The sequence below is a fragment of the Sander lucioperca genome, chromosome 12 (assembly GCF_008315115.2).
Source record: "Sander lucioperca isolate FBNREF2018 chromosome 12, SLUC_FBN_1.2, whole genome shotgun sequence".
Taxonomy (NCBI): Eukaryota; Metazoa; Chordata; class Actinopteri; order Perciformes; family Percidae; genus Sander; species Sander lucioperca.
The window spans coordinates 30,296,913-30,367,421 of NC_050184.1; the positions used below are offsets into that span (position 1 = coordinate 30,296,913).

General features: G+C 39.7%; 6 protein-coding genes across 9 annotated transcripts in view; 4 read left to right on the forward strand and 2 right to left on the reverse strand.

The window, feature by feature from the left end:
* LOC116062091 (microphthalmia-associated transcription factor) overlaps positions 1-3,283 on the reverse strand; it is a 36,560-nt gene extending 33,277 nt beyond the window's left edge. The window contains exon 1 of the mRNA XM_031316616.2: positions 2,994-3,283. Within this exon, the coding sequence (XP_031172476.1) occupies positions 2,994-3,097 (104 nt within the window). The 5' untranslated portion in view covers positions 3,098-3,283. The remainder of the gene's footprint in view (positions 1-2,993) is intronic.
* Positions 3,284-9,241: 5,958 nt separating this feature from the next.
* frmd4bb (FERM domain containing 4Bb) lies at positions 9,242-34,355 on the forward strand. 3 transcript variants are annotated; one of them, XM_031316375.2, is made up of 24 exons: positions 9,242-9,456; positions 18,806-18,871; positions 19,837-19,931; positions 20,077-20,169; positions 20,538-20,622; positions 20,939-20,995; positions 21,084-21,106; positions 22,204-22,287; positions 22,887-22,952; positions 23,277-23,334; positions 23,422-23,508; positions 25,114-25,190; positions 25,409-25,547; positions 25,638-25,779; positions 26,019-26,152; positions 26,355-26,471; positions 27,492-27,720; positions 27,801-27,854; positions 27,953-28,103; positions 28,319-28,483; positions 28,701-29,485; positions 31,625-31,763; positions 32,191-32,310; positions 33,450-34,355. In XM_031316375.2, the coding sequence occupies exons 2-23, from the start codon at positions 18,806-18,808 to the stop codon at positions 32,306-32,308; spliced, it is 2,964 nt and encodes a 987-aa protein (XP_031172235.1). In that variant the 5' UTR covers positions 9,242-9,456; the 3' UTR covers positions 32,309-32,310; positions 33,450-34,355. The 3 variants fall into 3 exon arrangements, with proteins under 3 accessions (XP_031172235.1, XP_031172237.1, XP_031172236.1); XM_031316377.2 differs by lacking the exon at positions 28,319-28,483; XM_031316376.2 differs by lacking the exon at positions 32,191-32,310 and having other exon boundaries at positions 9,243-9,456.
* A 573-nt stretch (positions 34,356-34,928) lies between these two features.
* lmod3 (leiomodin 3 (fetal)) lies at positions 34,929-38,836 on the forward strand. The gene is made up of 4 exons (XM_031316378.2): positions 34,929-35,501; positions 35,622-37,235; positions 37,489-37,667; positions 37,944-38,836. Exons 1-3 carry the CDS (start codon positions 35,211-35,213, stop codon positions 37,534-37,536), a joined length of 1,953 nt encoding a protein of 650 aa, XP_031172238.2. The 5' UTR covers positions 34,929-35,210; the 3' UTR covers positions 37,537-37,667; positions 37,944-38,836.
* On the reverse strand, positions 38,588-42,612 carry LOC116061993 (PRA1 family protein 3). Its single transcript, XM_031316382.2, has 3 exons — positions 42,329-42,612; positions 41,532-41,749; positions 38,588-40,004 (listed from the first exon to the last, which is right to left on the reverse strand). The coding sequence occupies exons 1-3, from the start codon at positions 42,508-42,510 to the stop codon at positions 39,829-39,831; spliced, it is 576 nt and encodes a 191-aa protein (XP_031172242.1). The 5' UTR covers positions 42,511-42,612; the 3' UTR covers positions 38,588-39,828.
* Positions 42,613-42,780: 168 nt separating this feature from the next.
* Positions 42,781-50,879, forward strand: LOC116061992 (NEDD8-activating enzyme E1 catalytic subunit-like). Of its 2 annotated transcripts, none has more exons than XM_031316381.2 (18): positions 42,781-42,966; positions 43,068-43,130; positions 43,757-43,880; positions 44,050-44,130; positions 44,256-44,338; positions 45,075-45,155; positions 46,401-46,444; positions 46,537-46,601; positions 46,707-46,862; positions 47,453-47,555; positions 47,672-47,782; positions 47,901-47,954; positions 48,450-48,486; positions 48,579-48,660; positions 48,791-48,891; positions 48,983-49,046; positions 50,317-50,371; positions 50,499-50,879. In XM_031316381.2, exons 3-18 carry the CDS (start codon positions 43,758-43,760, stop codon positions 50,585-50,587), a joined length of 1,329 nt encoding a protein of 442 aa, XP_031172241.1. In that variant the 5' UTR covers positions 42,781-42,966; positions 43,068-43,130; position 43,757; the 3' UTR covers positions 50,588-50,879. The 2 variants fall into 2 exon arrangements, with proteins under 2 accessions (XP_031172241.1, XP_031172240.1); XM_031316380.2 differs by having other exon boundaries at positions 42,782-42,966; positions 43,068-43,106.
* A 614-nt stretch (positions 50,880-51,493) lies between these two features.
* Positions 51,494-57,810, forward strand: LOC116062203 (chemokine-like protein TAFA-4). Its single transcript, XM_031316827.2, has 5 exons — positions 51,494-51,975; positions 53,014-53,133; positions 54,803-54,958; positions 55,187-55,311; positions 57,000-57,810. Exons 1-5 carry the CDS (start codon positions 51,951-51,953, stop codon positions 57,009-57,011), a joined length of 438 nt encoding a protein of 145 aa, XP_031172687.1. The 5' UTR covers positions 51,494-51,950; the 3' UTR covers positions 57,012-57,810.
* Positions 57,811-70,509: the final 12,699 nt, after the last annotated feature.

A 70,509-nucleotide genomic window follows, 5' to 3' on the forward strand; every position in this document is an offset into this window, starting at 1 on the left:
GAGCTCATGCACGAATACAGCATTAAACAATATTAAACTTCAAAAGTCTGGCTTGTATGAAATGAAAAAAAGTTATTGTAGAAAGTTTACATTCAGTATTCAGTCTATTCTTAATGCTGATGCAAAAAACTCTGTCATCCGTTCAATACCTGAGATCATATCTGGATTGATATGAAACTTTTGAAGAATATCCAGCTTCTGTCACAATTTGTCCCATGCATTAGAAAGCATGAGACTTTCAGCCACAATCTGACTTTGCATGCCAAGTAAGCCTTCAAATAACAATCCCCCAAATCTGAGTTTTAAATATAACACATACACAGCTAAATTTATTCAGCTTATTTACACTGCATAGAAGACTAGTTTCACCAGCTGTCTCACGTCTATGTTTGGCACAAAAAGTCTGGCACATCGTCTGCAGCAGTCTGAGCGCTCTGTCAAGCTGACAAGGAGATAGCAAGGAAACAAATATATATTCGAAAACGACAATTTCTCACACTTCATATTTTAAATTTAGAAACAGTGGGGTTAGCCATGACAATACATCATACACATCAATAATCAATCAAACTAATTATGTCCATTTTGCGCAACAAGTCTCATAACGCAGTCATCGTGACTATTATTATGCTGGATCATCCTCATGTGATGGGAAGAGGAAGTAGGATACCTTCAATCGAAACAACTTTTCAGACAACTTCACATATTCCAAAGGAAATGGCATGACATGAAATAAACTGTGGTTATTCACTTATACTGAGACTGCCACTGCTGCTCTACCAGCAACAGCACAACACAGCTCAGATTCAGTCCTTATATGTGTAACAGTATAATGACATTTCACTAATGAAGAAATTAGTTTAAAAAATGCAGAACTGGGTTAAAGGTTAGGGCTGTGCATGATGACAGTTATTTTTCTCCCCAAACTGGTGTTTTGGCTGAATTAAGAGAAAAGGAGATAAACTCCAATGTCCAGAGGGGGAAAGAAATAACAGGAGTCTACCAAACATCTGTAATAAGAGCTCTGTCTAAACACAGTGGTGTACTGTCCTCTGTATGTCTCACCCTGACAATGAAGCCATGTATTACTACTGCTGAACAACATAACGGAGACGTGTAGACACAAAATACAGATAATGAGACATCCATTCTGTTAATAGATGTATTGTCGTCGTCGTTGTCATCATCATAGGGGCAAAGTGGTGAGTTTCACAACTTCCCAGTTGGATCACAGCTAAAAAAGTGTTTCATAATGTATTCAAAATCACACAAAATAGGGAGTCATGTTTTTCGTCATAACTAAAAATAAACCTGGTTTTGTTTGTTTTGTTAGCCAATAACTCAAAATATCCTGTTATATATCTATATTAAGCACACCTTTTTTTAAACTGAGGTCAAAATGCTTCCATTAAATGATGACATTATTGCAGGTCTCTGTCAGAAGAGCACTGAATGAGTTCATACTCTCTTTTCCTTAAAGGAATAGTTTGACATTTTTGGAAATACTACTTGCCGAGAGTTAGATAAAAAGATTGATACCACTCATGTCTGTCCATTAAATACGAAACTACAGCTGTTTAGCTTAGCTTAGTATAAATACTGGAAACAGAGGGAAACAGCTAGCCTCCTTCTGACACCTCCTAAAGCTAATTAATTAACATATTAGATCTTGTTGGTTTAATTCGTACAAAAACTGAAGTGTAAAAAATTACAAGTGCTAGTTTTTATTAGAGACTTGTCATCACTGTGAGGTGCTGGAAGGCTGATTTTGTTACCTTTTGTACATAGCCAGAATAGCTGTTTCCCCGTTTCCAGTCTTTATGCTAAGCTAAGCTAATTGTCGCCTAGATCCAGCTTCAGATTCAACTGACAGACACAGGAGTGGTATCAATCTTCTTGTCTAACTCTCTGGAATAAGCGTATTATCTAAAATGTTAAACTGTTCCTTCAATCAATTCCTAAGATCCATGGACCGATTGGTAAGTTATTTGACTGCACAAATAGCCTCTGAATATGACATCAAACAGACACATCAGACTTACTTTGTAGTACTTCCAGAAAAAGGATGAAAGGTCAAATCAGACCACATAGACCTGACTCAGCTCAATGCTGTTTGGAGAGGCCTGAAAACAGCTTTCTGATACGTTTGTGTTTCAGTGTTCATGTCCTGAGACACTATAGGAGCTATTAATGTTTGCAAAATTTTTTCTATGAACGTGGTTTGTTTTGTCAGGATTTAGATCACTTTCTCCAAAGATAACATGCAGAATTAATTTGTCAGCTCTTGATTTAAATACACAGGCCAACACTTGATTCAAAAGCAGATTTTGTGTCTGTACACTACTAATTAGAACCAGCTTATACAAGGGTCTAGGCCTGAGAACATCTATAAGCCTATATCATCTGTAAACATTTTGCAGTGTATGACAAGCATCACCACAAGAAGCTTCTGTATCATTTTCACTGTAGATGGATTTTAGGCATTGGACCACAACGTACTTAACTAAAACAGGAACACAATATAATATTGACTAATCAAACCAGCCATCGTTATCCTGCAGACTGCATTTTCCATGCATATTGTCACGCAGAGATATTCAGCCTATAAAATATGTTTAAGGAGAATCCAAACACCAACCCACCCACCAGCTTTAGCAGCACATCAACCATCAAAAATGGCTGAGCAGCATCTCATCTAAGTGACCTGTCTGCTCCTCTATAAGCTAATATTTGAAGTTGATGTTGACAAGACAACACCCAAGTGTTGCATAACTTGACGCCAGCAGGATAACCATAAGGAGACTGTATGGGAGGCAAGTTGGATCCTGTCCGGAGCTCAGCTCCGGGACAAGCTCAAATATCCTCAGTGGAGAACCCTCCTGAAACATGCATGGACCCCGGACAACAACTCCGAAAGTCTGCAGCCTAATTATCACCTAAACACCAAAACCGCTCCAGCATGGGAAATAACTGTCTACAGCTAAAGAACTGACCTGTTTTTCAAGGGTTGGCTCTTCAATTCGTAATACGTTTTAGGTTCCTCTTTGAACTCCTCTCCAACCTCGAAGTCGGGAACTATTCCCGATTCAGACTGCATACTTGCAGATGTCAACTTTTGGAAACGTTAAACCCCTAAAAGAAACCCAGACGGACGATATTCTGTGCCGCCGTACTTCGCTCAGTACCAGCCGCTGTCAACGAAAGCCACCTCTGTCCACGACCCGGAGCTCTGTAGTCCCCCACAGCAGCTAGCATAGCGATACTAACACGCTGCACGCGACGAACGAAATACGAGTACCAGGATGCACCTCGGCTGTCAATGTCAGCATGGTTTTCATTGGCTACAATGTTTACCGTCTATGTCTACAACATCTGAGGAGGATTTTACACAGCCCTTGTTTGCTCGCGCAGTGAAACTTGAGTGTTACGTTTTTAATATCCTTCAATAATTGTTAATCAACGTGAACAGCTGGTTATCGTTGCAGTTTATTTTGAGTAAATGCAAACACTGATTTTGAGTTAACTTGTAACTCAAAATCAGTGTTTGCATTTACTAGCTGCGACCTGCAGCAGTGAGTATGCTTTATTACCTTTTAGAGATAACCTTACATAGCACCTGACTGTACTACATCAATAAATATTACCTATATCTTTTTAAAATATTATTAGACTGAAAACTTCTGAAAACAATTTGAATCAAGGTGAATTATTCACGATTATGTGCAAATTTCACACAAATGCAGGGAAAGCAGTTATTGTTGCACGAGAGGACAAAATCAATAAATGTTCAATTATTATTATTATTATTATCATCATGATGTTCAAGGGATCAAACTCCCTGTATATGTAAAAACCGCTATACGCGCTGAGAGTATTCTCAGCCACTGGTTGTGTAAAGTTCAATCATAAAAATTGATTTTCTTTAGAATATATAGCTGTTTTACTTAATCATCTGGCAGGTCGCTTCACCGCTTCATCTACTTTGTGATTCAAAAAGACAAAAGTCCACTTTTGCACCAAAACGACACAAAATCATGCAATCATTGCATTGTTGATCATGTATAGCCTAGGCTACATCTTGCATTTCTTCTCTCATCCTCTTAGCAGTTCAATCATACAGGTATTGCACCCAAATCAAAACAAACCTGGAGACTCTGTCGACTCTCATGTGTCACTCCGTTTCCTGTGCAGACAGACTGACCTGACTTTGCTGCTCTTCTCTTCATCGGCCACTCACTCTTCTCTCTGCTCACCAAGTTTGGTCCTCTCGGTGCACTCCTATCTACCACATGGTGGCAGTATATAGCTTGAGAAGCGCAGTGTTGTAGGCTCACTGGGAGGGAACTTTCTATTACAAAATGGAAATCCAAGTTCAATATTTGCATTCGCCTTACTCTGCTGAACTGGTTTGAGTCTGCATTTCACTAATGCAAATATATCATGCAAATGTGCTTCTGCTGGAAAGCACAGACTTAAAAAATAAAGCCTTTACATGGCATGATGATAATTGAAGGCAGACATAACTTGAATAGGAGACAGAATTTGCCAGCATTTACAAGACATTTTCTCAGAGACATATGAAAAGCAGACTAAGTTACAGTCAGAACATAGGAGAGACATGATGCAGGACCTGCAGGGCTTCACACTCAGTCAAAGAGGAGAGAAAGAGCCAGACACACAATAGACTAGACAACCCAATTTATTCTGGGTGTTGCTGTGGGGTGAATAGTGGCGCTTATTACCCAGGGCCTCCAGCTGAGGGAGGCCCCCACAGTTTGAAGACTACAATACCCTTTGTAATTCCTCAAGTGGATATAGTGTATAAATATATGATACTTCAGTTCAACATTTTCTGTCTTTGATGCGTGATTTGGTTGAAACCTTTAAGAATATCCTGGCTCTCCTGTACAACCCCGATAGAATGGACTCTTTTGGCTCAGTGTTTGTGTTATTGTCTAACTGTTGGGTTATACCCAAAATAAAATATGGTTGCAAACTGTTATGATCTACTCTAGCTCTGTTTAAACTTACATAGCACTATTTGTTACAGATTGTTAGTAGTATATCCTTTGCAGTTTTGAATATCATATGCACAATGTTTTATACAACTAAACAATACATCAGTTTTAAGGTCAAACTTCAGCTTGTTGTGTTGAACACCGGCAACAATGATATAAAAAAATACAGAATAACACTAACACAGGGTTAAAAGCAACCCATTCTTTTGGGTTTGATTGGTAACCCAGTGATTTTTTTTTTACCCATGTGTACTGAAGTCAAGTTAACCCAGTATTGTATTGGTGCTATAAATTAAATTACAGCATGAACAAACTGTCCTATAGACATTTTCTGGACAGAGGGCTACTCATTAAGATGTAAAATCAGGGCAAACAACAGAAATTCAACAGGTTACATAATGTGATAATTCATCAGTTATCTTACAGTATGTGCAAAAATGTCCAGCCTCCCCCTCTGCTTCCACATCCAGCATTCTGCCATTATACAGTAAGTGCATGAAGGCTGCACACAAATGCAGTGGTGGAGATGGACTGCGAATGTCCAGCGACATACTGGCCCTATGCCAAGAGATAACTGAACACATGGACGTAATTACAAAGACTAATGCATTATCGTTTACACAGTGTTGTGCAGATTTAATAAGCAGTGGCAGCCAGTGCAAACACTGTTGGCTAATAATTAGACAGAGCATAGTCTTGCATTGCCAGACCTATCTCCACAGCGTTAGACAGAGTATTACCTGAAATGTGGGCCGACAATAGTAGAGAAAGGTGTCAACAGACACTCTTTACCATTTTGCTTTCATGGGAGACAGCCGTCAACCAATCATCAGCGACTTGCAGCCGTTTGCCAAAGAGCACTTCCTGTATATTGCAATCAGATCAAGACCCTGAAATATGAGCCAAAGTGTCCAGGAGTTCCAGGACATTAGTAAAGTTTCAAGTTGACTGTCATCTACTGATCAGTTTGTCCTGGAAGGAACACTGACAAATGGTGAAGGAGCAGACTCAATGGCTAGTAAATAGGTGATAAATTCATTACCATTACATAAAATGAATTGGTCCATACATACATCATATGAATACTGCAGTGTTGCACGCACTTCTTAGGTTTGGTTTTCCTGGGAAAGTTGACTATCTATACTATAATACATATTGAAAAATACTTGTACAAGCTAAAACGATAATGATGTTTGTGTGTTATAGAGGAAAGTTAAACCTGAAATTCCTATATACTTCTTACAAATCTCAGTTGTAATAGCAACATTTCCAGACACATACAATTCTGGTGGACATCATTGCCCAATGAAGGCTCCTTGTTGCTTTTTCAATATGTTGATCCCATGTGTCACACCAAATGCATGCTCTTGGGGGAATTGTTGGTTCTTTGTAAATTATAGTGTGGTCTAGACCTACTCTATCTGTAAAGTGTCCTGAGATAACTTCTCGTGATTTGACACTATAAATAACACTGAATTGAAACACATTGTGTTTGCTTTCCCATGTTTCCAGAACTTTATTTTTCCATTAATTGCAAGTGTTTTTAGAATCTACATTGGCAGCACTCTTACTCAAAGTATTTATGTGACCACGGATCATTATTTGTAGTTGTTGTTGTTCAGCTCCTTTAGTTTCTATTGTTGTTGCTGGTGTGGATGCGTTTGCAAGAAGTATCTGCCAAGCAACATTTGACTTTGTTTAAATAGGGGCTAAAAATTAATTGCACACACATAAATATTGCATAAAAATACATACACATCTCCAATTGCATAGTAATCTTAGTTAAAGTTATGAAGATTTTACAATTTTGTTATTGTGTAAAATGATGAAGAATGATGATTAGTTACATACAAACTTGCAACATGTCATGAACATGTTTGCAACAATATCCTGCAGATTGAAAAGAATGTGCTATACAAATGAAAAGCAACCTACAGTGTGAAATATTGACATTCTGACATTAAACGTGTATTGTAAAATGTACAGTAAATGTTTACATTGCTGGACCTGGTAAGAGTTTTACATGCCAGTTATAGGATGTGTTTCCTGAATGTATTAAAAGTACAGCTAGCCAATGATGATAGAATTAAATTCCTAATGAGAGTAACGAGGATAATGAGAAGATTTTCCTGTAGGGAGGAGACTCACTGGACAGATGGTTTTGGGGGATCTTAATGAGATACTTAGTCATGTCAGAACTATATGAGCAAAGGGGGGGTGGGGAAGCCTCGCTCTGCTGTAGACTGTAAGGACATATAGTAGCAATACAGTTTCTAAATGTATCAGTTATTTTAATTGCAAAATGATATTTGTCAGTATATTGATGATATTCTATCTCAACATTTATTTGTGTAACAGAATAACAGGTTGTGTTTGGGGACTTTCATTTGAAAATTACCAGCGGAGTAAATATTAAAGACCGTAATGAATATTTCAGTGGCACCATCACTCCTGAGCTATAGTGAATACCACATGTGGAACACACACCCATTGTCTGGTTCAACTGTATTGTGTTTTTTGAATTGCACGTGTCAATGATGTTAACTGAAGTGCATAGTGACATAAACTTAATAATTGACTTGGTAGCATAATAACAACCAACACCCAGAATTGACTCTTGTACACTTTCTTCTGTAAATAGTGCTAAATGTGGACTTTGACCCACATTTCAATGTAGGTCAACTTAGGTTAAAGATGTAAAGTCCTTTTTTAAATATGACGGTGGTTTTTGGCCATTAAATATGCTGAAAACAAAGTCGGGGCTATTCATCAAAGCATTTCATTTGTCCCTCAGTGTCAGTGTTCAGCAGTATCAATAGTCATTTCTTGCAGCTGGTGTTGATGGCCATACACATTGTTATAAAATGATGTTTGAACTGTCAATGGTCATACCATTTCCTGTATTTTGTCCGTTGTGTCACGTGTAAAATCCTCCTCAGCATGTTTTTTTTATCAAGTAGATTCTGTTTTACTGCCCTGGGTCATTGTAACTAAGGGAAAATAAACCTTTGTGCAAATACAGTGCATCCAAGCAGACCAAAACATACATAAAAAAACCTGTTAGCTGGATTGTCAAGAATCCTCTTTTGTTATATTACCCAAAACAAACGAACGTCAAAATAAATATTTAAAAGAAAAGTGTTAAAATACTACAGGGATACAGTAAACGTACTAAGGTATATTATTTTCTGGAGCTACTTAATGTGACTGAGTGGTCACATATTGGTACATCAACCAAAGACTAATGCAATGAAAAACATGTAACAAAAGTAACAAATTTGCATTTAAGGGGACATAAAACTATATTACACTGTAAGTACTTTTTAAATTACCCAGTACATATTAAATAATTACAGGGTACAAATAGCTGTGTCATGAAGAGGAGACAAACAAAGGTGTGGCACTTAAACTCAGCTAATAAACTTTAAAATATAAAATATATTTTAACAATGATGTAATTTACATTCCAGTATTTATTAATTCAATTAAACATAAACTTAATATCTAAAAGTAGAATTTATCATGCAATTTCCCAAAGCCATTTTGTAAACACATTTCATTTGTTTATTTGACAGGACAGTGCTCACTAGACAACAGCAGAGTTAGCTCAACAGGCTAATTTACATATGTTGTCCCTGGCCAGTTTTAAAATGGCAACCTAAAATTTTGTAAAGAGAGATGTAATTCACTTCAATATCAACACTGTTGCTCCATTGTATCATTTTATTAGATTGGTTGTAATATAACATCTTAATACTTTGTTTATTAGCCTATACAGTATAGCCTAATAACATGTTTAATATGGAACCTAGGAAGTATTGTCATGGAAACAACTAATAAGCATCCCAATAAACCGATGTTATATGACACAATAAGGACTCCAGAAATGAAATATTGAGTACAATGGACAATGGACATACTGTGCCCCATATGGACAATGTAAGACTTTTGGAGATAACATTAAATCCAGTGTGATAAGGGCAGAATAAACAAGGAACACATATTTTGCGTTGAGGCCTGTCATATCACAGACAAAACACTTTATAATAAATAATATTTATGTAGGCTATACTGTATAGTCGGCACACACAGCCTTCAGGCCATCACACTTAATTATTATGAGGATTCAGTGGGAATCAGGCCGGCCGGCAGCTGCTGGATGAGAGGCAGACGGAAGGAGGGAGGGAGTGAGGGAAGGAGGGAGGAGATGCGGGGCTTGTTCACATAATAGCCGGCGGGTGAAGGCGTGGTAAGTGTGGCTCAATACGAGGCGAGTGTGCGCGTTACAGTAGTACCGGAGGATGAACATGGATCGCGGCTCTACAGCGGCTCCCCTCCCTGGCAAAAGCAGCTGGGGAGAAAGCTGAACTAGAGGTGATCAATATGCCGGGGAAGCTACACCTTATCGATACGTAAACCGGATAAAGGGAGTGCAAAGGTAAGGCGATATATATGATGTGATGGAGCAGATTCAACCCGCCCCAGAGAGCGGTGGGGAGACAAAGTAGACCGAGGCATGGGCGCATGTGATCCGGGGATAGAGAGCATCAATGGAAATTACAACAGCATGGGTTTGGCTCTCTGCAGCGACCGGCGTGTTTCCTTACTAAAACTAGGAGGAGTGAGGTTTTATTTGACACACATGTCTTAGTCATGGGGCTCAGGTGGAAACCACCCAATACACAGTACTACAGTAGCCCACAGTAGCACATTCATTGTTCTCCCTGCACAGTGGAAACTGGCCCTGAGGTGGGGTAGTCTCATTATAGGATGCTGTGGACAATACTGCTGTTTGTAGTGGATATGAGATGGTATTAGAGGTGTTGAAGTAAAAGAAAAGTGGTCTATGAGCTATTCTGGACTGACTGAATGTAATATGGAGAAGCAGGCTGTATATTAGCCTACATTGATTTACTGTAGGTAGTGTGACTTGGTGAATATTAAACAAAATGCTAGATGAATCACCAATTACCCTTTTGCAGCACTGTGAATTATGCTTTGCCAAAGCATTACCTAGTTTTTTTGGTAAATCATTTTGTGCATAATTATAATTTTATTTTGCTTTGAAGTGTATGTGATTTGTGACTATGGTGAGAATTGATGACCCAGGCCAAGCCTGTAAGTCATTGTTAAAAGGACATTAGTTGTTATAGTTTGAATGCAGGTAGGCCAAGATATCGTCCTTGTTACCTCATGATTTTTCGTTTCAATTTATTGTTCTGGAGCACTATTTTTACTTCACTGGTGAAAAACAAGGATAAGCCCCGCAAAGGTTAACACTGACATGCTGATGTTATCTCTGAGTTGAAGGAAGAGACGCATGTCAGTGTGTATTTAAAGCATCAGGCATTGTAAACAGGAACTGTTGTGATGGTCCTGTCTACATGACACACGTGTCCAGTGTGAAACTTTGTCGCTTCTCCTATTTGTTGGAGAGGATGTCCTGTGTCATTTATCACAGTCTGTCAACTTTTTGGGGGGAATTTCTGACCAACTCTTTGACAGGGTCACTTAAGTCATATTTCCGGTTAACTCCTTCAATACATGAAACAGAATCGGTCAAAACTCAGCACACCATTAAATATATGTATATTTTTTTCTTGAAACATCCTCACTTGTTTGTCAATTTGAGAGCCTTAAGAGGCAGTTGTTTGATGCTGCTGAGAAATGTCTCAGCGCTTGGTTGGCAAACGTCCGTTTAGGAATCAAAGCTTCCTGAGAAATGTGCTAAAGACAGAGAGGGAGAGCGATCTATTTTTAGACAGGCAAGTAATCTTGGATTCATACACTTTACACAGAGGGAGTGAATCTGATATATATAATAATGTGAAAGCCGAGCACCATCACTGAAGCGAAACAGGTTGGCAGGGGAGGAGAACATAGGCCCTGTTTACACGACAACGCAAGGGTGAAAACGACAAAATATTTTATCTGATGTGGCTTTCGTTTAGACGGCGACTTTTTTTGGGGGGCTTAAAAACGCAAAAAAGTGAAACCACCCTCCAGAGTGGAAATCTTAAAAACGCTCCACCGTCGTGTTCCCGTCTAAAGGGTAAAAACGCAAAAGTCTGCTCCGATCTGCTCACCGTGGCACTCTATATTTTGTTACATAAATCAAAATATAGAGTGATTACTCGCCCATGGCCACTCTGCCATTGGGTATCCACAGCCTGCCTATACTTGGTCCAGATGGCTTTCAGCTTTGATGATATCTGACTTAGATAGCGTCTTTCTCGTGTGGATATGACGTCCCTCCAGGTACAGGATACTGCTGAAGAAATTCGGTCCATATGTCTATATATTTTGACTGGCAGGACTCCCAGTCCACGCCCTGTTGTGCCTTTGTGGCTTTGTAATCTAAGGTTGTTTGGAGCAATAACTCCACCTCCTCGTCTGTCCAGACAAAGTTGTCAGCTTTTGTTGTTCGCTTCGCCATGTTTTGGTTTCGCGCTACTAGGGAGAGGAGAGGGAGAGAAGTAGAAGGAAGGTTCTACGCAGGCGCGCAGACTTGGTGGTGTTGTGTGGCAGTGCTTCACACTACCACCTAGCCGCCTGGTGTGTATACTACATCGAATTTCACACACTTTTGCGTCACCATATGCACGCAGATTTCCCCCCCAAAACGCTTGTCTAAACATGGAATTAAAAGTGAGAACGCAATGCCACTTTTGCGTTTTCCCTTCAGATCATTTCTGTCTAAACATAGCCATAGTTAGAACATAGTCTTACTGCTGAATCCAGTCTCAACATATCATCGGATCCTTGACATTTGCTTTCAGTGAAGGTAAAGACAATAAATATAACTTGATTTACATCGCTGTGAATATTGCTCTGATAATGATGATTTTCACTGGGCTGCAGACACTCTTGTACTTCATCCAGGTCTTGAAATTTGGTCCATGTTCCATTTTTTTCCACCCATTCACATTCGTGCCTCAGTGCCTCATCCCTGAGCTCTGCAGAAAGTCACTGCAGTTCCGTGTAATGAAACTGCAGTTTTGTGATGTCATGAGTGTCAGTGGGGACAGCTGTGATACCCAGAGAATGAGGGCAACTGGTGCTAAAGCTCTTACAATTGCTTTTAAGTCTGTGTCAGTCCTATGCTCTGTTGTGTGCTTTGAAGGTATTTCTTTTCTGTGCTGAGATGCTGCAGTCACAGTGTGAGGCTTTTAATATATATATATATATATATATATATATATATATATATATATATATATATATATATATATATATATATATGTAACCTGAGCATCTTCATCTGTAAGAACTCTGATCAATAAAGGTTGAGGTTTTTTTTGTACGTGATACAGAAACACATTTGTCTTAGATCCAGGAATAAATTTATATAAACAAGAAATTCTACATCTTAGATCATTTTGTTTAAACTCAAGATATCCCAACAAATACAGTTCTGTTCCCAAGATGATGAACCCATTGAACAAAAAACTTCATGAACTTTTCAGCACCACCTTCATGTTGGTATGCTAACATGCTAAACTAAGGTGGTGAACATGGGAAACGTTATAGCTGCTAAGCGAGTATGTTAGCATTGTCACTGTGAGCATGCTGACGTAAGCATTTGGCTCAAAGCACCGCTGCGGCTATGTACAGCCTGTTTGATCTGGGACAAATGCACATTTTGAATTTCTCTCTAAATACTATTACAGGTTTGAAGAAAAAAAAAATAGGTGCTGCTTCACCATGGGTCAAGAAACTTGGTGATGTTGAAGTATAAAGGACTGTCCAGCTTACTGTTAATGGTAGTCCATGGTATTGGTTGGCAGTCTTAAAAACCATCAGAGGCCCTCTGATAGTATAATAATAACAATAATATTATAATCCTTTTATTAATAAATGGATAACCAATGTGTTTCGACTCAAAGGGTCTTCATCATACCAGACCCTTTGAATTGAAACACGTTTGTCATCCATATATCAAGACTGCCAACCAATACCATAGACTTCCAATAAAAGTAAGCTTATTCTCTCTACTACAGGTTTGTTGGGATTTCACTGAACTAGGGCTGCCACCTCTTAGTCGATTAGTCGACTAATCGGTCGTTTTGGTCTTAGTCGACTAAGATTTCTTTAGTTGATGAGTCATTTTTTATGCTTATTCATGCTTAATTACTCATTTCCAAGAAACTTATGAGCACATTTCTGGTAAGCACAAGATTTAAAGTGGTGCTTTTGCAGGATTAATTGTGGAGAAACTCAGTTTTACAGATGGTTCATTAACTACATTTATATTGTGCTTTTCTAGTCTTAACCACCTCTCAAAGAGCACAGCTCTGTCGATTACATCAACTAATCGATTAATCGACAAAATCATACAAATGTTAGTCGACTAAGAATTTCTTTAGTCGATGACAGCCCTACACTGAACAGTGTCATATTTTTAGCCTTAACACCATGAATAAAAATGCAAACACCTTTTCCCTTTCTTTACCCATTATGTAGCTTTTCTTAGTTTGAACACACAGTTAAAATCCCTTAAGGTTAGTTCTCACGACAGCAGCTGAAATTCTGTGACTTCAATCACTATGTTGCTATCGAAAAAAAACACATGGGGATGGAAACTTTAATTTGAATTCAAATGAAAATATCACAAATGCTAACTTGATTATTTGTGCTAATTTCACTAGCATTGCGACCCTACGGTGACTAATAGAAGCAGATTTGACCGCTACTGTCACAGCTAATACAATATTGTGGTCCATGCTGCTACTGGGCAGTTGTAGGGCAGCCATGAGAAAATATATCACAATGTCCTTCTGCTTTTGTAGACGTCCTTTTTCGGGGTGAGAATAAGAACTTGACGTCATTCAACTGAATCACTCTTCCGTGATGCAGCCTGTCCTGTCTATTACAAATATGCTGTGCTATAAAAACAAATTAATATTTCTTCCAGGTTCTAATTTCTCCATAATATCCTGAGCCTCATTGTGTTCATGAATTTTCCGGATATCACAAAGAGCCAGACTGGTTCTCTTTGGGAGATGATGCTAGACAGATACCTTTTTGACCGCTGACAACATGAGTCATGATGAGATATCAGATGCGGTTTCAGATAATCCTGTGCTGAATCCTTCAGCCCACAGCCTCAGTAAGCAGGGTTTCTCACTGTGTACTCAGAGTGTTCTGAGCAGTTTTGGCTTTGGTGTTTTTATTTCTTTATTTTGCACTGCCAATACACCTACTAATTTAGCATCCTGTCTGTGGGGTTTCTTTAGGAGAGCTAAGACTTTCTTGTCATAATGTAAGACCAAAAACAAAATGAAGATATCACTTATTACTTACTGTATAACCTTTTGGAATCCATGTAATGAAGTCATCGTCAATCATGTAGGTATTTGTGTTGTTACCAGTCAGGGTCAGAGGTCAGCTACATTATCATAACATTATGGAGGAACTGTAAAATCTCATGTACCACACAGAACTTAGTGTGTTTCCCTTTACCGCCAGTGTATTGTGTCACTTGATGTTAGGGAGTCTAGCCACTTAAATTCACAGGTTTTGTTTTCATTATTTCTTTTGGCATTTTGTCTTTGTCTTAATGGGTGAATCCAGTTACTACTTTTACCAGTGTATTGTTGTACTTGGCCTTTCAAGAAATCTAAACAAAAATAGTTTGGGACTGTATAAACTATAATTGATTGCAGTGGGTGTATTCAAATGTGTAAGCATGTAGCATAAATGTAAGCATAAAGAGCAGACACTGACTTGTGTGTGTGATACCAGCCTTCATCAATAATGCATGAAAACGGGAAACTGAGATAAGACGGGCTGCAGTCTGGACATGACATTTAACCAGTGTGACGTATTACACGCTGACAGCTAGTTCACTCAGACATCAGAGACATTCTCGTGTTACCTAATTGTGCAACTTTCAAGCTTGATATTTGTTGGTGAAGATGAGAATTAACAGTGTTATTTTGTCCATGCTTTTGTCTGCTCATCATCAGAAAGATTTACATCTCTACATCTTACCAGCTTATGTCTTATTGCACTGAACATGGTTATTCTTGTTTCTTTGTGAAGGAGGTCACATGTGCACCTTCTCTATGTCTCCGCTGGGATGTTTCACTGTAGCACGCTATAACAAGCTGTCTATATGCCAACCTCAGGCTCCAGAGTAGAGCCAAATCCACACCCTGCAGCGTCTCTGGAGAGACAAACACAATGACTGACAAGATCATTCCTCTCTTTCCTCTGTCTTTTTTTTACATGAAGGTTCAATGCTTGTCTTAACCCCACAGGGTCCAAGGCCAGCCTTTTATTGTGGTTGAATAGGTTGGTGGTGACTAAGCAGTGTTGTCTGCTGTGCTGTGACAAACACACAGACATCATGAGATGACAAATGAATATATTTAGGTTTTAGCAGTTGTTAATGAGCTGCAATGATAAGCTGATCAATCGATCAACAGAAAGTAACTATTTTGACACTTAAAATACTAAATATTTGCTGGTTCCAGCTTCTCCGATGTGAGGTTTCACTACTTTTCGTTGTCTTATGTGAACTTCATATCTTTAAGTTTTGGACTGCATGGGCAAGCGATTTTGAAGTGGGGTTTCCAGCATATTGTGATGAGCATTTTTCACTATCTTTGGACATTTAATCAGGGATGCAAATAATCATACGTTACAGCCCTAGTTGCTAGTGTGTGCATCGCTGATTATAGTTTATTCTTGATTATTATCCACCAGTTTTAAATCACAGCCTGTACTGGAGACTTGTGTGTGTTGTGACAGAGAAACTGCTGGGTTAGTCAGGGTTGTTGGGCTGCGCTGTCAGATATAAATAGCAGTTCTTGTAGTGATTATAGCTCTCAAATGATTAATAGCGTACAGTAGATTCCTAAAAATCACAGTGCCTCCTCCCACTCACTTCATCTATATTGCAAGTACAAGTCATCCCAGCTGAATATGACTCTTGTCTGCTGAGCTTATAACTGTTTATGAAAATTCCTCAGTGGCGCTTGCTTGTTTAAGAGGCCATTTTCTCCAACTTCTTCTCCACATAGAAAATAATAATCCCTGCACCATCTAGTGGCCAGTGCCTTTATTGTACATGCCAGGCTGGAGTCATGTCATGCTTATAACGGAGACAAATTGTGTGACCCAATCCTGATGCAGTCATAACTAAATCAGTCTCAAATCAATGTAATAATACTCCTGGTGATTGTCACATGAAGCCACGCACTCCAAGTTAATTGAATTTATTGAATATGCACTTTTAATTTAAATCATGACAGGGAATTTATGACTGTGGCAAAAAGACACATTATTCAGAGGCTGTAATTGACAAAGTGCTCGTTAAAACATTACAGATGGTGTGCTTTAAAGAAGTGACCGGGTGTGTCCCATCCCATTCAGGAAACAGGGCAATTTGTTTAATCATTTGTTAGAGCAATCACTTGAGAAATGAATAAATGAAAAGTAGAGTGGGTGTAAAGTGAAGCCTATTTGAGTTGTTTTCATCACTTTAGTGCCTCTTTTATCAAATCACAGAGACACCTGATATCCAGATTCAGAGCAATTCAGCCACAGAATAGCACACAACAAGTGAAATAAAATGTCTCAGTAAATTCAGCAGAGAATATAGACATGCTTAACCACCTTATATTGGCCACTTATGGTTCCTGTCTGACCCCTATTGTTTGTATTAAGAATCACTAAACCCTAAAGTGTGGTCAGGAGTCTGACCCAGCCTGCCCTCATTCAATCAGCTGTTAAGGCTACACCGTATAAGCTGCCACTGCACACAGCCAAGGCCTGGCTGCTTAGTCAAGAACCTGGATGGAACAAGTTGCCGGTTCATTCTGAACTTACAATTTCATGGTCTGGATCCAAGACGAGACTCTTATTAAAGGATGATGTCTGGTCAGGGATGCATCCACACCTGCCCTCTCCTCGGAGAGGTCTACCAGGTACAGCAGCTGCTCGGTTCACTCCGAGAAGTTGTCATCAGCCTCATTCTGTCAGATGAGTAGGGTGTTGAATCTTTCTGAAGTATATCTTTTTCAGTTTATGAGCAGGTTTTGTTGTGTAACTGGTTAACCTCAATCTGTCATTTTTACCGGCTATTTGATTTATCGAGCGTACAGCGCTTTCAGTGTCTCTTAGTAGATCAAGCAGATTCTGTGATGAGAAGCTTTGTTTGAAGGGCATCGTGGTCAAAATGATTTTGCACAAACAAACATTTACTTCTTATTTTGTGGGCACAAGTATCAAAGAACTGGATTTAATGGATGCAGGGTTTAGTCAGAATCTAGTCTATATCTTTGATGTTCCAGGTCCGCGATTGCTCCGTTGCCGACGGAAATTCCGCCGGATTTCACTCATTTAGGCCGGATATCCGTTGCCTTGGGCTTTCTTTGTGTTGGCATTCTAAATTCTGGTCGATTTATGAGGACTATGGTTAACCTTTTCTCAGATCTCTGCAGGGTAAATTCAGACAGCTAGCTAGACTATCTGTCCAATCTGAGTTTACTGTTGCACGACTAAAACAACTTTTGAACGTACACATGTTCTTCCCGAGGCTATTTTGCAGAGGCGCTGTTGCTCTGTATGGCGCTTGTGATTGGTTTAAAGAAATGCCAATAAACCAGAGCACGTTTTTTTCCCATCCCGGAATGCTGTGTGGACTAGCTAGACCCTCCTCCGCAGCGTTGTGGAGGAGGGTCTGGCAGAGCAAGACTAGTCAGAATCTGATATGAGGTTGTAGTTTACTGCTATAAGCGGTTGCATGTCACTGACAAAATGTAGTATCAAAGTAAATGTACTCATTGAATTGTTATAGTATTGCATATTATGTTATTTAACTTTAATGGTTGCATTCATGTCTGATTAGATTTGAATTACTTTATATATTGTTAGGTAGTTTCATCTGTAGAAATGCACATTTTATATACCGATCATATGTTTTATGTGTGAAATGTTAATATGCAAAGTAATTACAGCTATCAAATAAATATAGTGTAGCAAACAGTAAAAATTACAATGTTTCCCACTGAAATATAGTGGAGTAGAAGTTGTAGTAATAATTAGGGCTGCACAATATGAGGAAAATATCTAATTGCGATTATTTTGACTGATATTGCGATTGTGATATGATGCACGATATTGGAGGGAATGATCATTTTGGTGATTTTTGCGAGGATCTGTACCAAAAGAAGATTTTTTCTTTAGTCTGTAGGATACAGTTTGTAGGCCGGGACGTCTCTGCAGCACCACAATACTTAATTCAGAATGGATTGACAGATATTTTGCCTTTAGCAAATATTGCACCCCTGTGCGATTTGGATATTGCACTAGTCCATATTGCGATTTCGATGAAATTGCAATTAATTTGCAGCCCTAGTAATAATAGAACATTACGTGAGTAAATGTACTTATTACATTCCACTGGATAATTCTTAACTCAAATGTTGGAAAAGCAGATAGACTGAAAGAGTAAAAGTTCAATGTGAAAGGTTCAAAATGGAACAATCCTTTTTTTGGTTACTATGGCAACAAATCCTTGAGACAATAGTTTTATTGTCATTAACGATGTCAGTGTGTTTTTTCCCCCTGTATTTACCACCAAGGCTTTTGCTTAGTTTAGACATAGTAACATTATTTAAAACTCTTTAGATACAAAACACAGGCCTTATGTGCCTACAGCTATAGTTGTAATAACATTACCAACACATGATGTAATTGTGTCTTGTGATGATAAATAGCTTGCAATCTGTGTCACAAGTGGTCACAAGCTTTGAACTTCCTCTTTCTTTTCCCTGCAGATGACCGAGGGCAGACTGTGCCAAGTGCAGCTGCTGGATGACAGGAAGCTAGAGCTGCTGGTTCAGGTATGAATGCTGCTGACTTAAAGCGGCTGTAATTCATATTTTTATCATTACAATGGATCAACTGGTTATGTGCAATGTGAAAGGGGTTGCTGGTAATTTTCAACCCATGAAGATTATCACCTCTGCAGTTCCCCTCAGCTCGTATGTGCGTCTTTCAGCTCATTGTTTCTTTTTTCTGGCTCTAACTGTACTGTTATCGTTCACTCTCATTGCGTTGTTTTTTGTTGTTGTTTTCAGCCAAAAAGCTCTAAAAAACTACTTTACACTACCTGCTCAGCATCAAATGGCAGGCAGACGGTCAGCAACTAACTGTTGAACATAGTGAAACATTTGGCAGCTAAAGAGCCAGATATTTCCTTCAAGAGTTGGTGGCAACCAAACCAGAACTGAAAGGAGAGTGAATATTGGACTTTATTCATCAAAATAAATGCTAATGTTGCTCTCTATCTGCTGGACGTGTAAATAAGCAACTTTTTACCTAAGAAGTTCACATCTTGTTTCCTCTGCCTCCAAGTGACCCAAAAAAATCTGTTATTGCAGGTTTAAAAACAATGTAAATATTATGCAGTATGTCTGTGGCATGTTTTTAGTAGGAACGTATTACAAAATGTGTAAAAAGGATTGGAAGGGAGGTATGTTTCCACCTTCACATTCTCCCAAATATATGTGGGCAGTATGTTAACTTAGTGAGAAGACAACTCTTCAGCGGCATGACTTGGGTTAAGTCCCTTAGTATGTGAGCTGTTGAAGTGTCCTTGAGCACAACACTAAATCTTCACTCCAGTGCTACAGTCTGCTCTCTAGTTGATCTTTGAGTCTTACTTCTCTTTTGAGGGATGGAAGCAACAGAGAAAATAATTTCCTCAAGTATCTGTGACACATTTACCAATTATTTTACTCTGGATGTTTACCTAATATTTTGAATTACAGTAGGTTTCCAACTAAATCTAAATCTTCTTCCACAGCCTAAGCTGCTGTCGTACGAACTCCTCGACTTGGTTTCCTCCCACTTCAACCTCAAAGAGAAGGAATTCTTTGGACTCGCATTTTATGATGACAAGTATGTAAATAGTTAGGTTATTTTTTTGTTCAATGGTCTGCATATTTGTGTGTGTGTGTGTGTGTGTGTGTGTGTGTGTGTGTGTGTGTGTGTGTGTGTGTGTAAAATACAGCTTTCTGATGCTTCAGTCTATGTGCTTTTGCAGTGGTCAACGTAAGTGGCTGCAGATGGACCGCAGAGTTCTTGAACACGACTTTTCGAAGAAGTCCGGGCCCATTGCCCTCAACTTCCTGGTCAGGTAATAATTCATTTTTCTCATGCAAATCACAAGATCTCCAGCAGGGAGCACTACTTTGTTGACATGGAGTATATCTTTTAGCTGTTAACAAAATGTCCAGGGTCCTATAACGATTGTCTTGAATGTGTAACTGTTGGCTGAAAAAGCTTTGGCTGTGAAGTGTCTTACTGGTGGTTTTCAGGCTTTTGCACATTATCATAAACTGTCACTCTCACCCACACCTCACACTGCTTACAGAAGTATTCACTAGGAAGAGAAAAGTGCAACTTGAGGATTTCCTATAATAAGCAGCGATAACACATTGACAAAGTATCTGTTTAACCTTTACATTGTTGTGTGTGCATCTGCTTTTATCCTTCATCCTTCAGGTTTTATGTAGAAAACATAACACAGCTTAAGGACATCATAACGGTGGAGTTATTCTTCCTGAATGCAAAATCTGCTGTCTACAATGTAAGAGTTTTTCTCTTGTTTTTGAAGTAATAAAACATAATGCGGCTAGTTGTTTTTGTTTTCAGCAGCTCCCTGATGATACACTGTCTCTGGACCCTTGTAGCTCAGCAGACAATGCCTGCAGGGCTCAGTCACTCTGCTGGCTGGAATGTAAAGTAGACAGTCTAAGAAAATTGTAAAAGAGTTAATTTGCAGAGGTTATTGTAGGGCAACACAGAGAAGATTCTATGTTTAGATCTAGAAAGTGTTCTTCACATGGAACACATGGTCTGCATCCTGCTCATTTTTTTCCTAATTGATCTATTGTGTCTCTCAGGGGATTATAGAAGTGGAAAGTGAGAACGTCTTCAAATTAGCTGCCAATGCTTTGCAGGTTAGTGCTTTCAATAGCTTCATATACATTAATTGCTGCATCTAAAATTCCTTTAAAGCATGTCATCTGATGTTGTTTTTTTCCCTAGGAGGCGAAGGGAGACTACACAAGGTAAGTGCATATATTATCAGCTGGGTAAGAAGTATTTAACAGCAGCAGGACAAGTTAATAGGAAGCTTTTAGGTCACAACGAAAATCAATGGCAGTGCTATGTGAGGTTTACCACAGACTGCTGAGAAGCTTGCACCAGGCAGCTAATGAATCTCATAGTGCTGATAGAAGCCAAGTATTGCAGAGCAGAGGCACCTTTACATTGCAGAGAGCAACTATTATCTGTGTTTAACAGAACTGCCTTTCTGGCCCATATGTGTAGTGTTCAGAGGGAATACTGCAGGTCTTTGTGCAGTTCAACACCTGGTTTTGACCAGCTGATGAAGTAAGATGGTTCAGGAATACAGACATCTTTGTTCATATGTGTAAATTCTTTATTACGGTAGCTGTCGGGGCTGTAACTACCACTCAGGACAATAAGATCATGTCTGTGTATTTCTTCTGGGATTTTGTGGAGATTTCAGCAACTCTGGGAGTTTACAGTCAACAATTTAAAACCCACTCATTTATAGGCTAATTTCAGAAGTTTTTTTAGACTCAGTATATTTACATTTGAGTGCTGGTAGGCCAAAGAAAATAAAGGATTCAGTTTTTCACCAGAATTGTGTTCCTGGCAATGTAGATAATAGAATGTAAACAAAATGCAATTGATTGTCGTGGAAGAAGTTTTCAGAACTTAAATAATAGTTGCAATATACCACAGTGTAAAAATAACTCTGTATTATCTACAAAATGCACATGCGAGGACTTCTTATGCAGAATGGGCCCTTTAGTGTTGGCGCAGCTGTTTGAGATTTCATTTACTGTTGGGCAGTTATTTTTAGCACCCTTGATATTATTAAAGGAAGTCCAGCTGTCAGATAAATGCACTGAAGGCAAAAGTTCACAATTTGCTTCTGAAATGTAGTGGAGTAGAAGTATAAAGTTGCAGAATATTAAAATGCTCAAGTACCTCAAAATTGTACTTTCAGACAGTAATTTCTTGAGTAAATGTACTTAACTGACAAAAACTGTATAAAATCAAAGAAGTGCAGTTAAGATATTGTCCTGTCAACTTCCAACACTGTTATCACAACTATTTGTCTTGTCTGTTTCAGTGATGAAAACACTAGAGGAGAGTTGAAGAAACTACCAACTCTTCCTACCAAAGTACTCAAGGAACACCCATCACTTGCATACTGGTACGCTTACAAGAAAGGCTTGTTTGAAATCTTGCCTACACTAATGAATTGTAAGTCATGCAGGCCTGTAGACTTGACTTTATCACGAAAGCAAGATGCAGTACAGAATATGGATGATTAATATTACATGCAGTGGCTGGTGTAGTTTTATGCAGGAAGTTAGCTTCAGTTAGGTAGCTGAAAAGGCTGGTGCGCTCCATGTTTAGCTACCAGTGTTTTCAGTTAGGCTAGCTAGCCTCTACACAGTGTGTGCCAAGACCAAAAAATAAGAAAAAGAAAATATATAAATACTGTAGAAGAGTAAAATAAATTAGGTTTGAATTTAATTAATCAATGGATGGGCAGTCAAGGAAAAACTTCAAATAAAAGGCTTTTTGTTTTAGTAACAAACTGATTGGTGCTTAGTAAAAGTATAAAGCTATTGTTTTTAATTATTTAACTAAAAAGTATAATTTGTTGATGTATTCAGTTACATTTATGATAACCTTTTACTACATCTAGTCAGTTACGGAGCTACATACACATACAGAACACACAACAGAATGGCTTGTACATCTGTTTAAAGCGTAAAACGGTGTCTTCTTTATGTGACATTGCAGTGAGGATCGAGTAATTGAACATTATAAACAGCTGAAAGGAGTCTCCCGAGGACAGGCCATTGTGCAGTAAGTACTGAAGACAAATGTGGATTTGCTGCAAATGGTTCAACACTAGTAATTAGAAGATGAATGCTATTAAGCTTAAGTCCATTAATCTTCCTCTCACCTCTATTGGCCCTCCCTTCTCTCTGTCTCTCTCTCCGGCACTCCTTTTCTCATCATCTGAGAGAAATCAATAGCTCCTCTTCAGCTGCAGTCCAGTGAATCACACTGATTCACTGGACAGAGATCAAATTCCCATTTATATCTTTTTACATTTCCAAGGTAAACCACATGCAGATGTTAAAAAAAAGCAGCTGCTGGTTTTAATAAAAATTGTTTTTGTTCTAGGTATTTGACGTTAGTGGAATCCTTGCCCACGTATGGCGTGCATTATTATGAAGTAAAGGTAGGTCTTCTGCTGTGATTAATGGGGAATGACAGCTGTAGCACCTGAAACTCGAGTCAACCATCAAGCTGTGTTCTTGCCACACAGGATAAACAAGGGATCCCGTGGTGGCTTGGAATCAGCTATAAGGGCATCGGCCAGTATGACCTGCAGGATAAATTAAAACCTCGAAAGGTAAACATTTCCTGCTGCTCTTTCTCTAAAATGGCTGCTGCTATTTCTCTGCTCCACTAATCCGACTATGGACAAGAATGCACAGGGGTAAGGATTGCTGCTGTTGCACATAGGGTGGTGATTCACCAACCTCATTCACACATCATCTATTTCACTCCAACAAAGGCTGGGCTGCAGCTGCTGCAGCAGACGAGGCCAGACTTGAAAAATTGGAGCAAAATCTCAGTCTAGAGAGCTCTGGCAGTTTGCCTTAATGCGGTTAGTTTTGTATAAAATCTGCGAGAATCATACATACACTATGAACCTGCTTTTCCTGTTTCATTAGTGTTGTATTTAGGGTGTGAGTTGATAGGAGAACCACCCATGTGAGTGATCCATCAGCTATGTTGTCCAGTCTGTGACTCCGGTATCTGCAGGGTGCAGACATGCGGCGCAATGCTGATATAGAAGAGGAGGAAAGTTCAAAACAATTCACATTAATTTACTGGCACTGTTGGCCTGTTCAAACCTGGTAATCACTCCACATGATGCAATCCATCTTTGCCTGCTCCGTTCCAAAATGTTGTGCAAGCAGCCGACCGTGTGCAGGCAGCAGCGTTTGTTTTGGAGAGGAGAAGAAGGAGTGAGCTGGTGATGTCAAAGGGAAAGGGGCTGGATTTGGGGCGTTATAATGCAGGTTCTGAGAATACCTGAGGAGACAAATCTGGAGCTGACAGGAGGAGGAACAAAGTATGGGTTTGTGTTGACAGCAAAGTCAGGGAGGATTTAATAACTTAAGAAACGGGACCTGTGGACATCTATTATACTGGTAAGATTGGATACTTCACTTCTTTGTTTGTTTGGAAGTTACTGTATACTGCAAAACTGAGCTTTTATTCATAAATAACATGTACCAATTTGTATGTTTATTTAAAAAAGAAACATTCTCAATAAATTCTTAAAATGATATACATATATTTGTAATAGTAAAGCTGGATTTTTGCCGCTCCTTGTTACTGAGTACCATGTGGCAGCATTGTGATACAAAATACTCCCCCAAGCAACCACATGTAGTATCCCTTTCTCTGCGCTGTCTGTGTCTAATTCGGATCGTGTCCAGACACAGAGTGAGTCACTGACCCAAATAGATTGTTCATATCTGGCTGTTGTCAGTGAGCACCTGGGTGATACAGGGATGGACGTGATGAGCCATGGAAAGTGTTGCGTACTGCGATAAGTCTTTGTGTAATGTCCCCTTGTGGCATTCTTAGCTTTCTAACACCTGCATTATTGCAGACTTGACATGCCAGGGGGCCAAGACTGTAATGACAGTTCATGTTACAGCCTGGCTTTTTGTTTTCTAACGACTGTGACTGAAACATGCAAGCCAAAACACCTGCGCTACTAATCTTTTTTTCTAATCGTTTATGTGATGTCAGTTATGATGGTCATGGCAGAATTTTGGAATAAAATCATGAATAGTTACCAGGATTGAAGACACAAATGGACATGTTAAAGCCATTATTCTGGCCATATACTGCTGCTCATCTCTCTGCATTCCAGTTTGTGAATTACAGAGCATAATATCAATTTCCCTAATCGACTATTTCTAATTTCTATCCCCAGCTTTATCAGTGGAAGCAGCTGGAAAACTTGTACTTCCGAGAGAAGAAATTTGCTGTAGAAGTTAATGATCCACACAGGTGAGCAGCAGGAGAGATTCTTCTTTGTTAACCGATTATTTAGTTATTTTAATTTTTTTATCGCGCTTACAGTTGCTTAGCCTATAATTTAGTCTCTCTCATTTCAGCATTTATCTTAAGATTCACATCACTGTTGCTTTTGTTTTTTGAATTACCAGTATGTTAAAAATCTCTATCTCAACCCCCGGTTTTGATTTCTTGTGTGTTTCTTGCAACAGGAGAGCAGTAACCAAGCGGACCTTTGGGCAGACGGGCCTACTCATCCACACATGGTATGCCAGCCATTCTCTGATCAAAACCATTTGGGTCATGGCTATTAGCCAGCACCAGTTCTACTTGGACAGAAAGCAAACCAAAGTAAGTGTCAGTCTACTACATTACTTTTAATACTTACTTTTAATACCATCCACTAATCTGTGTTGTACATTTTTTTTGGAATTCTTTTAGACTAAATTAGGAATAGCAAGAAGTGTGGAGGAAATTGCCATGGATCTCACAGAGCACGGAGGAGCAAAAATACACAGACTGGGAGACACAGGCCTGAAGAATAACTTCATAACTGCCAGCAATGGCAGCCTGGTGTCTACAGGTTGGTTATAACTATTCCAGTTCATGAAGCAAGTGTCTATTAAGTTCATGTTTTTATAATAATCATTATTTCAGATCATATTAATGCGCCCAAGTATCTCTGAAGCTATGAAGGATAAACACTGAGCTGTTTGTTTGAATTAAAAAAGTAAAGGTGGCATGATAAAAAATCAGCTCACAGTATCACATAGATGTCATTTTTAGGTGTATGCAAGAATAGTAAGAATATTGTTTTCACAGGTTCAGCAGACTCTGAAATGAGTGAAGAGCAGAAGAAAGAGAAACTCTCTGAACTGAGAAAAAAAGAGCAGGAGATCCAAGATATTTTGGCCAAGAAAACAAAAGAACTGAAGAAGATTTGCCTGAGAGAGGCGGTGAGAAATCATTTTGTATACACTTTTTTTCTCCATGGTGCTACATTTTGCAAAGCACATATATGTCTCTTTTTTTCTGGCACATTCAGTCAGCTGATTTCCCATTATTAAGATGAATGTTTTTTTGCTGTTGCGTTCACTTTAAAGTGCTTTAGGGGAGCTAAAAGTATTTATATGGGACTTATTGTTTTGTGTTTTTCAGGAGCTAACTGGCAAGCTGCCAAAAGAGTATCCCCTCTCTTCAGGTGAAAGACCGCCGCATGTCAGACGGAGAGTTGGCACTGCTTTCAAGTTAGATGACCTTTTCCCCTACAATGAGGTCTGTATTATTCTGTTTGTCTGTATCATGTATGTTAAAGTTGATATATTTCACTTTTGGGGTTTAAAGGATGCATTTGGTGATATTTTATTTTGATATTGTTGTCAACAAATGCCACAAAAAGATCACAACCAATAATGAATTGATCAACAATCAAATATCTTATTCCTCTGTGTCATAGAGCTCAATTGTTGTCCATAAACTGGAGCACTGTAGTTTATGTTGAGTTGATCCCACATACACCGTTCTGGTGCTGCAACAAGGCCTATTTGTTAGCGCACCAAATCTGCAGCTGAAAATAGTCCCCAACAATTGTAGTAGTTATGCTTGTTTGAGTAACAGTAGCCAAAGAGTACAGTGTAGGAAATTCTGGAGACTTTTCGAAAAATGAAACTATAAACATTTTTTATATCCATTTTTAAAGATTTAGTACTTCAATAGCAACCAACTGGCTTGTGCCACAGTGTAGGGAAGTCAGAAAATATTAAGTGACACTGTTGATTTTGTTTTTTTAATGGAATTTGTTGATATTAACAAAACTATAGAACATCACCAGCCTTGTCCTTATCAGTAAGTGTACTCAGCTACTAACTAACTAAACAAAGACATGACAGTATTGTATCTATAGTGTATTTAAAAATATCATCAATGGGCGCCCAGCTAGCTCAGTTGGTAGAGCGGGCACTCATATATTTGTTTACTCCTCGACGCAGCGGGCCTGGGTTCGACTCCGACCTGCGGCCCTTTGCTGCATGTCATTCCCCCTCTCTCTCCCCTTTCATTTCTTCAGCTGTCCTGTCGAATAAAGGCCTAAAAATGCCCAAAATATATATATCATCAATAACGTCAATTTGACATGAAGATCTAATCAGATTATTTCTTTAACACATTTTTAAATGAATAGGAAAAACAGGTGACAATAGCAGTTACTTTATGATTAAGCTACAATATGTGCAGCAGAGTTCTTATTACTTACCGTACACTTATCTCTGGTGACGAGCTGCTTGTGTTTTGCTGCAGGATCCCTTCCTGAGGAACCTGGAGAGCAGATTTGCCCTGCAGCGAAAGATTGTGGAGGCGGCTAAGAAGCTCGCAAATGAGCCAGAACTGTGCAAAACAGTGAAGAAGAAGAGGAGGAGAAACTGTTTGGATGCCATGCAAAAACTCCAGCAGATAGAGGATGAGATGAACCAGTATAGAATCAAGAAAGGGAAAACGCCCACACAGCGGGCCTCAGTGATCATTGCAGGTATGGTGCAGGTTAACCGGTGTTACTGGATTATCATTTAATTATATTCACAGTAAACACGTTATTTTCTCTTTCTCCAGATGAACTCATCCGTTCAGACTGTAGCTCGCTGTCTAGTCTCCCACTGGATGATGGTGAGTGAGACTGACCTGCTGTAACAATTATCATTATGACTACTTTTGAATTAATGAGTGCCAGTATTGTTACCGTGTTTTTTTTTCTTCGTATTCAGATGACTCAGACGGTGTCAGTCAGAGGCCACGGTCACGGTCGGTCCAAGGTTCCCCTCAGCTCAGTCCGATGAGATCACTGGGAGCAGAATATGACGTGGAAAGACGAAAGGGATCTCCGAGGGAAAATCACCAAAACAAGAACCACAGCAGGTGAGGAAACAGATTTCCTGCCTCTGTGAAGTATAACTTGTTTCACAACGTTTGATTTTATTGAAAAGCTGTTGTTGTTGAATGAAGCAATTATTTCATGTTTTGGCAGAGTCCATGATATTTGCTGTGTCATGCGGCCTCATTCCTTTCCTCACATCTCATCTCATCCCCTTTTTCCTTTTTCTTTTTTTTCCCTCCTCTCCACACCCTTTTAGATTAGCTTTTGAAGGCCAGGATGCATCCCACTACTACCAGAATGCAAGAGAGGTGTCCTCCACCCACAGTAGTCCTTATAAAACCCTTCCCAGACCTAGAGATCCACGCAGCATGCCTCCCACCCCGGTTATGACCCGCAATGCCTACAGCAGCAGCCAGCTCAGGTGTGATCCGCTGCATTACCAACCCAATATCTTTCCTTCTCTCCAACATTCACTTCACTTCAACCTAATCCCCACTTCTCTCCAACCTAATAACCTTTAACCAAAGCTCCCATACAAATCCCTAACATTTATTTTAACTAATAAATCCAGAAATATTATCCCATGACTGATTTTGTTCTCTTAGGAGACAGCTTTAAAAGTTGTGTTCTTGTTGCAGGTCGGAAGCGTCTCCTCATAGCTTCAGGCATCGCAGCGGGAGTCTGGAGTCGCAGCCCCAGCTAAGAAAAGACACAGACTCCGAGAAGCCCGTCTTTATGTTGTCACCAGCCCACCGCAGCAACAGCACAGAGGTGTTAGAGGATTGCTCGTCCTACACCAGCCAGTCCAGTCTGGACTACTGTGGGGCGGCCAACTCCCACTACAGTACACTGGACTCCCGAACCTCAACCATGCATCGTCTCCACAGGAAGGTGGAAGTGTATGGAAATACTGGGAGTATGCCCAACTTGGTCCAGCACCATTCTGGTTGTAGTTATTCATGTGAGACCTCACCACACTATGCACCCAGTGCCTACTACGTCGCTGGCTACCCCTGCCCGGACATGGAGCCTTACTCCAACGGTGCCTACGTGTATGAGAATGAAGTAGAAGGCCACTACAACGTCAACCCTTCCTACCAAATAAATGGGTATCATGGACATGACAGATTCAGGAATTACAGCAGTGACCGGGCAGATAGTCTTTCCCAGAATCCCTACGCAACAGTGAGGCCGCCGCGGAACAGAGAGGGGCCCAGGAATGAGCTGTTGGCCAAGAACATGCAGAAGGCCCTGGTGGCGGAGCATCTAAAAGGCTGGTACCACCGAAGCAGGGGCCCCAGGGAGGGAGGGAGGGGGATGCTGGCTGGATATGACTTCGACAGCGGCTCTCAGCTCAGCCTGGGCTACCAGACCATGCCAGCAGCCTTCAGCCACTCCAGCAGAACCACTTCCTTTTCATCAGGTGAGATAATGTCCTTCATCAGTTTGAAAAAGTCAAGTCAAATGTATTGGTGTATGGAAAATCTCCCAAGAAAATATAATTTAATAAAACCTTTTTTTGGCTTCTTCTAAAAAAGGACAGATACAGTATATTTACGTATATATCTGTTGTAGGTTGTTAATCATATATATATATATATATATATATATATATATACAGTATATATATATATATATATAGGGCTGGGCGATATGGAGAAAATCAAATATCACAATATTTTTGACCAAATACTTCAATATCAATACGGCAACGATATTGTAGTGTTGACTATTGGTGCTTTCACAAAATATTTACACAATGAGATTTTTGATAAATAATCATCGTAATGTGGATATAATGACTAAGTGGGTAAAGGCAAAAAATAGAACAGTTACAACAGTCTGGTAAGTTCAGAAAATGACATCACTTTACTGTAATGCAGCCTTTAAAACCAGGAAAAGACAAGTCTTATGCCATATTACGATATTACGATATCCAAAATCTAAGATGATATCTAGTCTCATATCACGATATCGATATAATATCGATATATATATATATATATATATATATATATATATATATATATATATATATATATATATATATCTCCACGATGTTCCACTTCCGGGATTGCTCCGATGCCGCCGGAAATTCCCCCGGATGTCCCTCAGCCTTGTGTTGGAATTTTAAACTCCAGTCAATGGTTACCTGCTCCTCCCCCAATGTGAGTTTGCTGTTGCACGACTAAAACAACTTTTGAACGTACACGTTCCACCAAATAAAGTTCCTTCCTGAGGCGATTTTGCAGCGGCACCGTTGCTCCGTCCGGCGCTTAGCGCCGCCCATGACGATTATGATTGGTTTAAAGAAATTGCAGTGTGGACTAGCCAGACCCTCCTCCACAGCGCCGTGGTGGAGGAAAGTCTGGCAATGCGAGACTATTAATCACATAATAGATTTTTTTACCATATCTAATTCTCCCTCACTCTGAATTCCTACACCACACCTTAAAGAGCTGCTAATCTATCCAAGACATGTTTATGAGGGTATCAGTGGAGAGTGTAACTTGCTGTGTCCAAAACTTTTCCAGGCTGCCAAGAATAGAAGTCTGGGAGAAAGCCCCACTTTGTGCCTCTGATGTATTACTGTTAGATTCACATAGTCACAGTCAGTCATTATAGTCACTGAGCAAAACATTTTTGTTGTTTTTGGAAAGATAAATGCTTGGTGGTTGAGTTACTGCTGATCTAAAGGTAGTTCCAGAATTTTCAAAGACTCCTCTAACCATCTGGATTTAAAAAGCTTTGTGTCTGCTGCACGGATTTTTAACCTGTTTCCCAAGTTGTGACACTATTTCCTAAATCAGGTAGCCGGAAATAACAATTGAGTCACAATTTAGGGAAAGGGATTGAAACCTTTATTGCGTAACCTTTTGATATTAACAAACGTCCGTTACATTCAAGCCATTGCCAAATGAGTTGATACGAAGCTAATTGAGACTATCAGCTCCACACAACTCTCTGTATTTCTCAGTATGGCTGTGTTTAGAAACTGTTGCAGAAAATCGAGTGAAGATAATTACCTCTTCTGAAGAGTCCATCATGTTTTCTTAATCCTCCGTGTCCTCCTTGGCTACTGGCAACTGCGTAGAGGAGGGGTGGGGATGATGTGCGATCACGGAAGGCTTGTATCATGTGGATGCACCAACAATTTTGTTGTCATTACATAGAATTCCTCATGGGAGCGACAGAAATACACACTACAGCTTGAAAGTCGTTCTTATTGAATGTAATAGTGAGATATGAGATGCCCAAACTGGTACTTGTAATTTATTAAAATGTGTATTAAAAGGTTTAATTGAATATAAATAAATTGGTACAAAAAGAAACAAAAAAAGGTTTTGCAAGTTTGTAAGTTTATATCATAAATTTGTGAAATTCCAATGTAAAGTGGCAGTAACGGCACTGTAATAACATATTGCCATATCATGTGAAGGGTAATTGTTTGTTTCGCATTAGTGACGTTTAGCTGGACTTAAGAGTGCTTCCAATAACAACAATTACTATTGAGTTGCACTCCAACATCAGCTGAGTATTTTTGCTTTTGTCTTGTTTGCAGTGTCCTCAGTGGAAAGCACAGGAAACTGGCGCAACCAGCTGGCAGTCGGCCTGACCGAGTACGATACACCCGACACACCTCAGTACCCACACCCTGGGGCGCCTGCTTCTCCGTACAACCGCAGTCCCTCACACAGCAGGTGAGTGCTACTGTACAGTTCACTAAATCTCCGCACTGAGCTGTGGATGCACAAGAAAGTGAGCCAATCACAGACAATTGGGGGTTGTTCTTTCAGTTTAATTATTAGTGGAATTTTAGATAAAGTCTGGTTGCGGATACAATAATTAGCCTGCTAATGTCCCGTGTCGATGCTCAGTGGGAGGTCAATGCCACTCCTGTTTCCTGTAATGCATGTTGCAGTCTAAGGCCTTTGTTTTGTGTGCAGCTCTGCCTGTCTGTCTGGATAAAACATCACTTTATATTTCCCTGCATTTGTAAGAAAGAGCTGTGCTTGTCTGACCTGAAGCTATTTTGCTACTAACAAATCTAACCACGAGGACCTTCTCTTTTTCTTCCTACCTTTCTTCCTGCCTTTCTTGACTTATGATTATTGCTCATGTGTGCAGATTTCCTCCAGAAAACAAAGTGTCCGACACAATGCCTAAAAAATCAGAGTCAGTTGAGGTGGTTGGCTCTGAGGCCACTAGTACAGATGAACCGTCAAACAACCACTCTAGCACTTAAGGGTGAGACCAAACACAGCGGGTTGCTTTGTGTCGTGTTGCCACACTACTTTTGACATCCCATCTTCATCTGTGTGTCACTTCTGTATAGCTTATTTAATGAAATCATCCATATTTTCATATTGTGGTCAGCTGGTTTCTTCATGCACATAGCATCACTTTTGTATTTGTACAAAAATATTCCACTCATTATCTTGATGATCTTGCACCTGAGAGGACATGCCTTTAAGTTGTTTATCACACATTCAGATTCATTTCCACGCTTCCCATTCATTTTTTTTTTTTTTTTTTTTTTTATGGGACCAGCCATGCAATGCATTTTGGTAGCGTCGCAGGGACTTTGGAGAATGGGGCGTTGAGTCGCCCGCTCCTCATTCGCATAAAGTTAAATCCAGGCAACTTTATGCAAATGAGCAGCGGCTGGCTCGGCTCAACACCTCTCAAAAACTGACGACAATCTTTTAAACTGACCGTTATCGATCTGAAATGAAGACAGATGCAGCAACTGCATAGCATAGCCTATTTATCAGCATAAGATGTTTTCAGAAACGTGTTTCGGTGAACTATTTTCATAAAATAAGAGAGCAGAGCAGTGCTTTGAGCTAAATGCTAACATCAACATGCAAACATGTTCACATTAACAATGCTAACCTGCTGATGTTTAGCAGTTATACTGTTTACCATGGTCACCATTTTAGCTTAGCATATTAGCATGCTAACATTTGCTAATTAGCTAAACAAAAAATACAGCTGAGTCTTATGGGAATGTAATTCTTTCTAAATATTGGACAAATAAACTTTTTGAGCTGATGTTGGTGCCAGATGAAAAGTCATGGCTCACCAAAGTTATAACAATTCAACCTGAAGAGAACACCACGAATGTCCAAATTCTTGGCAATCCATCTATAGTTGTCAAGACATTTCTCTAAACTAAAAATGTCAACCTCAAGGCTAATAAAAGTTTCCATTTACTCCATGAGGCCGAAATCATGTTGCATGCCTTCACAAAGTAATGTGGACTTTTTGGTGTATTGCAATTCCATTTCCATTCCTCAGTTTTTTAGGTTAAGTCGTTTGTTCCTTGTTCTCAAACAGTTGAACTACAGTTGATTTGACATATTATTGTCTCACTGTCTGTACAGATTTTACCTGGATGGAAGCTACATGAGCATCCGCTGAAAAGGACCAAACCAAACTTTGGCACAAACAAAGCCATGGCCAGCAGCATATGACGGGGGTGAAGTTAAAACACACATAGGCTGTACCCAAACATTTGTTGCTGCCATAACCCTGTCTTGGGAGATGTTCTGTCTGTTAGTTTTTTTGTTGGCAAAGTCTATGTGTACGCTGTCCTCATGTTAAAGTAACCTCTGAACACAGTGATGACACTCTTGAATGACTTTCCCATGTGCCTTGGATTGGAAGAATTGTACAGGCAGATGAGAATGTGTCAAGGAACTTTAAGATGTTGCACAACCACACTGGATTCAAACCCTTTTGTGTTTTAAAGATGAAAAATGAGGCAAAAGAGTGTTTTTACTGAAATCCAACTCTGTGTATTTTAGCAGGAGCTTGCTACTGCCTTATACAAAACAGTAGGTTATAGAATAAAAATGTTTTTCACCACTTTCATCCCAGTAAATATATAACATCCAAATTGAAAATAAAGCTTGAACATGTTCACAATGTGAAAGTACAAGAACTGAATTGATCAATCATTAGAGCAGACTGTGTATTTGATGACTATCCATTTCTTCCTTTCGTTAAACTTTTAATCAGAATATGTTCTGTCAATATTGTTTATAGAACCATTTGTATTTGTCGGTGGCGTAATGTGTTTTAAATTGCATGGTAAGGATATAATTTCTTTTGATAACTTCTTTTGATATTAACAGAAGGCCACTGCCGTAAAAAAACACCTATTCAAGTCTCATTGTTTGTTTTCTCACACATCTGTACAGTGAGGTGACGTTATATGTTGTTAGATGTTGTCATAAAATATTTTCCACTGGGAACCAGGATGTGAATAAATACATGTGTGACACATAGACGGCTGTTGTCACTTTCTTTGAGAGGCTTGTGTGGCTGGTGAAAAAAACGCTTCGGGTTCTGTTACTGAATATGTAAGTAAGGAATAGTTCAACTTTTTGGTATTCGCTTTCTTGCTGAGAGAGCTAGATGAGAAGATTGACAACACTCCCTTTTATATGTCCATCAAAATATGGAACCCCAGCCAGCAGCCGGTTAGCTTAGCTTAGCATAAAGATTGGGAAATGGATGGGGAACATCTGGCTCTGTCCAAAGGTAAACATATTTTTCAAAATGTGAATGTTCAAAATCTGAATTTTCAGCCAAGAAATTCCTGCTAAGTATGGTTACAACTGTGCTATGAGTAATGATCTAAAAAAAACTGAGACAGAAGAACTGTCTTAACTGTTAGTATCCATTCTCCTATTGAGAAATGGCTTCTTCATTACCTCTTCGGGCTCAATATCATGTGTTTGTTGTGCAGCACTTTAGAGGTTATGAGCTCTGGGCGGCTGGGAGGAGCTCTGTGTGCATTAGACAGACCACTACCAGCCCAGTGAATATGATCCACCTGCTGCTGTCAATCCTACACGTTCCTTTGCCTGAAGCAACTGTCATCCCAAAAGAACCTGATGGCCAAGCCAGCTGGGAGCAGGGGCTGAAAGAAGAATTTTAGCATGGCTCCCTGCTTGTACCTTAAATATCTTCCATGCAGTTCACAGGATTTAATTTTAGACTCCACATGCGGTAGGAGCAAACGGTTCCTAGCTGAAGTCAAAGTCAGAGGCTTCTCAGTTTGCTCTGTCCTGAGTCATAGATTGGACAGAAGTTGTCCTTCCTTTTGATATCAGCAGAAGAAAGAAGTTGACGCAAATATGTCAAACAGTAGGACAGACTTTGAGGATCTCAATGAAGAGGATATGGACGAGGATGAACTCCTTGCAATGCTTTCACCCGAGGAGCTTAAGGAGCTCCAGAGTGAGATGGATGTTATTATTGCCCCAGATGAGAGGGTACCGGTGGGGCAGAGGCAAAAGGACCAGACGGAGAAGCCTCCGACAGGGACATTCGACCACAGATCCCTGGTTGGTTACCTCTACTGGGAGAAAGAGTCCAACCGTATGCTTGAGGAAGAAAGAGTGCCTGCTACTCTGCTGCCCAGTGAGGTAAGAAGTCAAACCCTTAAATGTTTAGGTGCAGATCAATTTAGATTTAAATGTTACAGGCACAATTTTAAAAAAAAGTGTTTGGAATAACAAACCTTGGTCTGATGTTGTTTTCATCAGAAAGCTTTGAGGGAGGAAACTGAAAAGAAAGACGAGGAAGAAGATGTGGAATATGAAGTAATAGAGGAAGTCATTGAGGAAGAAGTTGTAGATGATACAGATGGAGAGGCAATTATAGAGATCATTGAGGAAATTGTTGAAGAGCTTGATGAGAGAGATGAAAATGTTGATAAGGATGAAAAGGACAAAGGGGTGGATGAGGAAGATGAGGAAGAGGTGAAGTCACTTGTGAACAATGGCAAACATGAAAATATAGACAAACCTGTAGATCCTCCAGACACTAACAGAGAAAAAGTGTCAAAAAACAATGCAGATGACAATCAGCCTTTTCCAGACACAAAGGAGAAGAGTGAGAGCGTAGCCCCAAAACACAGCACATCACAAGTTGAAGAGAAAGAGGAAATTCAAACTACAGACTCTTCGCTTCCCAAAGAGGCTCCAGAGGAGCCCAAAATAAGCAAAACCAATGATGAGCCCCCGCCGAAAGAAGAGAGAAAAATTAACAAATTACAACTTCCAAAGCTGGCATTCAACAATATAAAAATGACATCAAGACCCTCAGGAAATGAGACAAACTTGGAGTCGACACTCGACAAAATCCGCAACAACAACCCATCTATCACTGAGGTAAACCTCAACAACATAGAAAACATTCCCAAAGAGATGCTCTTGGATTATGTCAACGCTTTGAAGAAGAACAAACATGTGAAAACCTTCAGTATTGCCAACACTGGTGTTGATGAAAACATAGCTTTCAACCTGGCCAACATGTTACGAGAGAATCGCGGCATCACCACTTTAAATATCGAGTCCAACTTTGTAACCGGGAAGGGCATCGTTGCCATCATCCGCTGCCTCCAATTCAATGAGACTCTCACAGAGCTGCGTTTTCACAACCAGAGGCACATGTTGGGTCACCACGCAGAGATGGAGATCTCACGCCTGCTCAAGGCCAACAACACCCTCCTGAAGATGGGCTACCACTTTGAGCAGCCGGGGCCCAGGATGGTGGTGACCAACCTTCTAACCAGGAATCTGGACCGCCAGAGGCAGCTGAGGAAGGAGGAGCAAAAGCAGCAGCAAGTGAAGGAGCAGAGGGAGCTGATGCAGATGTATGAGAACAGCCTAAACCTACCGCCTGGTTTACTTGAGATGCTCGGCTACATACCGCCTCTAGAAGTCCTGCAGGAGTATGGGCTTGTCCCACCCTCGTTTGAACTGAGCACTGTACCTCAAACCCACCACCAGACGGTACAGCCGGAGCCTCAGAAGCAGCTCAAACACAAAAGCACTCCCAAACAACCCAGTGCCGAACCAGCAAACACATTGAGGGACGTCCAGTTGAAGAGGACTCCCAAGAAACGTGACCCTTTTCTGGACCTGGACCCGAGGGATAACAGGAGACCAGAGAATGCAAGTTTCAAACTGAGGAAGACTCCCAAAGAGAAGGATGCAGGCAGTGGAGAGGTGGCAGATGAAAGAGAAAACCTGACTGACGTGATTAAGACTTTGAAGCCCATCCCTCGCAGACGACTGCCACCTAAGGTTGATGTCACACCCCGCGACCAGCTCCTAGATGCAATCAAAAAGAGCAACGTGGCCTATCTCAAAGCTGTGAGTATCCAAGAATTATTACTGTGAGATCTATCAAGATGGGATCCTGTGTTTAGGAGTACTTTTAACATTTGACAAGTTAGTTTTTTTAACGGGTTAAAATGGTTACTGTTGATGGTGTTAGAGCTCTCAAAACATGTGAATGCCTATAATGCCTATTATCTAACTTGTTTTACAGCTTGTAAGGTGTTCTAGTAGGGTAGTATAGAAATCGAAGTCATCTTTTCATTCTTACCTTTGTCGCTGCTTGCAGGTGCCGCTCCCTAAAGTTCTGGAATCAAGTGAAACGAGTCTCCTCTGAGGCTGCAACTTCAGCCGTTTGTTGTTCTTCACCATATAGTTTTCTTTATTTTACATGTATTCTCAAATGCACTGTGCAAAATAAGAGTGAACCATACTTTCCTAACACATAAAACATATTGGCTGGTTGTTGTTTAAGTCTTGTGTGGTATTCATATTTTTGTTACATAGCCAATGTTCCCGGGTCTGGTGGACCCACCACATTATTAGGCTTTTAAATCAATACAACCATAACAATTTATGTAAAAATACTTAATAGGTGTTTACTTTAGCCCAATTGCCCAATTTTGTTCTTCAGAGAAAATGAGCCAAGGCCAATGAGTTTGAGTTAGAAGAAATAACAAATAGCATAATTTTTCTTTTAGCAAACATTGAAAATGGGTCCCACAGACCCGAACACCACACAAGGGTTAAGTCTTGTGTTGTTATCACACTAAATGCTGTCTTTAGGAAGTCGTAACAATAAAGGTACTAATTAACAACACCCTATTCAATTTAAATCAAAGTAGATAACCTTGTCATCATTTGCTATTGACATTGCTCATATATTTCTTAACATGTTGTGCACATAAAATTGATTTTTAGAGTAGTTGTGTTAGATTAAATGTTAGATTTGCATTTGCTATAAAGAAATCTTCCACTTTTGCCTCAGGATTGTTTTTCCTTTAAATGGAATAGCACTCAGTGCCAAACTAAATGGATCCCCAGTGAATCACTGCAGTCACTCCCAGTTATTTTCTTCTGATTGTTAAAGGTGTAGATGTGAAAAAAGAACAAATTACTCAATGAGAGATGAGTCAGAATCCTGGAAATCTGATTCCATGTATTAATCAAACTGAATCGAATGACAGTATGTACACACTTGGAGGGGATATTCATTAGTTTGCTATTCAGTAGTGTTATAAACAAGCTTTTTTATTTATTTTAGGAATAGGCAACAATTCACTACTTTGTTTCACAGAAAGATTAAACCCAAATAAGAACTTAATTTTGTGATATATAAATATGTCTATATATTCATAAAGAGACTCATTTGGAAAAAGACTACAACGTAAATCCGGTTATTTTTATTTTTAGAGGACAGCCATGTTTTACTTCCAGTTCTGTGATTTAATCACAATTCTCATCACTTTGCAAAAATGAAAAAGTCACATAAAAACATAGAGAATATATAAGATAGCATCCATATAACATAGTCTTTCTGAACTGCCATTTGTGAAGGCAGCATGCACAAACTGCAGTTAATGTGCACATGTGGAAAAGCAAACAGGAAACAACTGCTCTTACTATCAGGACTAACAGCACTGAAAAAGAACACCTAATGTTACAGATGACAGATTTAATTTAGATTCTATTTTTAACCAGGGAACAGGATTTGATCCCAACAGAGAATGGGGAAAATAGCATGGGAAGTTAATTAATTTAATCACTCATTTTGTCTCATTCCCAAAAGTATGTACTTTGTATCCTGTAGCCATTTTATACATTCCTGCATGCTATATTAAAAAAATAAAGACACCTCAGAAATAACAACAAACATGTACATACCATGACATAATATTCAAACAATTAAGCGGCACTTGCCATTCATTTTTCAACATTGCATAGCTGTGATCAGAATAGATACACTCAGGCCAGCCTGTATGGTCAGGAACTGTGTGCACACATCTTTTATTTTGAGAATAGGAATATTTCAACTCCAGGATTATTAGTCAGGCCATATAACCATGTCTACACAAGAAGCAAACCGGTCTCAGATCAGTATTGATACAGCTCTTGGAGTGACAAGATGGGAGTTATTGCTGTTTAATAAGCAGTTAACAGTTGACTGGGTGTTGGGTAATTTAAACATGCTTGTTTTGAGGTAGCAAACTGAAAGGATCTGATTTCTTCTTTAGAACAAACACAATTGATATCTATTAACAGCATTAGATATTGTGTTCAGACATTCTGCTTCATTTTGCTGAAATAAATACTCAGTCATCATGTGGAACAAAGTGTGTCGTTGACAAGGGAAATGATTTGTTTTTGGAACATTTTGACACAGGGATGCCGTTTGGTAACCTTTGGTGCCTCTCAACATCCAATCCACGCTGTGATTGTGCAAATCGTGCTCTAAAATGTTACTATCCATCTGTGAGTACAGTCACACAAAAGTATAAGACAATAAAGTAAAACGAAATGCATAAAAAGAATGGGAATGCAAACATTAGTAACTTTACATGTATATAGGGGATAAAAACTCAACAAATGGGACTATACTATGGACATTTTGGCACATTTGGCTAGAGCATTATTCCTTCAGTTTGCTTTCAATGAAATCCTGAATCTTGTTCATTTTCTCCTCCTGCTGATCCAGGAGGTCCATGATGATGCCCATGGGGGTTTTCTTTAGCCCAACTCCCTCAATCTTGTTCTCCAGTCTGTTCTTCATGTTGCGCAGTCTCAGGGAGGCATGAATCAGAATTACTACAGGAAAAACAACAAGGTATTATTATGTGACAATAAAAACATACATTTCAGTGTCTCAAACTTAATAGACAATTTTCTCTGGAATAGATCTTGGGAAATAAGAAAACAAAATGTGATACTGTTGCTACTAAGACTTTACAGCAGGTGTAAGGATCGGCGTATCTTTTATTCCCATGGCAAGCAGATACTGAATACATGACATCAGCCAGTAAATGTAGTTCTGTCCAAATCAACAACCCATAGCAACCCGTCAACACAGACAGGAGTGGGCAGGCCTCCTGGGAAGCGATCAAACGGCCTCATCTATCCCCCATTATGTTAGAGCTGCTACATTTGCTCTAACGATCCAACCCATCAATTATCTAAAACCACTCTGCTGACTGCCTGACTCAACATTTATTTAGAGAGCTGTAGCAAATCCAAAACTATACCTCTGAACTACAGTATACAGGTCAGTCTGTAATGCTGACTTTTTTTTGCAAGCTGTGTCATGAGTGAATGCATGTCAGTGATACTGTACACGCTGTTCAATCCCTACAGTGAGTCAGAATGAGAGCGTCTGGAAAAATTTGTTCACCCACAGAAAAACCTCAGTTTTTGCATCCCTGTGTGACTCACCGTCTCCCTTTACAGTTTAGCATATAACATTAGTCAACGAGTGCTGCAGTATACTGGAGGGAACACAACTTAAGATTCTAATTAGACAAGGCCAAGCACTAAATCTAGATATATACTTAATGTAAACGTTGTTCCTTAAGAGAATAAGTATCTTAGTCACATACCTTAAATGTAAGTGTTGTGAAGCTAAATGCAGGTAAAATAACTGGTGTTAACAAGGCTTATTTGCATCAAAACTAGCAGATGTTTTGCATTTTTGTGTCAAAAAAAAAATCAGTGTTGAATAAGATACAGAAAGAGAGAAAGGGATGCGTGTGTGATTCCTCTTATAACTTCATTTGCACAAAGGCCATGCCCTTGAATTACAAGAGGGAGGGTGTGGAAACCTAAAGAACACAATCAAGAACAACTGACAGCTACATATTTACATGTTCTATTGTGTGATGTATGTGTCTTTAATTTACCAGGTCAAGCACCTACAGAAGAGGTCATGGCAACATTGGCAAAAATGTTTGTTTTTTTTTAAAGAGAAAAAGTCAAACTTGTATTGTTGTACTTGGATACTTGTATTGATCTTGGAAACAGCAGTTTGATGTTATCATGTGACCAAAATACCATATTCATATGGTAACAATTAAAAACCATCTCCATGACAACTGAACAAACTCCAGTTTCCACATGCCATGGACTCAACTTTTTTTTCATTCCACAGTGGGAATTGTTTTAGGGGACTATAAAGTGCATTCATTTCATATTAGAATTCAGATCGTCAAATAAAATGGGGGAGAGCTACTATAGTGCACTATTTGGCATATAGGAGGAGATTTCTGACACAGCCTGAATATAATTTTATAACTAAATTATCCATTCACTTTTTGAAAGTAAACAGAACACCTTGTGACTTACACAGCAAAGGGAAGGTGATTCCGAAGATGAAGACCATGACGCCACCACACAGCGACAACAGAAAGTAGCTGGTGACCATGACCACGATGACAAACAGAGTGGGATTCTTCCTTTTGAAGTTCTTAACTATGGCCTGGTTCTCTCCTGCCCACACTGAACCCACGAAGACCAGCGTCACCACAGCTCCTCCCAGAAACATGCCAAATGGGTTCAGGAACCTGAATATTGGAACATGAAAGTGACATTTGATGTGCTCCAGTGGGTGTAGGCATTTTGCTTTCAATAGCACAACCTGGTGGTACCAACAACAATAGCTAACATCCTGGCCAGCTTAGGGCAGATGCCTGCAGTAAGGCCTATATACTAATGGCTATAGCATGCTCTATTCAAAGAAAACTACCAAACCAGCTTGATATATGCAAAATCACGACCAACTAGCAGCAGTGATAAGTGTCTGTAGGATCTCCAGATCCAATGTAGCTCATCAGTCAATGTAGCTAGCTAGGTTCTCAGAAACAACCCTGGTAAATTCATTTTAAGTAAAGAGGATCTGTTAACCGTTTCCGTTGATAATATGAAGCACACATTCTTAGTTGCTGCTGTGTAGCTTAACTGCTATAGGCCAAGAAAGGTACATATCTAAAAGGCACAGGCTACAAAGAGCTGTAAGGGCTCAACAATAAGTACAGAAATAGCCTGTGTGGCCATAATGGGTGTGGATAGTTCGGTATGCAGGCTAAATAAACACAAAACCAGAGATGCTAGCTTGCTTCCGTTCGCAAGCTGCCAGGACTCACCCTACAATGAGGAAAACCACCAGTGCCACGGCGAAATAATTCGTTTGGTAGTACAGTAAATTACTGATCACTCTGTTGTTCCACTTTGTTAAATCTCCAAACTCAGGTTTGGCGAACCGGTCCCTTCCGGGGAAGAAATCATCCCAAGGTCTGAGAGGTGCAAGCTCTATCTTGGCTGCCATGTCTTCAACGTGTAGCTAGTGAAACGACACAAGAACACAAACAAAACCCACACGCGCTGCGTAATATTTGACAGGCCAGCTGATCACCGTCTGGTCTGAACGTGGAGGAGGGGAGTCAAACAACATGCCGTACTCTCGCTCCAGATCTCACGAGAGTCGGATTATCGAAGATGTGTTTGGAGTTTTAGACTTGCGTTCTAGAATGCGCAGCAGCACCAATCAAGTGATGTGGCCTAATATAAAACAACATCTAAAAGAAACGACTTTCCCATGTAGGCAATAAAAGAAACCACCACGTTGTTTTTTTATTCAGACACACGTTAAGGCAAGCAGGAGAAAAATATATTTTCCCTGTATGGGCAGTTTCTGCTGCTGTGTGCAGCTTTGACACTCTGGAACACAGCAGACACAATCGGGGACATGGGACCGTGAAAGTATGGCGGATGCCGAGGAGCCGTAAGTTCCAATGAACGAAAAATATGATTTTATCGTAGATAAACTCGCGCCTGTTGTCGTTAACCCAGCTTGCTTAAACTCGTTTTACTCTCTTCTTCCAGGGAGAAGAAAAGAAGGCGAATAGAGGACCTGACTGAGAAGTTAGTGACGAATGCAAAATAAAGGTCTCTGACTGGCAGTAGGTTTGCGTTGCGCTCTGAGCAGCGACTGCCTGGCCAGGAGACATGAAAATAAACATTTCAGCTATGTACATTAATAACCCAGTTAGCTGTTTGTACAATTCGTTCACACAATTCACAGTATCAAACATATCGCGGAGACCCTTGCTGTACAAATCCTGCATCCTCCTTTCATGACAAATCCCAAATGCACATAGCCTTCAGTAGCTGTGTACCATTTCATACTAACGTTACATAACTGAGCAGGTTTTGAGTATTTAGTGTGTACACTCAAATAACTCAGAAATGCATTCTTATAAATACTTGACTTGTGAGTGTGATGTATACTTATATCCCACAATGCAATGCACACAATTAAAAGTAGAAACCTTAGAATTGGTAAACGGTGTGTAAAAACAATAGTGGTGAAAAGAAAAGAAAGAAAAGTTCAGTTGACAGTGGCAATCCAAATTTACAGTTGATGTTCGATGTGGTATTATATACTTTCCTGTTAGTATGAAATAGTATAAGTATATTGAGTTCTTGGATTCTAATTGCATTATTAGAGGGATGATCATTTAAGTTCTGGTACTTGTACTGTAAGTTCAGTATATGGTGTGTTGTGTGTCCAGAATGGCTGTAGATGGTGGACACAGGGACGGTGGTTGTGACTGGGATGGCCGGTGGAATCATGTGAAGAAGTTTTTGGAGAGACCTGGCCCGTTCACCCATCCTGACTTTGAGCCAAGCACTGAGGTGACCATAGAAATACTTTATGGAAACAGAGAGCATTCTTTTAATGCATTGAACAAATCGTTCTAGTGTGATAAAGCTTGTAGCTTCACACTGTCGAGTGGTAGTGATATTTCAAATCCCAGTACATTCTTATTCTTTAAATAAAGTGTTTTTTTTTCTTTCATCTCAGTCTCTACAGTTCTTGTTGGAGACATGCAAGATTCTGGTCATTGGTGCTGGAGGACTTGGATGTGAGCTCCTCAAAAACCTGGTAGGAAATAGCTTTAATCTATGTTAAATGAATGTACTGTTAAAGTGTAAGCTGAGCAAACACACAAACTATCCTCACTGCTTGCATCTTTAGATACGTTCTTACTTAGTCTTGTTTTGTTTTAGGCCCTGTCTGGATTTCGCCTTATTCATGTGGTTGACATGGACACAATTGATGTGTCCAACCTCAACAGGCAGTTTCTTTTCCGGTAGGCATCACCTTTGTTCTTGATCATCATAATACGTAATCCGACCTGCGGCCCTTTGCTGCGTGTCATCCCCTATCTCTCTCTCCCCCTTTCATATCTATCCACTGTCACTATAATAAAGGGAAAAGCCCCCAAAAAATAATCTTTAAAAAAAAAAAAAAAACAGTAGTTTAATATTAGACAAATAGATTTTGTGGTAAAAAAAAAATTCGATGGTGTGAGATACTCCTTTACGTTTTTATAATATTTCCTCTATTTACATAATGCAGAAAGATAGTATGGTGTAATAGGGTTTGTACAAAGGCTTAATTATTATTATTATTTTTTTAAGATTATTTTTTGGGCATTTTTAGGCTTTTATTTGACAGGACAGCTGAAGACATGAAAGGGGAGAAAGAGGGGGAATGACATGTAGCAAAGGCCCGCAGGTCGGAGTCGAACCCGGGCCAGCTGCGTTGAGGTGTAAACCTCTATACAATATGGGCGCCTACTCTACCAACTGAGCTATCCGGGCGCCCACAAAGGCTTAATTTTAACCGACTTTCAACAAAATCTGGTGTTTAATCTGCACAATTACTTATATTTTATAGCCCTCAGTTAAAAAGAAATTTAGATACCGTGTCATCTGTACCTGCGACCGAGTTACTTGAATATTCTTCTCAGTGACTGTAGTACCGTAACAATTCCAGTGTGATAAAATCTGATTACATTCGGCATCTCATACTACAACTATTAGATCCAAAGATGTTGGACGACCAAAGGCAGAAGTTGCTGCCGACTTCATCAACAGTCGTATCCCTGGATGTAAAGTGGTCCCGTATCCTTTGCAGCAACAGATGTTACAGTTGAGAAACAACTCGGGTAGGGGTGGAACGGTACACTGAAGTCATGGTTCGGTTCATACCTCGGTTCAGACATCATGGTTCGGTTCGGTACAATGGAGGGAAAAGCATAACAAAAATGCAGAAGGCAATTTTTTTTATTGTGCATGTCTCAGGCTGTACCACCTGTCATCCAGTCTCTCCCCTGAGCTAGCTGCAACAGCCTGAAGCGTATAAAGTAAGATGTAAACAGTAAACAATAAGTAGGCTACCCCACATCATCTCCAGACTCCATCTGGAACTTGTAAACAAAATAAGACAATCAGCTAGTAGTGTGATATGGGAGACAAGCGCTGCTCTCATATGTGAATGCACAGAGCAGGGGTGTTAAAAGAGCAGCTTCGGTTACACAGAGCAGTTGGTGAATTGTGGCGTTAGCTTCACACGCTAACAGCGGAGCTAGCAGCAAACAGCGAAGCTAACGGCGAAGCTAACAGCTAACGGCGGAGCTAAAAGCGGAGCAAACAGCGAAGCAAATGGGCCTGGAAGCCATTTGTGATCGAGGCAAGAAGGGATACAGCTACTAGGGATGGGCGTATCGATCCTGTGGTATCGATAGATCGATATACTCACGCTACTCATTTGGCATTGATTTCCTTAAAAAAATATCGATATAAACTAAAAAATAATAATTGGGGGTGTATGCATCACTTTCAGCTGTTTAAGATTACTTACTTAAATTACTATGTGCCGGGACACCCTTGTACCTGGCGGCGTATTAAGCTGGCCCATGTCACGTGACGGGAGACGAGCGAATGAGCGTCAACCAAGCCCCCAGGATTAGCGCCGAGTCTAAAAGCCACCATGGGCTTAGCGGATAACGGTGGTACTGCACCCCATGGCCCAGAAAGACTTTTCACATAGACTTTGCATGGCGAAAGAAACGTCTGTGTTTCAGCGGATAATTTGTTTCTGGGTATATCAACTTACCAGCCTGAACACTGAAAGGGTCCTTGTTTAAAACGTTACGTTTTTAACATTTTTAACATTCACTAAAAGCGAATCCAGAATTATTAAATTTGGCATGATGAACGCGCATAGTGGACGCAAGCAGAGCCACGGGACTGCGCCTGCCCGCTCACATGACTGTTCATGTACCGTTCCACCCCTAAACTCGGGTTTAGTTTACAGTGTGTAAAATATCTTGACCATGATTTTGATTCCTTATTAATAACATGCAGTCACTTTAAGAAGATCCAAGACTTTGATGACTCTTTCTACAGGCGTGAGTGTTTTTCTTACAAGATCTACAGTATGCTTTAGCAGAGCTTGTCAAGTAAGCACCTCGGAGGTTTAAAAACGCTTGTCTCGTTGCAGAGTTCCACATCATCGTCTGTGGACTGGACTCCATCATTGCCAGACGCTGGATGAACGGGATGCTGGTATGAAAGAGGGATTTGAGTGTTGTGTTCGCTTGATATACATTAGCATATAAGGGGCGTAGTGTGTAGTCTGTGGTGAGTTATAATGGATGTTGCCTTCTCTAGATATCCCTCCTGAGCTATGAAGACGGAGTCCTGGACCCCAGCTCCATCATCCCTCTCATTGATGGAGGAACAGAGGGCTTAAAAGGAAACGCTCGTGTCATTCTGCCCGGCATGACTGCATGCATCGACTGCACGTTGGAGCTGTACCCGCCACAGGTCACTTTTCAGCAGCAATTTATCTACTAGTTTCACTTCAAAGATTCATGTAAATCCAGTAGAATAAACTGTTCTTTTCTTATTAATGGGCGAATGACATGACAGAATAGTTACTCAACCTGTTTTACAAAAGCTTTCACATCTGCTGTTCAGCTTGTGTTTTGTGTTGGAGAAAACATCTGTGGTGCACAGGAGGGGATGTTTCACATTCCCATCTGCACCAACAGCTGTTCGCTTGAAGAAGAAAAACGATTTGGGTCATTAACATAAGCAGTGATAGCTAGCAGGCCGAACAGAAAAATAAATATTGCCAGAAAATTAGAGAAGAACGTGTCACAGGCAGACGGGCAGGTGAAGCGTAAAACCAGCACAGCAGTGACTATTTTGCATCACAGATTTTGCCAAAACACACAAAAAAAGATCAATTAAGTAAGAATGGGATGATTTAACTTTTTCATGGACAGCTTCAATCAGTTGTTTTATAGTTTTGATATTATAGCTGTCTGATTTCACGGTGTAAAACTGAAAGAAGGGATTTCTCGTGCTCCTTTAATTGCATTTATGCTTGACCTTAATTTTACTATCCACAGATTAATTTCCCCATGTGCACCATTGCGTCAATGCCTAGGCTACCAGAACATTGCATTGAATATGCCAGAATCTTACAGTGGCCCAAAGAAAAGGCATTTGGAGGTAAGCTAAAAATATTCACATCTTTTTTACCCCGCCACTCTAATCGCATAACTTAGCCTTCTGTCTGTGTACATTATTACGATAAAGGCTAACTACAGTATCTTTTTTTCAACTAGATACCAGCTTAGATGGAGACAATCCAGAGCACATCCAGTGGGTGTTTGAAAGAGCCCAAGAAAGAGCTGCAGAGTTTAACATTACAGGAGTGACGTACAGACTCACTCAAGGTGAATTAAGAGACATTTATTTATCATTAATGTAGTACGTCAGTGTTTCTGATAACTTTCTCATTATATTGATATCACATTTTTTTTTACACAATAAAAATCTGTTTTTGTGCCACAGGAGTTGTGAAGAGGATCATTCCTGCTGTGGCATCAACTAATGCTGTTATTGCTGGTATGACACTCGGATGCAGTAGCTGTTGTTCAGACAGAAAGAACATTACAAAAAATATTGTTATATCTGGGATGTCAAAAGAAAAAGAGGTTTGGCTAAGCCCCCTGTAGATACTGTTGCTATTCCTGTCAAGCTCTTCCATTTCACGCAGACGTAAACAAAAGCTGAATAAAAGCTTGTTCCTAGAAGAATAAGAATACATACATTATTAATCCCAAAGTAGACCTTTTTAACTTCGTTATTATACACATATGTATAATAATAGTATAGTGTATATATACACACACACACACACACACACACACAAAGAGGTCGGAAATACACACACATGCAAAGGAGAGATGTCAGAGTGAGTTGGCTATTTTGGCTTTGGAAAGGCAACAAAAAAGACCTATTACCGGCATGTGGAGATGTCAAGATCCAAATCTTGACGGGGGGGTTAGCAAATGCTAAATTGTGATTTAACAAGATGAATTTTGTCTCTGTTCTCCATAGCTGCCTGTGCCACGGAAGTTTTTAAGATTGCTACAAGGTCAGGAGCAGCAAACAATTCTTAATCTCCCACACCAATTATCTGCTGATTTGTCAAGTGACTATTACTTAACATCCGATTTTCTTTTGCAGTGCGTATATTCCTTTAAACAATTACATGGTCTTCAATGACGTGGATGGACTGTACACCTACACTTTTGAAGCAGAACGAAAGGTTTGTTGCGCCCCACAGTGCTGTGATTGTCAGCAACTGTAACCACCGGAAACCGTCTTGTCGGCAGTGTGACGTGCATTTCTCCGTACAAAGAATAACCAGTTTACTCTGCATCATCTTTGATCGGCAGGAAAATTGTTCAGCATGCAGCCAGGTGCCTCAGGATCTTCAGTTCTCTCCTTCTGCCAAATTACAGGAGGTTTTGGAGTACCTTACAGAGAACGCCTCACTGTAAGTATTCAGAAAAAAAAACAAAAACATTTTGTGATGCTTCTTTTGGAAAAAGTAACAAGGATTAGGTCAAAATGTAAATGTTTTCCAGACAAATGAAATCCCCGGCTATCACCACAACTCTGGAAGGGAAGAATAAGACACTGTATTTGCAGGTAATATACAGTATTCCATTTAAGAATGCTGCATGGTGTTTGGTAGTGATGGTCAAATGAAGTTTCGTGAACCACTGTCTTTATTTTCTGAGCTCACTAGATGGCGCTCTCTGTTCAAAGAAAAAGGTTAAAGGAATGGCAATTCAGTGTGTTTTCAACCCTGTGTTGAACAGAGAGCGCCATCTAGTGAGCTCAGAAAATAAATACTTTTTTCTTCTTCTTCTGCTTCATTTGACCATCACTAGTGTTTGGTTACCTACATTAAGGGTGCAATTTGCCGGGAGGGGTGCGTGGGATTTCCCCCTTTCTGGTCTACATATCCCTGCCTCTGCTGAATTATTTTGTATTCCCCAAAGTGATCAATGCTACTTCACCAATAGACCATGTATACATGTATATATACCTAAAATAGAAGTTTTTCAAACTAAGTAAAGCACTGTAACGTGAACAGTCTATAGTACGATAGAACGATAAAATCCGAGTGGCAGTTGCTGGTTGTCTTAAGCCGATACAGAGCTCCAGGATGCCAGCTAACAGCGGTTTAGCCGCTAATCGGTGACTGTGAGGCGGGTACAGGCACCGCCAGATGACGGTCCTTTCAGGGGCCGTGGTAGTGGAGTTTAGCCAGAAAAAGTTAGCATCATGTGGAAATGCCAGTTAAGTTTAGGCACCAAAACCTCTAGTTAAGTTTAGGAAAAAGATTGTGGTTTGGATTAAAACACTCCCAAGGAACGAACAAGCGTTTCCTGGGTGAAAGTTTTTTGTTTTCGCTGCAAAGTGAAGTCTGCTCTCCGGCTTAAAAGCGCTGTGTTTTTATCTTGACCGTTCTCTGGGGTATGTTTTCATGCTAATCGAATGTGTCTGTAGCTTGAAACAAGCTAGCGCAAACCGCTGATTAGCTTAACGCTAGGCTTTCGGGGCACGGGTAGAGTAAAAATAAATCACTATTTCTATACCACTAACAAGGCTCAAAATAGCACCACACTTCCACGGCAGCATAATGAGGGTCCCTACATGTAAACCGAAGCATTGAGAACTTTGTAAGTGTACAGACAGTTTATTAAAAGATTCGGTACTGGTTGCACGGCGTTCGTGGTCAACTCGGTACACGTGTTATTAACCCCTTGGTTCACTTTGCACTGGGATTATCCTTTTAATTCTTGCATGTTTAGTTATGTTGTGTATGATAACCCCCCCCCCCTTCTTCTTTTTTCACAAAACACACTCTTCCTACATTTAATGATAAACTACGATTACATTTTTGTTCCAGTCGGTAAAGTCCATCGAGGAACGAACCAGGCCAAACCTCTGTAAAACACTGAAAGGTAAAACGAAGCGGTAATCCAATCATTCCCAGTCCCTCCAAAGTAAAGTAGCTGCTGACTTTCATGATCACATAACATTACATTTGTTTTTTTATAGCATACACATGTGTTTTTATCTGTGATGCAGAGCTGGGCTTGTCAGATGGACAGGAACTGGCAGTGGCTGACGTCACCACCCCTCAGACGGTTCTCTTCAAGCTCAATTTCACCACCTGAACAATCCTCACAGCACTCAGCACTGGCGACAGATGGACTGCGTCCCAATGCAGTAGCACATTTGATGATGTACATAATACGAGTGAGGTCTCCCTTGTGGGATTGGTTTGGTTGTCATATGAAGATGGACTAATTTCTCATTTAGCATTGTTTTTTTCTATTAGTAACGTTGTTTACTTCTTGATGTATTTGTCCTGTTTTGACTTATTATATTGTAGCTATTTCCCTGTCAATCAAAGGAGAATAATGATGTGCACTATATACTCTAATAAAGTTGTATTATCATGGTTGTTGAGGAAGCCTCTTTCACCAGATTTTCTTTCATCTTTCTTCACTTAGATGCAACTGGGCAGCTTCTTTTTTTAAGAACTGTAAGTGTATTAGCTGCAACTGGGTTACACCCACAATACATACGTAATTTAAAACATAGTTGACTTGGTAGTTAGTCTGTTATTAAGATTAAAATGACATGGATGTTTTATTTAAATAATGTTTTATGTGACAGATTAAAGCAGGGGTATTCATTTTATCATCTACTTCGGTCAGTGAGCAAATTTCCTAAAATGTTGAACTATTTTTTTAATACCAATCACTGAGCAATTAAAAATATATTATTATTTTGGGGTCTTAATTGTACTTTTAGGTTGAGGCCTAATTGAATATTTATAGCTCAGTTTTACATTTTGCTTCCAGTGGTGTGATCTGCTTCATTAGTGGGTTGCAAATATGCCTTTTTATTCTAGGAACCTATGAAGCAAACAAACAGGTGGGGAAATCTCACATTTGCTATTTGACAACGTGACAGCGTAAATAAAAAGGCTAGAAAAGACGAAATATTTCTTGAGGACCGGACTTGGCCTTCAGATGCAGTTTATATATCCTCTGTCCGCGTGACAGGATGTCGATACTCACTTTAAGCTTCTTATAGGTCGCTAATGAAAGTGGCCGCATATTGTCCGGGGGGACAGATGGTTTCTGTCTTGATTAAGTTTTAATTTTCCTGACGGGAAAAGCTGGCAGGCTTTGCTCGTCGGAGGGACCCTGCTGTGTTCACAGACAGACCAACGCATCTCTCGCATCACATTCTGCCTAAAAAAGGTCGCATGTAGTCCAGGTAGAGGAGCTGAAGTGTGAAAGAGCGGGTTTTCACCGAGCTGACTGCTCTCTCAGCTGGGAGTTATTTAGCAGCAGACGGGCGTCTAGCGACTTTTTCTCTCTCGCGCTTGTACGCTGCTCTGAATTGAGGCAGAACACTTCTGAAACTGGTGGATCATATCAACTGCAAACTTTTGCATTCTGGCTGAAACGATCACAGTATGCATGATGTTAACTCAGACACCGGAGGCTTCTGCAGCGGCTTATCATGCATATCAATAACCTGAGCAGAGGTAAAAGGCAGACAGACTCACTTTTATGATGATGATGATTATTGATTGATATACAGTATATTGTATTAGTCTATATATATATATATATATATATATATATAGGGTGTTTTGGCACAAATTTGACAAAAAAAGGCATGTTCATGGATAATTAGCTGTTAATTAATGAGAAATGATAGCTTTGTCACTGAATATGAATGTTCAGTATGTGTTAAACTAAATTTGAATTAAAAGAATCGATTCATTGTCAATCAACAGAAAATAATCAAATGGCCTACTATATTGATAATCGACTCATTGTAATTTTTCCATGCAAAAATGGCAAACTTGCTGGTTCCAGTTGTTTAGATTTAAGTATTTTCTCCCTTTTCTCTCTCTTTTTAATTTTTAATTTTTTAACATGAGCTTTAAGTTGAACATCTTTAAGTGTTGGAGTCAAAACAAGCAATTTGAAGCTTGGGCTCTGGGAAATTGTAAAAGGACATATTTTATTGACTAACTGTTTAATCAGTAATTAAAATAATCATTAGTTGCAGCCCTATACTTTATATATAAGGGGTAAGTGGTGAATGAAAACGCCTCAAGCAAACATTAAGCAGTGATTTTTCACTTTATGTCATCTTTGTCCTGCATTAGATATTGCTGTATGATTTGACATAAAAGTCCACGTCCCAGTTTTTGTGTGACTCATGTGGAAAACAACTTATTTTGGATGGAGAATTTAGCTTTGATTGCAGAGATGTTTACAGCTGAAGGGATAATGTGAGTCAGAAATGAGTGCAAGGACCCACTCAGATCTGGCTCCAAAGTCGGGCCTCTTATCGGGCTTTTATTGCCATTTCTTTGATTTGCCTTGGCTTAGCTCAGAGATATGAGAGTCATGATTGAGCAAATAGATGCAATGATTTTATGAACCGCACATGACAGGAGTCAGGAGATATCAGAACTCAAAATAATTAAGTTTATGGTCACACACTTCAGGGAGAAGTATTAATTGGCCTATATCATTCCTAAGGTTGCATCACCTCTTTGTCTGTGCAGGCAAGATGATGCTGAACATGTTGGCCCGACCATTACACTGGAGCCTCCTGCTTCTTTGTATAGTAGGCTTCTGCAGCCAGCTTGTGTCCACTGGCAACCAAAGCTCCCGAGGACAGACAGGTAGGTTTCAGACCCAACCAGACCAGTCACCCCCCCTGAGGGACTCATTATGGCTCCTGGTCACCAGCCCGGTCGCCTGGAGTTCAGTTTAAGCAACAAGAACCTGAAACTCACTGTGCTTCTAACTGTCATCTAAATATAGTTTTTCATGTTTACTCAGAACCCGGTGGTAAAACAAGAAAATCCACAAATGGGAATATTAAGATTAAGATGGGGTAAAACGGGTTAATGTAATGTATACTTTATTAATCCCGCAAGGGGAAATTACAATGTTTTCACTCTGTTGTTATTACACACATTACACACAGGCCTGAATTACACACACATGCTAAGTACCTATACATGCACTAATGGAGAGATGTCAGAGTGAGGGGGCTGCAGCTGTCGATGGACAGGCACCCCGAGCAGCTGGGGGTTCGGTGCCTTGCTCAAGAGCACCTTGGCAGTGCCCAGCAGGTGAACTGGCACCTCTCCAGCTACCAGTCCACCACCATACTTTGGTCCGTATGGGGACTTGAACCTTCCAGTTCCCAACCCAACTCCCTACTGACTGAGCTACTGCCACCCCAGAGTGATGAGTGGCCATGCACTTTGTTGCCATAACATAATGTTACTGTAAATGACGTACGGAACATTTTTCCTCTATATCACATGAGAGACATATTGTTTTATTACAGCAGGGGTGGAAGAAGTATAGAGATCCTTTACTTAAATAAAGCACCAATAAAATAATATAAAAGTACTCTATTACGAGTTAAACCATTGATTTAAAAAGTACTCAAGTAGCATCATGGAAATTGAAAGTAAAAGTACTGGTTGTAAAACAAATAAATCCCCTGTGATGAATACCTTAATATATACTACATAGGATTGTTATTATGAATATGAATCAATGCATTTAGATTTTAGATGTTTCCAACTGAAATGTAGAAGCATAAAGTAAAGTGGCATTACATGGAAACAAGTACCTCTAAATTGTATACAGCACTTGAGTAAATGTATTTAGTTACTTTCCACCCGTGCCATGCATGGATAACTCCAAAAATGAAAGCTGAAATTTATCTTTGATTTGTATAATTAGCCTACGTGTTTCATTTTTTGATCTCTGCTTTGATTGTAGTCCTATTTTAAACCCTGCTTTGATTATAAATTAACATTTCAGTGCAGGTGTCGCACAGACACCTCAGTTCTAAATTAGCAATATGCATGCATGAGTTTTTCCTCTTTATGTTTTTACTTCTGCCTTGTTGAACCCCTTCAACTGAAAAATTCAGTTTAAGTGTATCAGCATGAATCATCAGCGGTGTGATAATCACCAAAAGCAACGTTCAATTCCTTTTATTTGTTTTTCGGTGAAATGATGCAAAAGCAGGTGTGGGTCAGATATTTTCTGCTGATGCTCTTTCTCCACTTGATGGTGCTGTAGCTTTAGAAACATCACAATTAGAGTTTATATTGTATGACGGTGCTTATTTGGTCATCTGAATGAATGATACAAAAAGACTACCACATTTATTTAAATATAACATCTAATACAGCCAATAAAGCATTGCAATTTGATTATAATGCTACCATCTGTAAATGCTGAAGTCATTCAAACTGCCTCTACTTACATGCAAAACATAGTATATAAAAAGGGTAATCTTTTCCTCTAAATTCTCTTCCTCAGGGTCATCGCAGGAGAGGACAGGGACTTGTGAAGTGGTTGCTGCTCATCGTTGCTGCAATAAGAACAAGATTGAGGAACGCTCTCAAACTGTCAAGTGCTCCTGCTTCCCAGGACAGGTGGCGGGGACAACGAGGGCTCTGCCCTCTTGTGTGGAAGGTATTATTACTGGGACCCTCTTCTACCTTTCTTAACCAGAAATATTCTGACGTGACATGAATATATTATTTATAAAAGTGGAGTCAGGTTAGTCAGTTTCACCAGAGTCCACTGATACTGAGGCGGTCAAGGACCAGAGAATGTGGCATCAGATTTTTTCCAAACAACCTTTTATGACGTCCTTCTGTCTTAAGAAGTGACCTTCGGCTGTGGTGTGTTTTTCTCCAGCCTCTATTGTTCGTCACAAGTGGTGGTGTAAAATGGAGCCGTGTCTGGAAGGGGAAGAGTGCCGAGTTCTCCCTGACCTCACTGGTTGGTCATGCATCTCTGGAAATAAAGTAAAGACCACAAAGGTAAGGCCTGCATTAGTTTGAGTCACAGTGGCACCAATACTGTACTAAGGACATAACACAAAATGGCTTTAGTAGGCATGATATTTATAGACGCTTAAATGCTGTCATACGGTAAATCTCCTTTTTTATTGCATTACTCTTATGCTAAACAGGGGCCGACAGACTTGTGAATACTCATCATAATTTTTTATTTTAGTAAGCTCTCCTCTGATGCTGAGAGATTCCACAATCAAGCATAATCACTGCTCCCATTGGCTATATCAACCCTCTTGCTCCCCGCCAGGCACAGTTGGCTCAGAAAACCTAATTCCATAATCTGGTGAATGATGGGGCCAAGAGGACAAACATAAAATAAGATGAAAACTAATACTGAACAGTAAAACCCATGTAATTAAATCTGACGTCCAAAGGAAACCCCACTGCGTTTAGAAAGGCATTTTCTCAAAAGCTGCCTTTTTGTTGAACTGTTGTATGTGTATGATTCATGGGGGAAACATTTTACAGTGACACAGGGACAAGTAAGCACTGGCAGCATGCAGCCAGTGATCAAAAGATACCCAGTAGTCATGTGGTCTATCAGATTATACTATTAAACAATAGAATAAAACAGAATAGGGTCAAAAAGAACAGAGGGTGTTCTGTGTTGTACAGATTGTAAAGCCCCCTGAGGCAAATTGTGATTTGTGATATTAGGCTAAAAAAATGACTTGACTAGAGAAGAGAGCAGTGGTAGAAGTACTCAGAGCTGTTACATAAGTAAAAGTAATAATACCACAATGTAAAAAACACTAGTAAAAGTCCCAAAACTTCACTTAAGTAATAGTATTAGCATCAACATATATACAGTGCTGCTAAAAGGTTGGATTTTTCCTCATTTTTTTAATTAAGGCATTAAGATCAATTTCCAAAAGATGATTTTTTTTTATTCCTCTTTTTAGTCAACTTTAGCATGGGTATGAATACTTATGAGCAGCACTGTATATATTATATATATGTATTCAAAATGGCCCATTGCAGAATAATATATATTATATTATTGAATTATAATAATTGATGCATTGATGTAAACATCACTTTAATGTTGCAGCTGGTAAAGGTGGGGCAAATTAATTGATATACTTGCAGGGGAGAAGTGCTATTTTTTTGGGTACCGAATTTGGGGCTGAAAGACATTGTAACCTGTTCCTACAGTGGCAAGTTTACATACATTAGTCAACTATAAAATTCAAGGATGTTTTGCTGCCTTGTCATCTTTGCTAGTTAACAGTTGGCAACCTTTAAGGTGGAATGTTTTCTTCCATGTTACTCAATGCATGAGTTGATGTCGTGAATTAATCATCACACCTTAAATCTGAATAATGACAACTTTCACTACTCAATTTGTTTTTATTGGCTCTCGTGCATGACATACGCTTTAGTGATTATTGGATCTTGAAGCGCTTAAAAAAATAAGAATTTCATTCAGATTATGCGAACTGAGAATATTCTTCTATTTTCTCACTTGGAGAAACAAAGTGGTGGAGCATCGTTCCGGTGCGCTCCGGCCACACTAAACCCCTGTATACATGATACAATAAAATGACATCACATCCCTCAGCTTTATCTTGTTTACAATATATTGAAATAATTGTGATGGAAATGAACAAAACCAGAGTTGTGTGACATTTTGTTCTTTTAAATGTTTTTAGGTGGCGCGGTAGCAAGACAGGAGCTCCATCTAATCAGTACAAACCTGTTCCGGCCTGGTGCAGTCACCTTAAGTAACACTGGACTCTGAAGACAGTGAACGCCCCATCAGATAGAGCAAAGAACAATATAGATTTAATTAGATATCTCCTGGCTAAGCTTTATACTGCAGGAACACATTATTTTAATTTCCTTTTAGCTTGAACACAATTTCGGTTAGGGTTAATCCCATGCAGTGGACAATCTAATAGCAACTGACTTAAGATAAAATGAAGCAGCACCCTTACGCAGTCCAAACAGGCAGCTACTGCAAAGGACTGTATCACTATTTCCGTGCTTGATATGCTGGGCACAATGTGATGCACTCAATCAAAGTTTGGACTGGGCCTGCTGGCAGACACTTAAAAAGAGATTTTGTGGATTTTCAGGCGGCAGAATGTGAATCCAGTCAGTTGCTTGTGACTCTCTCCGCCGATCAAAGCAGAGGACCACAAATACTGAGAAATTTATGATTGCGTAGCATTTGTAGGCAATGCTGTCCTGTAGACTTACTCTGAGCTTTGTAAAGAGGTCTGATCCCTTTGGACAACTCCTTACCACAAAGAGGCATCCTCCCAAACATGCCTGCACACACACACACACACACACACACACACACACACACACACACACACACTGCTTTTCATCTCCACTGCTTGGACAGGCCACCACCTGCAAGGCTGTGATGGCATGCACACAAGCATGAAGCTCTGATGCAAAACAAGGACTGTTTGAAATGCTAATCATGGGCAGAAAAGGGAGAAGAGAAGAGAAGAGAAGAGAAGAGAAGAGAAGAGAAGAGAAGAGAAGAGAAGAGAAGAGAAGAGACGAGAAGAGAAGAGGAGAGGAGCTTCTTCACTGCTGAGAGTATTTACATCATGCTTTTGTTTGTCTCTCTAAACTGAATACTCCTGTGGAGGGAACTCCGTTCATAGTAATGGCAACATTGGAGATTCTCTGCCTTGAAGCAAATTGAAGCTACCAACAGAACAGAATATTTACCATTATTGCATTGTATCAGTTGTCCTCTTCATATGAATAATTTTCCTTCTGGACCCACCCTGATTACCCCTCTTTTATCTCTTGAGTTCAGTCAGACACTTTTTGCATTTTACCTTTCCAATAAAGAGACATTTTATAATAACAATAATAGAGCGACGGAAAATCATCCTATCCGAGGCATCAGACTGTGCTAGTTGAAGGCAGCTGAATTCTAAGCACTTTGCTCAACATTTACTTAATGCAATCATGCCGTATGGTTGTCACGGTACTGACAAGATTCTTCACTGAGCGGTCACGCAGTCCAAGGCACTTTATGCATGGCTTTGCTTTGTAAACATTCAACTTCTGATTATTATTTAATGTTAGAAGTGCTGCGAAAACATCAAAACCACATCATTTTAAGATTCATATAATGATAGTAACGGTATTGAATGTGTCGAATATTCTGGAAAACCCCCTCCTCGAAATCAATGATGATATCCACTTGTAGGGGATAAACTAATCTGCCTTTGGTATTGAATGGCAATGCGTTTGTAGATTCACTGAATACTTATCATATAACATATTGTGATTCTGTTCATGGGCATCGTAAACAGCAGCAATGTCTCCAACATAACTGTGTGTCATATTGTAGATTGTATATGCAGCTGACAACAGTATTATAAGCACGGTCTGACAAGATCAGCCACATAAAGTAGTAAGATGGTGGTTCAAAATATTGTTTACAAAAAACCTTGGGTGTATTTCATTTGAGAGCTGACTGCAAAATAGGGGGATGCAATACTCCTTACAATATAATACAAGCCTCTCCATCCATGCCATAAATGACTGTATGGCATAAAAATTACCATATATTTCAATCTACACCTCTCTGGCTCAAGATACAGCTGTTGTATTGTATTGTACCCTGTTTAGGATTTAAAGGAGTGCTACAATGACCTGCGCTTAAACTGCAATTATTCAGTATTATTTCAAAACATCTGGACCAGATAAATTACTCAACATATAACTCCCCCTTTTAACTGTTCAAACCATTTTTCAAGCAAAAAAATCATCTGGTCATCATGGTTCCAGCATCTCAGTTGTGCTTTGCTGCTTTTCTTTGTCTAATTTGATGGTTAATTTAATATCTTTAGGTTTTGGAACTTAAATCAGGCAAAATAGGCACACTAAAGACATCAACCTGGGCTTTAGGAAATCTGATAGGCAATTTCATTTTCTGACAATATTTAGTCCGAACGATTAATCACAAAGAATCACGACAGATAAATTGATAATGAGAATAATCGTTTGTTTTCATAATTTGTCACTTTGTCTCTTAAATGCAGGAAAAATCGTGTTAATGATGTAAATACCAACCCTAAGAATAAACCAATAAATACATGCATAATACAAAGTATTCCTCTATATGCAAATAGATTGAGATTGGTATATTTTTCGTACTTTTCAGTGACTGCTTTAATTTGATCAGGCTTGAAAATTAAGTTTACACAGAGGAGTTAGAATTGTTTTATTACTGCAAGTTAAAATCAGGAGCTGGTTGGGCTTCTGTAGAAGTCCAACAGTAGTCCTATCCCTTATTCCTGTTCATTGAACCATTCCCCATCTTGTATTTATGTATTCATATTGTACAGAAATGCAAAGCTCATTGAAGTTAAAGGTCCCAAGATTCCCTGACTGTTCTAAAATCTAAGTAGATCTGGACAAGAAAGCTTTGGAAAGATCAGGAACTCATGGAGCTACATTTCCTCACCGACTCAGAAGCTGCAGAAAAGATGAACCCACTGGGAATTGAACTGAATAAGTTGACGTGTGACTTTATTACCATCCATACACTCTTTTAAGTGTTTTACTTTTTCACAAACATATTGAGATTATTTTTATTCCTGTATACTGCACACAGTACTGTATGTATTGTACTGTCATGTTTGTATATTGTCTGTAACCTTTATGGCCATATTTTTTTAAATAATAGATTTATTTTGTTTTTCAAATTCTCAACAAGAACTTCCTTTTTGGAATCAAAGTTTGAAATAAGGTAAAAATCTTTAAACCCCAGTGGGGTTTATGTCAATGATGACAGCACGCATCCTTACATTTGTGCCCATATTCCTAAAATACCAGCAGCACCCACATCTTTCTCTTTCTGATTCACTTTCAAAGGAGCTGTGTGACATTCATTAGGTGACTTTCAGATGTGTCTTAGATAAACTCTGTGATTCATACACACTCATGCAGGTTCTTACAAAAGTTTAAGAAATCTTTCCACGCTGCTTGCTTACCTTTTATCTTTAAAATAACCCTAAAGCCAGTCAAAAGATCTTTGTCTCTGTTAGTCAGAAATTTAGAAATTGAGTCGATACCCTCTGAGCACCTGTCATAATACAGTACATGGCTTTAAAAACAAAACTCATTTAAAATAAGGTAATCAAGGTAGGAGTTAATGGGATACTCTTAGTGTGGACATGCATGCTGCACATAGGAAAAATGCTTTACAGATGAGGCAACAACAGACGCAAAAGAAGATTAAATAAGTTTACAATTCTTTCCATTTCATCCACAAAATGAGACAGAATAACCTCAATTTAGAGATGTTATTTACAAAGGTCTGAACAATTCTATAGAGTCTATCGAGTCTCATATTTCAAACCCGAGTCACAAATAACACATTTCTGTCAGCTTTTTGTTATATCAGTTTGCAGGTGATATGTGGCAGAGAACCTTCCCTCTCTTGTGACTGTCTATTGGGGACAGTAGTTCATGTTCACTAATAGAAAATAAACTGTCCTGGGGCACATGAAAAACATAATGGAAACACTGTTCTTTTCCCCTTTAACAACTTTTTCCTCCATATGGAGTTAACGCTTGTAATGAAAATGTAAACACAATTCTCCTGGTCTCTCTCTTTGTGTGTGTGTGTGTGTGTGTGTGTGTGTGTGTGTGTGTGTGTGTGAAATTAGCCTGCTTTTACTGCAGGCAACTACATAGGCGACTCCAAGCAATAGACTGAAAGTAGACTGGTCATGGCTGAGAGGTTTAATCTATTTGGTTTGTCATTATGCATACATACTATCTGGAACAGAGAATACATTTTGTGCTCAATTAAAACAGAGAGCTGAACAATTACACTTTAATGAACAAACCATGAATTGGACAATATTAATGTCATCAGCTGCGTGTGATGTATTCATATGCATTCATACCTCATGGTTGCATGTTACACTAATGAAATGGACAGTGTTATGCAGCCCTGCAGGGAGACATTAGCAAAACTGCATTGAGAATCATTCTAATTTATATATGTTGATTTTATACATGTATTGTGTAAACGTTTTTTTATTTTATTTCTTAAATAGGGTGAAAAAAGTGTAATGGATCTCACATTGTAATTACTTTCCTCACCCAAGTGATAAAAAGGTTTATCTGGTTTCTGTGTAAATAAAACTGGTGATATCTTGAGGAAAGAAGTCTTTCTAATTTTGTTTAAAAAAATTTTAATGGCAGGCAAGAGATGAAACTGTGAGGCTTGTGAAGAGCAAGGATTTTGCAAATGTGGATCAGAACAGTGGATTAAGGGAATTTAACAATTACAATATAACATATTAATTAGTGAACTTTAGGGATGCTGGTAGGCAGATTGTGTTGGACAGAGCCAGGCTAGCTGTTTCTGCCTGTTTCCAGTTTTTATGCTAAGCTAAGATAGCCATCAACTAACTCTAGCTTCATTCTTCCATATGGTATCATTCTTCTCATCTAACTCTCAGCAAGAAAGCAAATAGCCTACGTGTTTCCTAAAAATGTCAAAAAAAAGGAAGCACCAATAAAATTATGTTATTATAAAAAAAAATATTCAGATGGATGTACCCTTTACTGTTTTAGGACTTGGCCTTCACACCACTAAGTAGTTTTCGATTAGCTACATTCATCAGTGGTGGACGTAACAAATTACATTTACTCTCAGAGTAAAACACGTGTGTAGCCCTACTTGTACTTTTTTGAGTCTTTGTTCAGTACTTATAATTTAAGTATTGTACATTGTAGGTTATGGTCGACAATATGGCATCTTGTTATAGCTAAAAAGGTTTCATCTACCTTAATTAAGCAGTGATTCCATGCACCACCCGGCCAGCATGATAAGTGACACAAATCAAACACACCCATGATTTTGCATCACCAACAGGTTGTGGTAATTTTAGCATTTAGCCACACCCACCAAGCATGCCCATGCTAAAATGCTCATGGTGGATCCTCCAGGTGATTTCTAGCTTCAGTGAGGTGTGTGAGGCCTTTCTGCTGTTTGTGGTTGTTAATCCCTGATGTGACTGCACTGCAGAGCCTCATTGCGCTCAAAATGTTTGAAACTTTAAGGTCTGCAGCAGTACAGAGTCTGAGTGGACTGGTTACACTGGGACACAGTGGTTTTAGTGGACTGGTTATATGATGCTTTGAGGATGAACGAGCAGAGAAGTTGAACCTGGCTGGAGCACTTTGCAGTAGCTATGGAGTTTATATTGATGACACATCTCTGTGTTTTGTCTGCCTTGGTGATGTTTCATTCGGCTGTTGAGTCTATAAGTTAGCGTCAGGCTATTTAATTATTTAATTTGTGTGGCTCAATAAGGCTTGTTGCACTCGCCGTGGTGTCCATTGCTCTTTTTATGTATTGTCTTTCATTTTTGTTTTCAATTGTCTGAGTTGTCTAGTAAGGCTGCACTGAGAAAGGTAATTGTATATGTATAATTAATAATCAGTTGCATGCACAGGCTGCAAAGTGTCCATGAATTTATTTGCATTAAATGCAATTTTATCTTGGAGCCTAAAGGAGTTCTTTAACAGTTACATACATACATACATACATACATACATACAAAGTGCTGTCAGTTAAACGTGTTATTAACGTACATTTTGTTATCGCAAGATTAACGTTCTTTTTGACCTAGCAAACTTTGTAGTTTTTTCACATGCTGTTGCAACAACTAGTAACGTTAGAAAAACTACAACACCACACCGGATCTAGCTAGACCGGAAACAAAACAACAGACACACTTGTTTGGGCTTGCGAGCCGGCCAAAGAGTAGTACATACCTGCAAACTAGTCGCTTTTCGGCGAAAATTGCTGTTTTGAATGGGAAAATGTCATCCACGTGAATCGTGTAGATCCGAAGAGTTTTTATTTGGCGGGGGGGGGTCCGAGACCCGGTGCTAATACAGTACCGGTGCCTTAACGAAATAATAATGGGACAAAAAGAAATCAAGGGACATTTAGAATAGAAAAAAATGTGTGATTAATTGCGAGTTAACTATGACATTAATGCGATTAAATATTTTAATCGTTTGACACGTTTGACAGAAGGAGAGGAAGATGGGCTGCTGCTCGGCACGATGCATGTTGATCCTCCTGTGTTGTGTGCAGTTGGTAAGATTGTTTTCTTTTATGATGCTTCCGCATAAACACAACAGACTATCTTCCCTCTCTGGTGATACTTAACTTACAACTTATACTATTGAAAGTCACTAAAAAATTACAAGTAAAAGCAACATTTTATTGAATTAAATACCTGAAGTTCATTTGTTGGTGCTTTGATATATATATATATATATATAATCAATCATAAAACATGTTTTCTTTGCCTTAAATACATTTTAACTCACATAACTTTTTTTTTTACACTTTTACTTGAGTATGATATTCTAGTACCCTTTCCATACTCTTTCAATAGGAATAGTGCTACATTTCTATTCATATTCACATGATATAACATTTTCAGTATCAGTGTATGCAAGGTATGTAGGGATTTTCATCTGTATTGTACAGTATCTTAAAGTGAACAGGAATTTGTAAAGAGGACATCTCATGAAATTGCAAAACAGAAACCATCAATGTGCAACATGTAAGTCAGGTTTACAATACCGGCACTGCTGTAGCTGAACGTACAACAACATTTTCCTCTAGAGTCTCTTAAGAGTATATTGAACCATTTAACCAGGTGTCTTAGTTTATTGTGATGTGAAAAACTAAGTACTTTCATTGCATGCATCCCAGGTTAACTCTATAGACCTTGTAACACATTCCTCACCTGCTAAAAGTACGTCTGCTGCTTCAAAATGTGTCTGGTGTTTCTATTAGGTGTAAATTAAAAAGATAAGCTGTAATTTCTGTGCAAGTGTGTGTGCAGTAATTGTTACAATAGCATACTTTATAAGCCATCATTTTGATGAACAACATGTTTTCTTTTCTCTAAAACGCGTCAAACTCACCCTTCCCTTTGCAGAATGTTTCCTATATTTTAGGGACAAACAAGGACAAAAGGTGTAAATGCGTGTCCTCTGTATGGTGTTTGGTGTTTTAAGCCCCCAATGTTGCCTTCCAGGCAGCACGGCAATGGTTATGTTTAGGGTTAAGGTTAGGGATAGCTGCCTGGAAGGCGACGTTGGAGGGTTAAAACACCATCGAGCCCTCTGAACTTTTCTATGTTGTGTCCTCACAGAACACTGTGCAGTGCGGGCTATGTGTTCAACCTTCAGATTAGGGCAGCCTAATTTCTTAAACCATTTCTAAAGTGTCATTTATGGGTAATTGTGATTTACTGTCAGTCTCAATTAAAGTCAAGTGTAAGGGTGAGGCCATAGTGGTGAGGAAGAAAATAACCCACAGCAAGACGCCACAGTCGGGGAGAAGGATTGGACACAAGACGGTCGCTGCTCATTTCACGTCCTTCGCCTCAAAAGATGACGCTCGCATTAGGTCATTGTTTGCCATGAAACAAACAAACAAATTAAAATAGAGTTTCATGGTATCCCTATCAAAAATGTTAAAGGACCTTTTTATTTTCAAGGCTGATACATTAAAAACCAAATTACCAGTCTGGGTAAAGTTGTTAGTATTCATTAGCAGCGCAACTTCAGTTTATTTTTAGGTTTTTCAGAGACAAGATTTTCAGTCTGCAATTCCAATATACCAATAATAACAGCACACAGCCTTCTTACTCAGCATGGAGGCAGTTCCATGTCATGGTAAGTCTGTTCAGCTTCTCCACAAAGCTGAACTTTTATTCCAAACCTATTTTTGCATCCCTGTAGTTATTCTGTACTGTGAGCTGTTTTGTTCACAATAGCTTGACAAAAGGCAGGGGGTGCTCATCTTTAATTCAAGGCAGTTTTTCTCACACAGCGATAAATCCTCTTCCTACTTATAAGAAGAAGAAAATTACCTTCCAAGTATTCATTTTTCTATTCGGCAATTATTTAGCCTACCTGTATTGTCTGCAATTTCAGAGGAGGGTTCAATTTTGTGTTTCCGTTCAGGCATCAAGCTGATGCTCTTGCCCGCAGTGACACTGAGTTGCTTAAACTGATCCTCTTCCACAATGCCAACCTTCCAGCCCACGACGTATGGCCGACACCACTTGTCACATTTATTTACACACAATCACTTTGGGTTCACAGCAGGTCACGCCCTATTGGAATTACCACACCAGTATTAACATTTTGTTGTATTTTGTCTTCATGGTGCAGTGTGATTGCATTAGAAAACCATTTTGAGCCATTTGATTTAATTTACTCTCTCACATTTGTCAGCATGAATATCTGTAAAAACGTCCCTACAAAAACACAAAATGTCAGCCGAGTGCCCCAGCATCGGCCTGACATCACTTGATATAAGTCGGTGCAACAGACACTGTGCCGGTGTCAATGTAAATCTGTCTATGTTTGCTTTGTGTGATCAAGTTGTTATTCCTTTGTGAGGAGCTAACGTCATGAAAGGCCTAGTGTTCTCTGCATGAATCATTTAGATGAAAGCCTGAAGAGGAGGGGGGGAAGGAGCATGAGGCACCTGATGTCAACTTTAATTAGAATCCAGTTTGGTCTGCTTTACCTTGACTTTAAAATCTCAGAATCCTGCAGGGGCAGTGGAGACAGTTCTCTGTTACAGGATGTGATTAGACTGGCTAATCTTGGCAATTGCTTGATGCCACAGAAAACAACTGCAGAGAAGAGTTAATGGCTTTTACCTTTTTTTAAATGCTTTGTGCCTAGCAGTTTCTTGTACGTGTATCCAGTGCAGATCTCATGTTCACAACAGTCATCCAGTTCATTTTATACACTACTAATAAAAAGGCAACTTGAGCATTGATCTTCTCTCAAGCAGATCATTATCGGTGTGTGGGGATTTTGTCTCGATAGTAGTAATTTCACATTTAACACCTTATCATCATGTCCTGCTGCTTTAAGTTGCACCTTGATATTCATGGAAACAGAGCAGCGACTTCCAAGTGCAGAGAACGGAGGATGACTAGACTGTCGGAGTGTTTTGAATGAAAAGTGTCTTCAGAAAGAACCCACGGGAGCCTCAATTCCCAGGATGTCCCTGGTGCATCATAAAAATAAGTCAGGGCACATCACCATCACTTGTGTCTTATTTCTCACTGTTCTGCAGCTTGATGTGAGACATCAGAGCCTACAGCGGCAGCCCAGAGAGCCGCGCCGGAGACTGCCAGAAATAGAGATGCTGCTCGCTGCCATCTTGCACATATTATGCCCATTTATTTAGCAATCCCATATTGGACAGGGAACATTATTTCAAAGGCTATCGTTTGAATTGTGATAGCCTGAAGCAAATAAAGCACAAACTAAACAGCATTTTATTTTTAATGTTTCGCCATGTCACTGCTGCCTCGGACAAATGCTGTAATTTCAGTACAATGGATGATGGACAGTGTGCTGTAATTTGGCATCTGTGTTTATACTGCACCATCCACAGCACATACGGTGCAAGCAGACAACATTGTGCAAAGACAGAAACACAACAGGGAAACACTGAATACATGCTGTTCAGATTCCTATTCACTTTTGATCGCTAATACAACCACACCTGGATTTACAGTCCAATGTCCTCCTTCTCATTATTAGTTTGTAACTGAGTCAAATTCACAATCTGTATGGTAATGAATAGGGGGCGACAACTGCTAGTACAACAAGTTGACTCTAGCTGCCATGCAAAATAAGCATGTGTTTTCATTGAAAGCCAAAGTCTTGCCCCACTTCCAGGTTAGCTTCTGTTGCTTTGTACTATATTTTTGCACATGAGGTTTCTTTCATAAGTCTTTCTAGAAAATCTGAAATGTATACTGGGTTTGGGGTTTTCAGCACTTAATGCATCACTCACATACTAGTCTGGATCAGCAGAAGTACATTTCCAGGATAATTGCCTGACATGTCCCTCACCCTCCGTTTGTTCGCCGTTCTCAAACTCAATTCTCTACTCTTCTCTTCTCAAACTCTGAGCTAGCAAGCTACACGCTGAAATGGCAAGTTTTGAAGAAAATTTGGATTGTGCAACAAGGCAGGCCTGCCTGGTTCTTTTGGGGACTGATTTGTTTGAATGAAATTGGAGAGGATTGCTATGGACAAAGTAGGCTACACACGGCGATACACTTGTAAGAGCAAATTACGTTTAACCATGTATCCAGCTAATTTAAATACCTCACGTTACTGTATTGTGTTAACCGTTAACTTCATTTAGTATGTATGTGGCGTTTGCATTGGGGTAAAACCAACGTTTAAATCCTATATTTCCATAGACTGCCATCACCGGCTGTGCAATTGACTTAAAGGTGCTCTAAGCGATGTCACGCGTTTTTTTAGGCTACAACATTTTTTGTCACATACAGCAAACATCTCCTCACTATCCGCGAGCTGCCTGTCCCCTGAACACACAGTAAAAAAAATGCAGTCTCTGTAGACAGCCCAGGCTCCACAAAAGCCAACAAAAACAAACTGGGCCCCATTTCAGGAAGGAGGTTTAACAAACTCTGAGTCTAACCCTGATGTCTGAGTTGATTTACCCTGAGATGGGAAACTCTGAGTTTTCGGTTCCAGATCAGCTGATATGAGTTGGTTCAATCAACTCACGCGCATGCACCACCACAATAAAAAGGCAGCATGAATGGAGCCATGATACTACGATTCACCATGGTAACAACCACAAACAAATGGGTCGGCGGCAATACTCATGCGCACATACAGCGAGTTAAAAAAACAACACAGCGGCTGCTGCAAAAGAAAGAGAATTTGCAATTTCAAAGGGTTTACCTCATTCACCTGCAATCATGTGGAACATATTTTTAATTGCTCTTACTGGTTTGTGTCCAGGGAACACTACAAAAACATTTAAAACATGTTTCAGAGCGAGTCACACTCTTCTGACGGCACTTTGCTACAGTGGCTTTACTAAAATGCTCCGCATCACCAATGTTGTAAAGAAAACTGCCGTTTTCACAAACAATGTGACACAAATAATCTACTGGGATGTAGAGCATGCCCAAGATGGGTGACGTTAGTGATATAAGGACGGATAAGGTTATGCAGCCTAGGTTGCATAACAGACTGGGAAGAAAAACGATACCGCTCAAATAGGAAGTTATCTGAAAATTAAAATGTTGGGGCTTCAATATCATCTCCTGACATATAACACCCTGCGAAGTAAAGCAGCTTCTTCATCAACGGGATCATCGACAGGAGCGGAGCTGTGGGCGGGCCTGGACGGGCCTGGGCCCGCCCACATTGACAGCTGGCCCGCCCAATCAGAAATTCAAAGTTTAGTGTGTTGGTTTGTTTTCACTGGTCAATGCATCATCAATGTAGCACTATTGCAATCGGGCGCGAACAACATTAGTGTTCGCTAGCTAGAAGTGTTATGGCTTGATTTTGCTTTAGTATGGCTAAACAATTTGCACTCACAAATTTTTTTTTAAAAACCTCGTATTGAGAACAATAATGATTTGGAGGATCAGTCTGTGGATCGTAATGGAACGACTGCTGGCTCTGAGAATGGAGCGGAGATGAACTCCGAACCAACGACCTCCACTGATGCTAACCGGCGGCATTGCCACAGCTCCGCGCCTGGGCGGCAAGCCACTCCCTTGGCTAATCGACAATCACTCCCACTCTTGATTGCACCGTCGGATCTGTCAGCTTTGGGGGAACCTGCTACCCAACCTCATCTACAGGCATTCCCGAGTACCATAATTGATGGGAAATATAGAAGCTTCAATGCCAAGTGGTATGAAAGGTTCAACTGGATTGAATATAGCCAGTCGAAAGACTTGATTTTTTGTAAAGCCTGTAGGCATTTTCCTGAACAGCACACTGAGGCAACTTTTACTAAAGAGGGTTTCAAAAATTGGAAACGTATCGGGCAGGTCTGTGAGAAGCATCAGGCTAGCAAGGTGCATACTTCTGCACACAAGGCAGTGGTACTGTATTAAATCAGATGCACGGAGATTCCATTTCGTTCATTGAACGTAATCGACAGCACGTCGAAATGCCACACTCATGTCCCACCACATTCAGGACGAGCTGCTTGAGGCTGCCGCTTCACTTCTACTCAGGAAGATAAAAACTGAGATACAAGAACAGCCAAGGCCCACATATTTTGCCATACTTGCAGATGAGTTTCAAGATGTTTCGAAACGTGAGCTAGTTGCTGTCTGTGTTCGATCTATCCATAGTGGGCGATTATAAAAGAACGGGCGCTGGGCTTTGTCAAAACAGCTGATCTGTCTGCTCAAGGAATATCACAGAGGATCCTTGAAATCCTAGAACCAGTCGGATTGGACCCTTCTCTCTGTGTCGGGTTCTGTTTTGATGGGGCATCGGTCATGTCTGGGCACAGAGGAGGCGTTCAAGCTATCTTGAAAGAGACATTTCCCAAAGCTGTGTATGTACACTGTAATTCCCACAGACTGAATTTAGTGCTTTGTGCTGCTGTGGAATCATCTGGACACGTCAGTACTTTTTTCACTGTCATCAATCAGATACACAACTTCTTCACTGGGGCCCAGAGGCACGCTCGGTTTGTGGAGCTTCAGAAGGAAATGCATCCAGAACGCCCATGCAAGGAACTGGAAAGGTCATGTGAAACCAGGTGGAGCTCCAAATCAGGATCTGTTCATAAAGTCTTAGAAATGCTAGACGTGTTACTTGAGACTCTTGCTGAGTATTCGGAGACAAGCGGACAGACAAAACTAGATGCAGATAACCTATTACAACAGATGCAAACCAAAAAGTTCATTTTTATGCTTGTTGTGTTTTGCAAGTTGTTTCAGTGCAGCGATTTTGCCACAAAGGGGCTGCAAAGTCCGGCAATCTGCGTGACAGACTGCATCTCCTTAATTGAAACATTGAAAGCCACCCTTGCCACTTTTCGAGTTGATTCAGATGGTGACTTTGACAAAGTGCTCAGGTTGACGGAGGAGTTGATGGATAAATACGAGATAGCAGCATGCTGGGATGTGATAATGTCTCGTGAGCGAAAGCTGCCTGCAAAGTTTAGTCAATCTATTGTCACCACAACATTGGGAAAAACATCTGCTATCAAGAATAATGGTGATCTGAGGGCACTCTGGAACTGTATTCTGGACAACCAGATGGCTGAATTGAACAGCCGATTTAAAGACGACACCTACGGAA

What these genes read in the sequence shown, in the direction of transcription:
- frmd4bb (XM_031316375.2), top strand. Translation starts at nt 18,806, where the DNA reads ATGACCGAGGGCAGACTGTGCCAAGTGCAGCTGCTGGATGACAGGAAG. An exon ending in CAAAATCTGCTGTCTACAAT is followed by an intron (nt 20,623 to 20,938) that starts GTAAGAGTTTTT and finishes TGTGTCTCTCAG; the next exon opens with GGGATTATAGAAGTGGAAAG. An exon ending in CAAAACAAGAACCACAGCAG is followed by an intron (nt 28,104 to 28,318) that starts GTGAGGAAACAG and finishes ACACCCTTTTAG; the next exon opens with ATTAGCTTTTGAAGGCCAGG.
- lmod3 (XM_031316378.2), top strand. Translation starts at nt 35,211, where the DNA reads ATGTCAAACAGTAGGACAGACTTTGAGGATCTCAATGAAGAGGATATG. An exon ending in CTACTCTGCTGCCCAGTGAG is followed by an intron (nt 35,502 to 35,621) that starts GTAAGAAGTCAA and finishes TGTTTTCATCAG; the next exon opens with AAAGCTTTGAGGGAGGAAAC. An exon ending in ACGTGGCCTATCTCAAAGCT is followed by an intron (nt 37,236 to 37,488) that starts GTGAGTATCCAA and finishes CGCTGCTTGCAG; the next exon opens with GTGCCGCTCCCTAAAGTTCT.
- LOC116061993 (XM_031316382.2), bottom strand. Translation starts at nt 42,510, where the DNA reads ATGGCAGCCAAGATAGAGCTTGCACCTCTCAGACCTTGGGATGATTTC. An exon ending in GTGGTTTTCCTCATTGTAGG is followed by an intron (nt 41,750 to 42,328) that starts GTGAGTCCTGGC and finishes TCCAATATTCAG; the next exon opens with GTTCCTGAACCCATTTGGCA. An exon ending in AATCACCTTCCCTTTGCTGT is followed by an intron (nt 40,005 to 41,531) that starts GTAAGTCACAAG and finishes TTTTTCCTGTAG; the next exon opens with TAATTCTGATTCATGCCTCC.
- LOC116061992 (XM_031316380.2), top strand. Translation starts at nt 42,947, where the DNA reads ATGGCGGATGCCGAGGAGCC. An exon ending in GTGAGCTCCTCAAAAACCTG is followed by an intron (nt 44,131 to 44,255) that starts GTAGGAAATAGC and finishes GTTTTGTTTTAG; the next exon opens with GCCCTGTCTGGATTTCGCCT. An exon ending in AACTAATGCTGTTATTGCTG is followed by an intron (nt 47,955 to 48,449) that starts GTATGACACTCG and finishes TGTTCTCCATAG; the next exon opens with CTGCCTGTGCCACGGAAGTT.
- LOC116062203 (XM_031316827.2), top strand. Translation starts at nt 51,951, where the DNA reads ATGCATATCAATAACCTGAGCAGAG. An exon ending in AAGCTCCCGAGGACAGACAG is followed by an intron (nt 53,134 to 54,802) that starts GTAGGTTTCAGA and finishes TCTCTTCCTCAG; the next exon opens with GGTCATCGCAGGAGAGGACA. An exon ending in TCTGCCCTCTTGTGTGGAAG is followed by an intron (nt 54,959 to 55,186) that starts GTATTATTACTG and finishes GTTTTTCTCCAG; the next exon opens with CCTCTATTGTTCGTCACAAG.